Source organism: Mesoplodon densirostris, chromosome 18, assembly GCF_025265405.1.
Source record: "Mesoplodon densirostris isolate mMesDen1 chromosome 18, mMesDen1 primary haplotype, whole genome shotgun sequence".
NCBI lineage: Eukaryota > Metazoa > Chordata > Mammalia > Artiodactyla > Ziphiidae > Mesoplodon > Mesoplodon densirostris.
In genome coordinates, this window is record NC_082678.1 from 9,567,666 (window position 1) to 9,636,156 (window position 68,491).

General features: G+C 54.5%; 2 protein-coding genes across 2 annotated transcripts in view; both read left to right on the plus strand.

Annotated features, from left to right (window-relative positions):
• The first annotated feature begins 8,809 nt into the window (after positions 1 to 8,809).
• Positions 8,810 to 60,106, plus strand: CRHR1 (corticotropin releasing hormone receptor 1). The gene is made up of 13 exons (XM_060080853.1): positions 8,810 to 8,959; positions 32,547 to 32,634; positions 42,320 to 42,439; positions 47,217 to 47,302; positions 54,362 to 54,468; positions 55,226 to 55,346; positions 55,536 to 55,689; positions 55,983 to 56,043; positions 58,192 to 58,264; positions 58,528 to 58,613; positions 58,852 to 58,987; positions 59,175 to 59,216; positions 59,939 to 60,106. The coding sequence occupies exons 1-13, from the start codon at positions 8,927 to 8,929 to the stop codon at positions 60,077 to 60,079; spliced, it is 1,248 nt and encodes a 415-aa protein (XP_059936836.1). The 5' UTR covers positions 8,810 to 8,926; the 3' UTR covers positions 60,080 to 60,106.
• An 8,099-nt stretch (positions 60,107 to 68,205) lies between these two features.
• SPPL2C (signal peptide peptidase like 2C) overlaps positions 68,206 to 68,491 on the plus strand; it is a 2,062-nt gene continuing 1,776 nt past the window's right edge. Inside the window, 1 exon segment of the mRNA XM_060082626.1 lies at positions 68,206 to 68,491. This exon segment is cut by the window's right edge and continues 357 nt beyond it. Within this exon segment, the coding sequence (XP_059938609.1) occupies positions 68,206 to 68,491 (286 nt within the window).

Consider the following 68,491-nt stretch of genomic DNA (forward strand, 5'->3'; position numbering starts at 1 on the left):
GAGAGCTTGGGGACCCTCAGTCAAGGGACATAGCTTAGCCCATGGCCTCCCCACATGGAGAGGGCTGGTGGGTTAAATACCCCAACTCACGCTCCTCCCTTCCTCTCATCTTCAGCCGGGGCTTCCTATTGGCTAAATCTAATTGGAAGTGGGAGGGTGAGGAAGCCCATCTGTGCACTTCACACCAGTCAGCCCTGGAGTGCACAGCAGGTAGGGAAAGGTGGAGGGTGTGTGTAGAAGGGCAATTGGGAGATCCCTTGCACAGCCCCCATGGCCTCCTTCAGCTCTGACACTCCTGCTCTTCCTTTGTGCCCTCCCGAGCCCTACCAGGCTCTGTTTCCTGTGAATGGATCACCTACCTGTCTCACAGGCAATTTCCCCTCTTTCTCCCCTCTTCTGCCTCATGACTCAGGAGCCCTCTGTGCTTCTTTCCCACGTGGCCTGCTGGTAGGACCCAAGAACTTCAGCCTTTATCACCCCTTTCCCCTGACCACATCGGGATGGAAACGTCTGGCCGGCCTCAGGCCAGTCCTCTCATGCAGTGGGACTCGGGAAGGAGCGAGCGTGAGACCTTCTTCCAGAACAAGCTGCTGCTGTGTGTGCAGTGGGCTGAGCCCTGATCAGCCCTTCTTTGGCTCAGGCCTGACTGGAGGTGCTGGCTCCCACCCAGCTGAGCCACTGGGGCTTGGCCAGATGGCAGCCAGCAAAGCTGAGGCTGGTTCTGAGCCACAGGCCTGGCTTTGGAAACCAGGCAACGAGTGGCCCATGGAGGCTACATACCGTAGGCACCTCAGGTCAGGGGTGGCATGGCCCGGCCCCCAGCTCAGCTGTGGCTCACTAAACTTAAGCCTCAGGTCTTCCTGAGTCTTACAGGGGCTGTGGGGCATCAGCTGGGCCTGAGGAAGGCTGTGTGGTACCGTGCAGAGCACAGGAGGCTGAGAGGCAGGAGACTGGGCTCTGTCCAGCTCTGCCCCCAACACAGCTGGTCTTGGAAAAATTTCTTCTCTCCTGGGCAGAACCCTTTTCCCAAAATGAGATCTCCCGTAGAACTCCAGTATATAAAACTGGTTCAAACAAGAGTGCAGCCTCAGAGCCCCCTAGCCAGTCTCCTTACCACCACTTTCTCCCCCCACCCCATCTCCAGCATCAGTCCTTGGAGCATCTTTAAAAAATCTTGGGGTTGCACAGAAAATGATTTGGAAACCCTAGCCAATATACTCCCTGAGAGGTCTCAGACAGCTCACGTGCTGTGAATCTTTAAATACATAAAAATAGACAAGGACTTCCCTGGTGGTCCAGTGGTTAAGGATCTGACTGCCAATGCAGGGGACACGGGTTCGATCCCTGGTCCGGGAAGATCCCACATGCCGTGGAGCAACTAAGCCCGCATGCCACAGTTACTGAACCTACGCTCTGGAGCCTGCAAGCCACCCTACTGAAGCCCGCACGCCTAGAGCCCATGCTCTGCAACAAGAGAAGCCACTGCAATGAGAAGCCCACGTACCACAATGAAGAGTAGCCCCCACTCTCTGTAACTAGAGAAAGCCTGCATACAGCAACGAAGACCCAACGCAGCCAAAAATAAATAAAAACTAATTAAATAAATTTATATAAAAAAATAGACAAAATGTTACCATAACCTCCCATGTGCCCATCACCCAGATGCAATAGTTAACAACTCATGGCCAGCCTTGTTTCGTCACTATCCCCACCTGCTTTCTCCCTTCCTGTATTGCTTCAAAGCAAATCCCAGATATCATGTCATTTCACCTGTAACTATTTCAGTTTGTGTCTCTAAAAGATTAGGACTCATTTTAAGTATATAACCACAGTGCCATTATCACACTTTAAAATATCTAATCAGAATTCATATTCCCAGTTGCTTATTTATAGGGTTTTTTGTTTGTTTATAGTTTGTTAGAATCAGGGTCCAAATGAGGTCCACATATCGCAGTTGTTTGATAGGTCTCTCTTTGTCTTGTTTTATGAATTGTAAGTGGCCAGTGAAAGTCAGGGTGGCCCGTTTTTGTGGGTTTCTCCGGGGGTAGTGAAGACATTCCCAGGAACCTTGAGGGAGAATCTGTTCAGTCCTGAGCCTCTAAGGGAAGAGGCGGGAAAGAGTGAAAAGGCCAGACTGAGGTTCAGTTCTGTGGTTTCCCACCAAGAAGCTGTAACTGTCTGTTTGCAGGGGGTGGGGGTGGGGCGGTGAGGTCAAACCCCAGAAGAGGGGGTGCCTCACCAGTGGTGTAAAGGACCCAGAAGAATATGGATGCCTACAGGGTCTTCTGCCCTGGAGGCAGGAGCCTGGGGTCTAATCCACTCGTAAAACTGACCATTAACTGAAAACATTTCCTTTAGCATCTCCTGAGACACAGGGCTTTGCCAGAGGCTGAGACTGCTGAGATGAATGGGGAAAGTCTGACCTCCAGGAACTCACAGCTCTTCAGGGAAACAGATGACATTGTATATTTAACCTCTAGACTTCAATTAGTGATCTGTAAAATGGAAATAATAACACCTTACTTATTAGACCAGCAGGTTTCTATGAGAAACCTCCTAGTTACAAATGGGATTTTATGAATAGGAAAAAAGGGACAAACTATACCTACAAAAGAGGTGGAGGGGAGGGAGGGCAGGGTGCTAACCTGGTGGAGGGATGAGGAACATTCATGAAGACCCCAGAGCCCTCAAGTCCTGGCTTTACCAACTACCAGCTGGGTGGCCTTAAGCAGGATGCCCCCACCATGGGTGTTAGCCCAGTGTCTTCCCTGGGGCCTCAGTGTTTTGGAAATGATGGAATTCAGGAAGTGTAGAGTGGGAAACCCTTGCTCTCTGGTGATTCTCAGACAAAGTAGAGTGTCTGGGTTTGGATCATAGCCCCATGGAAAGCCACGGTTTCTGCTGTCCATGGTACCAAACTCTTGTCTAGGTTTCAGTGTCTCAACCTCAGCACTGTGGGTGTGTTGAAAGAGATAATTCTATGCTGTGGAGGCTGTCTTGCACTTTGTAGGATGTGTAGTGGCATACCAGGCCTCTATCCACGAAATGTTAGTAGCTTTCCCTCAGTTGTGAAACCAAAAATGTCTCTAGTCTTTGCCAAACATCCTCTGGGAGACAGAAGCACTCCCAGCTAAGAACCACTGGTCTAGGCTAAATGGATGCTATTTCTCTGTAAAGATATGTGAGTATGTGCCCTTCCTTTCGACTCCACACTTCTGACTGGTGCCTCTGATCTGTTTTCACTTCCATAATGTTCCCAGGGTGTCAACACTTCTTATTTCAGTGCACCTTTCAAAAGTTCTTTTAGGGGGCTTCCCTGGTGGCGCAGTGGTTGAGAGTCCACCTGCCGATGCAGGGGATACGGGTTCGTGCCCTGGTCTGGGAAGATCCCACATGCCGCGGAGCGGCTAGGCCCGTGAGCCATGGCCGCTGAGACTGTGCGTCCGGAGCCTGTGCTCCGCAATGGGAGAGGCCACAACAGTGAGAGGCCCGCATACTGCAAAAAAAAAAAAGTTCTTTTAGGGACTTCCCTGGCAGTCCAGTGGTTAAGACTTCGCCTTCCAAGCCAGGGGTGTGGGTTTGATCCTTGGTCGGGGAGCTAAGATCCCACATGCCTCGGGGCCAAAACACCAAAAAACAGAACACAGAAACAATGTTGTAACAAATTCAATAAAGACTTTAAAAATGGTCCACGTAAAAAAATCTTTAAAAAAATTTCTTTTAAAGACAAACAACTTCAGTGGCCCTCTTGGCCACACTTAATGCATGAAAAAATATGGTAATTGTGCCCAAGGTAAGCACATTTGCCCTTGATTGATACAGACTCAGTCTTGGGAGGAGGAGCGGGTCGGTCACTTAATGAGCCTCTGTGACCTAGCGGCCCGCCTAGCAGACAGTGTCTGTGGTAACCATCAGGCTGTGTCGTGTAGCTTGCCTTTGCTCCTCCCTTTTGTCTGTCCACTGGGGAAAGACTGGTCCTAGAACATCCTTTTTCTGGAGCCAGGGCCTCCTCTAGGTGATATCACAGCTCCCTGCGGGTCTAGGCTCAGGTCACCCCTCCACAGTACACTGAGAAATACCTGAAGCAGGAGCTGAGGTCGTGGGGCTGGAATCCTGCCCTGTGACCCTGGGCAAGCTATCAACGTCTGAACTCATCCGTAAAGTGAGGCTATTAATACCTCCTCCACAGGGTTGTTATAAGGATTAACTGAGAAAATGTTTGTGAAAACCTGTGTGGCACAAACTGCCCCACACATCCTAATTCGTATTTTTATTATCTGTTGTTCTAAACGAGAGAATGAATAATATCACCCAGTCACTGAACCCCCATCACTTGTCCCCATCAGACCAGTCTCCTCCCCTGTTCCATACTTGTGCCTCTGGCTGTATCTCTAACGGATGCTCCTGCCTTGAAGGTCTCCTTCTCTCTTCATCTGTCCACATCCACTTCCTTCAATATCTAACTCCTGGGACTTCCCTGGCAGTCCAATGGTTAGGACTCCAAATTTCCACTGCAGGGAGTGCGAGTTCGATCCCTGGTCCAGGAACTAAGATTCCACAAGCCTTGCGGTATGGCAAGTGCTCGGTAGATCTAGGTGGATGATGATCAGGATGATGACAATAATTTATAAGATTTTAATAATAAAAACAGCTAACACTTATGAAGCGCTCACTATGTGCCAGGCACTGCACTAAGCACTTTACATGAATTAGCTCATTTATTGAGTGCCAGCAGGCTACATGGAATTGAACATCTGCCTCTCTGCTTTCAGACCCCAGCACAATATCACTTACTTGGTAGACCTTCGCCATTGGCCCCGAGCAGAATTAATATGTCTCCCTCCATGCCCATGATGCCTGGTTTATTACTGACCTAATTTCACTAGCTTTTAATTATTCATCAGAGTGGCTGTCTCCCCTTCCAGCCTGAACATCTTGAGGGCTAAGGCCCTGTTATATTCATCTTTATTAGCTTTGGCATCCAGTGGTGACTGGCATATAGTTGCTGCTCATTAAATGTTTGTTGAATGAAGGCACAGATGAATTGAGTAATTAACACCATCTCCCACGATGTTCATGCGATTTTATAAGCTGCTCCCTCCGTGAGGCCATTTTCAGAAGCATTCTAGTGCTATCCGAGCATGATTTGCCTGCAGACTATTTGTTGCCAGTTGTAACAAGGTAGGTGCAGAAATAGAGTAAGCATGTAAAAAATTTTAAGCAATTTTAGAGTAGTTTTAGGTTCATTGGATCTAATAATTTTAAAAATTGGGCTTTTCTTTTGTATGTCTTTATTCTTTTTCTTGCTTTTGCTTGGTTTAATTTTTAAGTCATGAGATCAGAAATTGTAATAGATTACAGTTACTGAGCTCTTATTATGTTCTGAATATTAGGCTTGTATATCTTTATTTTTATTTTCTAATAATTCATTCCCACTATATTTTACAATGGTATCATTCTGCAACAGATTAGAAATTTAAAAATCAAGAACTGGTTCTTCATCCCAAGTGGTCTGAGAAATACAGTTCCAGACCATCGACCTCACCGGGATGCCCATGGTTAAGCCAATGGCAGAGGGGACATACTCAGCCCTCTCTCGCTGGGTCCCACCCATCACGACTTATTCTCATACCTGTTTCTCCTACTGTTTGGAAGGACTGTGGAATTGTCTTTTAATCCTGTTTGGATTCCTCATTATTTCTCTTTTTTTCCAAATCAGGCAGGTTCATTGGATGAAAGCTGACTCTGGTCTGGGCTTGGACAGGAAAAGGAGAGGGCAAGGGAGGGGTCCGAAGAGAGTTTGGGAAGGTCTGGCTGGGAAGAGGATGCTGGGATGGAGCAGAAGGTGGTCCTGAGGAGGGTTGGAGAGGCTGCTAAGGAGACCACCCTGAGCCATCAAGGTTGGTTGGCTGGAGCGGCTGGGGTTGATGTGGGGGAAGGGCAGAGAAGGCGCCTGAAGGTGGAAGGAAGCAGTTTCAGGGCAAATGAAAGAGGATGTGGAATCCTTTTACAGAAGGAGTGTTAAACCTGAGGCTTTCATAAACCCCCTGAGGCGGTCAAGGCCAAAACTATAAATAAGTAGGTCATGGAGTGATGCAGAAGGCCCCCTCCTCCCACCCGGGGGTGGGGGCAGTGTGGAGGTTAAGTCAGTGAAATCAACACAATCAACTGGATGGGGAAAGGGGGATGAAATGTGCCATCTGTAGATGCCCCTTTAGAGAGAGAAGGTCTGAATCCCAGGCCAAAAAGGCCGGAAGAGCAAGACTTGATTACAGCCTGATCGATGGCATTAGCATATTTAAAGATCACGTCAAGGAGAGAACAAAGGGGCTCAGAAAGGGGAAATGGTGTTTATTAAGCAGAGAGAAACAGAATCTGGAAATCTGGAGCTGTCTGGTCCTTGGAGAGCCAGCTCCAAGGTCAAGCAGGGCTGGGGAGAAAGGGCTCTGCAGGGCCTGAGCAAACTTCCCTTAGGACCCGCCAGCTTCTCCTCTGATTCCACAGACCATCGCTGCTGTGACCTTCTAATCGAGAATTCAGCTTTCCATAAAGAACTGCCTAGAGGGAGGGACCACTCTGCCCATTTGAGCATCTGGTCCATTCGGTGATGGTTATGATGATGATGATGATGGTGGTGGTGGTGGTGGAGGTGGTGATGATTACAGCTAACCTTCACTAAGCCCTTGCTACGTGCCAGGCACTGTTCCAAGCCATTTACAAATATTAACTTGTTTAAACCATCCAACCTGTGAGGTAGGTAGTCCTACCTCCATTTTATAGATGAGAAATTTGAGGCAGTGTTAAATAATTTTCCAGGTTTATACAGCTTGTAAGCGGAACAGCCTAGACTCAAACTCAGGCTGACTCCAGAACCTGCACTAGACTGGACTACCCTGCATTTAAGTTTTGTTGAAAGCAATTCATTGGCAATCTGGTTGGTGCATCCATCTCGTTGGGATTGGTTGGGATGAGTCTGTGCCAAGATCAGCACGGCCAGCTCTGGGGCACTAAACAAATGGGGTTTTTTTAAGACTCCGGATTGCGTGCTTCATTTAGAAAGTGCTACCCAGTGTGGCTAAGCCAGTGTGACCAGCTGGTTTCCTGGGCACGGCCCCTCCCCCACTTCAGAGCCCCAAACCCCATCAGGGCCCAGCCCTCCGGGCACTTTGAGCTGAGAATCAGGAGGTTGAGGACTAGGCTTACCAGCTATGCCACTTTGGGCCGGTCACCACCTGTCTGTGCGCCTCAGCTTCCTCACAAGACCTCTTAACAAAAACTCCCTGTCTAAATGAAGAATCAGTTGGACCCATGAATGTGTTGGCTTTTGCTCAGTGTGCTGAGAAGTGGGTGGAAGGAAGAAGGCGGAAGGTGGAAGGTGGGCGCGGCAGGGCACAGAATCCAGGGCGGTTAGGTTCAGAGTTGGCTTGCAAAGCCGGCTGACCACCACCCCGGGAGCGTGCTCCGCCCGCAGCGCTCCCGCTTCCTCGGGAGGGTCTGCTGCTGCCGCTGCAGGCCCAGGCTCTGTGGGGTAGAGTCACTTCTCTACCTCCCCCTTCGGCTGTGGCGGGAGGGAGGAAGAGATAGAAGTCAAAAGTTCCGTCCGCCTGGAAGAGCTGGAGGGGAAAGTCTAAGGGGCTGGGGGAGGCGGGAGCTGCTTCCCAGTGCTGGGGGCGGGATGAGGGGCGGGATGGAGGCCAGGAGGCCTGGCGGGGCGGCTGACCCTACCCTGAGGGCTCGGCCGAGAGGGGGCGCTGTGACCTCCTCCTCGCCCAGCCCGTTGGATTCCTAGCTGCTCTCCCTTTCGTAGCGCAATGCGCGCTCGACTTTCCCCCTCCGCGGCGTTCAGAGGCCGGCTAGTCCTGCAGGGCACCGCCATCTCCCCTGGTCTTGGGGTTCCCAGGTTAAGCTCTTTGCCGGGACCAAACTGGGCAGGCGCTTAGTTTGTACAATGAATGAAGGATGAACGAACGAATGAAGGAAAATGAATGAATGAATGAATGAATGAGAAGGGTTCCTCCCTCAGAGCTTTCGCACCTCAGCGCGCGCCTGGCGTGCCAGTTCCAAAGGCGCGGGGGGTCTGGACCAACACCCCGGCCCTGCTGAGGTGGGGGCGGGGGGACCTTCCGGCCCGCCGCAGGGCGGGAACTGCCCGAACGCAGTTCCCAGCTTCACCAGCTTTCCGCGGCGCCTCTGCTCAGTCTGGGCTGCCCTATTCCCCAGCCTCCAAGAACCTCGCTCTTAGAGATTCACCTGAGCCCCCCAAGTCCCCTCAGACTCCCTCGGACTCCCCAGGCCCCAACCTGAAATCCGGCGGGAGGCGGGAGGCTGCCTCCTCTCCCGCCCCCGGGCCCCCAACCCCCGGCTTCTCCTCGGGCTGCGTCGGCCGCCAGCGCTGCCAGCGCGCCCAGCCGACTGCCGCAAACCCGGGCTCGGGGAAAAGGGGGTCAGGGCCGCGAGGGCGCGGGGAGCCGACCCCGGGAAGGAGAGGGGACCGAGGAGGCGGGGCGGGGGGAGGGAGCACAGGGGCGAGGCGCGGAGGAGGGACCGGAGGGGAGGGAGAGGAGAGGAGAGGCGCGGAGGGGAGGGGAGGGGACGCCCAGGCGAAGGGGCGGGGAGCCGAGGCGACTAGCGGCGCGGACCGCGGGGGAGGCGGCGGGGGCTAGGCGGGCTCCCGGCGGGCGAGAGGCAGCTGCGGGCCGGGCTGGGTCAGAAAGCGGCGGCCGGACTCGCCCGGGAAGGGGAGAGCGAGAGCCCGGCGGGCCGGGCTGCGGGGCCGGGGAGCGCGGAGCCGGGCGCCTCCGCCACCCGCGGCCACACAGGAGCCTGGCCGCCCACCCACGCAGCCCGAGCCCTCACCCGCCGGCCGGCCCCTCTGGGATGTCCGAGGGACCTAGGCATCCAGGACGGTGACCGAGCGAGCCCGAGGATGGGACGGCGCCTGCAGCTGCGGCTCGTTAAGGTAAGAGCGAGCCGGTCAGCCCTCGAGCACTGCGGGCCCGCAGCTCCGGGCGCGCAGCTCCGGGCGCGCAGGGCTAGGTAGGCTATGGGTGTGATGCGGAAAACTGGGTGTCACTGAGCAGAACTGTGCCCAGGTCCGGGGGCGGCCGGGGTTTGAGGAGCAGCCCAACTCCCTGCCTCTGGACCTTTGGAGCCGGCATTGGGCGGGGGGAGGGGGGGACGACACTGGTGAAAAAAGAAATCTTTGTGGCGAAGCTGCCGGGATGTTGGCGGAGGTGGGCGTGGGGTGGGGGGGTGTCAGCCCCCCCGGGTAACCAGCTCTGTGAGGGGAATCGCTCTAGGCTGTGGGAACCGACGCAGGGAACCCTCCCACCCTCCCAGGTAGACTGGGGTCCCGAGACAGGAGGCTCGGCAGAGGGGTTCCCCATCCGCCCCAGCACCGTCTCATCAGGTCGCCCACTCCGCACGCCTCCGCCCTGTTCCTGGGAGCTCCTTCCTGCCCCTGCAAGTCCGGGGAGATAAATGTCCCCGGTGCCTGCGAGCCCTGGATCAATATCGCAATCTCCGGAGAGCAGACCGAGCATCCGGCGGTAGTTACCGTTCCTCCGCCGCCGCCGGCCCGCCCGCAGGAGCACGACGCTGGGTCTCCGAGCCTTTGCACTAGCGGGTGGGTCCCCGCGCCTGCTCGCTCCTGCCCGGGCTCTGGCGACGCGATTCCTGCGTCCGGAGTTTAGGAAAGTCGCCAGACCGCACGTCCAGAGTCTGTCCGCTGAAGTTCTGGGGCGGCGGGGGCTGCCCCAGGGCCCGGGGAAGGGTTGGGGCGTCGACACCCGGGCCCGCCGCTAGTGACAGCTGCCACTTCCTGGTGCCGGGCGATTCCGAAAGCGGTTCGGCTTGCGGGGTGTAGGCAAGGAGGCGGCAGCGGAGGGAGGAGTAGGTGGGCCCCGGCGCCGCCGCGGGGGAGCCCAGCGCGGCTCTGGCCTGAGGATCCGGACTCCGCAGGGTCAGTGGGGACCGCCGGGGCACAGACACCAGCTTGACTGGATTCAGCGCTTTTACAAGCTATTAACTTCAAAAGAACTGAATGGATTGGGGGGAGGGGTGCGGATTGACTGAATTTCATTTTTCCATCAGTTATTAAACCAACTGTACGTATGTATATCAGCACACGAAGTGGTTTGAGTTAAACCACCAAGATTTAAAAATGCAACTGCTGCCGGCTCATCAGTTGAGACATTTCTAGTTACCGAGGCTTTCTCCATTCTCTCCCTCCCTCTCCCGAATATATATAAGTTGGTTTTTAAAAATGACTAAGGGTTGGTCTGATGGAACCCATATCCCCTCCCCCACTCCTTAACTGAGGACTGGCGGTGAACACAGAGATTATTTTCTGGGTGATGAAGGAGACCCGGGGAGGGAGAGAGGAGGAAAAACATCCAGAGAGCTTGACTAGATGGCACTGAGTGGGAATATTTTCCAAAAGACTAGAGTGTAGCAAACCTGGGTCTAAATTCACAAATCAGTTAGACCAAATTCAGTGTTTTAAATGGATTCAAAGGGTTGAACTGTAGGTTTTTGTTTTTGAGTTTACGTGGTAATAGGTAAATGTTCTTTCTCTGGCCTGGCCTTTCTTAGAATCATGTGCAAACTTCTGCTTAGAATTATGGTGCTCTTCTAAAAGGAAAAAAAAATTTTTTTTCTGTTGTGTGTGTGTGTTTCCTGCTAGGTGATGAGATGTGTGCCCTTTATGTCTGGCCTAATGAACTCAGTAGGTGCTCAGTAAATGCATACTGAATGAGTGAGAGGCAACAAATGAATGGGCAGCTAATGCGGTTTCAATTAAATAATTGCTTTTTCTTTTATTTATGTGGCATAGACAACTTGTTGGGTAGTGTTCTACCTGCTTTGCAAATATTAAGTCACTGAGTCCTCATAACAGTCCTGGGAAGTAGGAATTATTACTGAGGCACAGAGAGGCTAAGGAACTTTTTCCTTACTTGTTCCTCACAGATACAGCCAGTGAGTGGTGGAGCCAGAATTCAGAGTCAGGTACTGTGGCTCGAAGGCTTTGTTTTGTTAGCTTTTATCAGAAAATCTTTTAAGCCGCTAAAATCTCATCCAAGACTTCTGTCAGATGAGAGAGAGCACAGGTGGTTTTGTTGGTATCAAAGTCTGAATCTAGGTGGGGTTCATCCAAAATCCGGCGCTGTCCTCAACAACTCAGCCAGCTTTGGGAAAGGATCCACTCTGGGGCCCTTACCATGGGCCTCACACTGTACTGGTTACAGAGAACTGGGGGAAAGTGTGTGTGAATGTGTATGAGTGAGAATGAGTGTGTGCATGGGACTGTAGTTGTGTATGTCAGTGAGGGAGAGATGATGTCCGTGTGCGTGTGCGTGGATGCCAAGGAGACGGGTGAAATATTGTCTCTGCCCCCACGGGAGGGCCAGGGACCGACCATCTCCGAGTCACCTACCCACCAGCCGCAGCTCCTCGCAGGGAGACCCAAGTGTGGCTCAGAGTGGTGGGTTTGGCTGAGTGTAAAGAGTGGAGAAGGCAAGCCCTGGTGGGCTACTAAAGGAGAGTGAGTTCTGCGGAGAGAGCTGGTTTTATTGCTTTTGTCATAAAAGCAATCTAGCAGTATTACACAAAGTTTGAAAACCAGAGGGGGAAATTTATTACACTCTCACCCTCCTAACACAGCTATTGTTGCCATTTAAAAAATAATCCCAGGGCTTCCCTAGTGGCGCAGTGGTTGAGAGTCCGCCTGCCGAGGCAGGGGACGCGGGTTCGTGCCCCAGTCCGGGAAGATCCCACATGCCGCGGAGCAACGGGAGAGGCCACAACAGTGAAAGGCCCGTGTACCGCGCAAAAAACAAACAAACAAAAAAACCTGCAGGCCTTTTTTTTTCAAGTGCAGGTTTGGGCACAGCTGTGGCCACTGGGAACGCCCCCTCACTTACTGTCACAACCCAAGTCTGTCCCATGTTATTCCGGAGCCTCCAGAGGGAGATCGTCAATATCTGCATATTCCCTGTGAGGGGATACTCTTCTGCCACGTCTATATCTGTGCACATTTGGGCCATTTCCAGATTGCTTCTTTGACAAATAATATGGAGCCGGGTTTTGAGGGGAGCATGGGCAGGAGGGAAAACAAGGGCAAAAAAGTGAGCCATGGGGTGTGGGGACTATTGGCATGGCCACAGCCCAGGGGCAAAGTAGGAGAGGGAGGCTGACAGCCAGGCCAAGCCGTCAGGATTTGATATGTCCAGCCCTGGGCAGGGGCATGACTTGGGTCCGTCCAGTTCTTAGGGAGGGCATAGATTTGTGGAAAAGCAGGACACTGACCAGGGGCCGCTGAGGACGAGCTCAAGTGGAAAATCCATTTCTCACCCTCTAACATTTGCATCGTCGGAGAGCATCAGCAGCCAGTGGTGTTCAGCTGCACAGAAGAAGGAGTTTGGAGGGTCGAAGGTGCCCCTTGGCAACACCCCAAGTGCCCGTGGTGCTTACAAGCCCATGGGCCTGAGCCCCGGACATGATGTGACCTAGAAGGAAGGGGTTAGGTATAGGGCTGATCATTTTAGAAGCTATTGGGTTGGAAAGACCATCAACCTGGGAGTTGGCACACCTGACATCAGTCACAGCTATGCCTCTACTTAGCTGTGTGACTTCAGATAGGTTACCCTCCCTCTCTGAGCTACCGTTTCTCCGTAAACAGGGGTATTTGACTAGATTCTCTTTTACCTTTCACGTCTCTGTGCAAGATCTGTTTCCAAAAACACTCCTTAGGGCCACAACCTCATATGAGAAGAGTGGGGTGCAGCAGATTCAATTCCCAGCTCTGCCCTTTCCCAGCTGCAGGACCTCAATACTTGGACCCAAGTACCCTCTCTGAGCTTGAGTGTTCCCAGCTATGAAATGGAGGCAATACCTAACTCGAAAGGTTGAGGGAAGGCTGAAATGAGTTAATACACACACAAAGTGCCTGGAACAGCACCTGGCACAGCACCTGGCACAGAGTTCGCTTTCAGAAAAAGTTGCTAGGTGCCTGCTCTTCAGAGAAAATGAGATAATGCAGGAAAAAACAGCTAGGAAAAGCTCTTGGACATTCAACATGCAGCCTTTTTGCATCTTTCACCCGTCATAGAACTGGGCCTAATAATCAACTGCATGTAATAAGCGTTTCACAGATGTTTGTTGGCTGGCTGGCTGGTGTTATTGCTGCTTCCTTCAGTTTGGTATTGCATGATCAGAGTGGACCCATTGCTGTTCCCAGGAGGTGCAGGTGTCATGTCCAAACAGACTGAGAGATGCCAAAACCATCCTGGCAGAAAAGCCACCTCTGATGCAGAAAAGACTGGAACTGCCCCCCTTTAGGCCGACTATGGTTATGTTAAAAAGAAAAGAAAAGAAAAGAAAGCAACAAAGAGCCAGTGTAGCACCTGGTGATTTGGAGAATCCATTGAGGGTGGGGCCTTGGCTGGTCTGGAGGAGAGCAGGTTGTTAGCAGGTGACCTGGGGCCTTTCTTGTTTCCTCCTCTGTGAAAGGAGAGGGTGGGGTGATCTCTCCCAGCTCTCACTCTACCTAACCATTCATGGCATCAACAGAAGAAAAAGTGAGCCCATTTTGGAGCTAAGGCCAAGTCTTAGCTGCAGATTTATATTCAATGAATGAATTTGTTAATTACAAATGACTCCTGTCTACTTAGATCCTCGGGGGCCCCTGTCAGCAGAGTCCCTTGGAAGTAACATCATCAAGTCCTTTTTAAATGCTTGTCTTCCGACTTGTCGCTCTTGGCCAGCCAGCCCTCACTCCACCCAATGTGGCAATCAGCATCTTCTTGTGTGGATGGGAACATCAGGTGAAGCAGATGTGAACTTGAAACCTGACTCTGCTATGAAGCTAGGTTATCACTTGGAACCTCAGTTTCTTCATCTGTTTAAAAAAAAAAAAAGAGGAAAAATAGTATCTACTTTATGGGATAATCATAATGACTTCATGAGATGTCAAGTGTGAAATAAAGCACAACTGCGCATTGTCTGGCACACAGTAAGTGCTTAATAAATATTAACTATAGTAGTCACTTAATAAATCTTTACTGAATTTTATCAATCCAAGGAAGAACAGCAAAAGGAGGAGTGGTGAGGGAAAGGGAGGTGGAGGAAGGAGTACTTAGCAATGTAGAATCTCCTCCTGCCCCAGGGTCCTTTTTGTAGACCCTGGGGAGAAAGGATGGGGCCACCTGCCATCAGCCAAGCTCAAAGGGCAAAGGACAGAGGTGCCTGCTGTTGGCCCTCTGAACATCTCTGACATGTGAAAACATTTGGCATTAAAAGTGGAGACATGGGGACTTCCCTGGTGGCGCAGTGGATAAGAATGCACCTGCCAGTACAGGGGACACAGGTTCGATCCCTGGTCCAGGAAGATCCCACATGCCACGGAGCGACTAAGCCCATGCACCACAACTACCGAGCCTGCGCTCTAGAGCCCACAAGCCACAACTACTGAGCCCGTGTGCCACAACTACTGAAACCCACAGGCCTAGAGCCCGTGCTCCGCAACAAGAGAAGCCTGTAGACCACAACAAAGAGTAGCCCCTGCTCACCACATACAACTAGAGAAAGCCCGCACACAGCAACGAAGACCCAATGCAGCCAAAAATAAATAAAATTAAATCTTAAAAAAAAAAAAAGTAGAGACATGTAAGGAGGATAATACAAAATGATTAAGTCACTGACGCAAACAATTATTTTAAAACAACTAACTGGATTCCATTAAGCAACAGATTATTAACCATTTCTTTTCAGAGTAATTGCTGTCAACTTCAAAAAAAACTGAGAAGCTAGAAGGCAGGAGGGGAGGAAGGGAAGGAGGAAGATTTGGGGATCACGGACATGCACTTCCTTTTCTGTGAAATGGGTGTGTTGAGATGCAGTTCTGGGAGATGGGTCCCAGGTACACAGAACCCCCGACTCAGTGCTTTAGCTGAATGTGTTTTTTGGCAACTCTCCACCCAGGAGCCATGAATCCATTTCAGGGACAGATGAAGATGTTTGTGGGTGCTCTTTCTTCCCTATAAACTCAAGCAATATCACAATCCCTCTCCTGGCCCCGCTGGTCCCCAGGGAGCAGCCTCAGTGAGGTGCTTAGAGATGAGGTTTGTGGGGTGCACACCTGCCCCCCCTTCACCTGTCAATCTGTTCCCATCCTCCAGCCAATCTGGCCGGAAGCCAGGACGCCTAGGTCAAAGCCCAGGACAGAAACTGGCCAGACTGGTCCAGCTGCTTCTGTGCCTGAAGAACCAGAGAGATGGGGGTTTGTTCTAGGCTGACCGACTGCAATTTGGAGCCCACCCATAGCGAGTTTTAAGAGGTAGTGAGGCTACCGGGAGGCACAGTGGGAGACTTAGTTGAACCTTTCAGCGCTGGGAGGTCAGACCTTTGGGACAGTGTATTGCTCAGTACCCCTGGCAGGTGCATGGAGCCGAAGAGCTGGAGGGCAGGCTGCCCAGGGTGATGGGCTAGGGCAAGCGATGGCTGCGACATTTCCATTTACAGCAGGGTTTCCCCTGCTTTCATCCGTGTCTCCCCAGCCTCCTTGGCAGGATGTGTGAAGGGCTCCGTGATTTCCAGAGATACCAGCTGTTCCTGGAGCAGCCCCGCCACTGTGCGGACAGAGCTGGATGGGATAGGGAGGGATGGCCAGGGATGAGGGGCTGGGCTGTGTAGGCTGGAGACGGAAACCAGGCCCTGCAGGGCTTTGGCTACCCTGGGGAAGGGTCGAGGGAAAGCCCCGGGCTGTCTAAGGGGCAGAAGACCCCCCTGCACTGAGGGCCCCGACCCCACAGTCAGAAGCAAAGGCCCAGCTGGGTGCCCATGGGCCTGCTCAGGGTAGATGGTTTTATTATTATATAAAATGTGGACATGCAGAAAGACAGGAAGAAGCCAAAGGTGATGCAGAGATGGAGACCACTGGCTAAAGTTGGCATGAGAGAGAGAGAGATGAGGACAGAAGGACCTGGAGGAAAGTGAAGGGAGGAGGGTGGAAGGGAGAGAGAAAGATGTGAAAGCAAGAAAAAGACCTGCGTGTGCTTTTTGGCTCTTCTTGCTCAGTACTTTCCCTTTAGCAGCTAAGTGAACATGTGCCTCTGGTACTGAGGGCAGAGATGGCCTTTACTGGAAACGCCCCTCTCGATTTCTTTTTTTTTTTTTTTAAGAGTTTCTTTCTTTCTTTTTTTTTTTTTTTGGCTGCGTTGGGTCTTGGTTGCTTCTTTCTCTCGTTGCGGCAAGAGGGGGCTACCCTCCGTTGTGGTGCGCGGGCTTCTCGTTGCGGTGGCTTCTCTTGTTGCGGAGCACGGGCTCTAGGCGCACGGGCTTCAGTAGTTGCAGCACATGGACTCAGTATGTGTGGCTCACGGGCTCTAGAGCGCAGGCTCAGTAGTTGTGGCGCACAGGCTTAGTTGCTCCACGGCATGTGGGATCTTCCCGGACCAGGGCTCGAACCCGTGTCCCCTGCATTGGCAGGTGGATTCTTAACCACCACGCCACCAGGGAAGTCCCATCCGCCCTCTCCATTTCTTACAAGAATTCCCCCCACTCTCCCTAATCTGCTGCCAGGAGCCTTCCTCAGCCATCAGGGTCAGTAGAACCCCGGAGAGCAGGGATGCTCTGAGGCATGCCGTGTGGAGGCTGCGGATGCCTGCCCACGGGAAGGAGCTCCCCCCAACCCCACACCCTCCAGCGCCCCCAGGGCTGGGATCTCCCAACCCAGTCAGAAGGAACAAAGCCTGTTGCCTTTGAGGTTCTACCTGGCCCCCAGTGTGCAGTCTATGTCTTTCTTTCTTACACACACACACACACACACACACACACACACACACACACACACACACACACACACACACACACACACACACACACACACACACACACACACACACACACACACACACACACACACACACACACACACGCTGGGATCCTCAGGAAGTCCTCTGCAGTGTTTCTAATAGCGTCCCCCCACCTTCTATCCACTCAGAGGCTGCTGCACAGTCAGACCGTTGAGACAGGTGGGCAGCTCCCTCCTGCCCGGGCCAGGGCTGGAGGACTGACTCCCAGAGTAGCAGCTGGGCCCCCAGGGCCCTGGGGTCAGTAGTGGGGGTGGATGGCAGGTTGGACAGCCTCCGTGACCACGCCCCAGGCCGCACATGCCTGTCTGGGAGCCCGAGAGGCTGGGCCTTGGAGGGAGGCCTGTGTCCTGGGCTTGGTCTGAGCCCCTGCCTGTCCCCCTCCTCCTGCCCTTTCCCTCCACTTCGCCCAGCTTCTCTGGCTATTCACCGAGCGGCCTCTGTGCCCACGCCCACACACGCGACCCCATGGAGTCCTCCTGTCCCACTCTAGGGGTGAAAACACCAGGTGTTCCCCGCATGTCTCCATCGGCCCTTCTGGTCCTGTGCCCCGGCCCTCCTTCCTACCTCCACAGAACACTCATTTCTGCCCGCCGCCTGCCTTTGGCCATAGTGTTCCTCCTTCTAGGGCTTCTGTCCCCCTAGTCTCTCTACATCAATCCTGTCTAGTAGGTCCACCAAATTCTCCCTGAGCCATCACTACCCTCTCCTCCAGGAAGCCCTCCAGTCTAAGTCCATCTCTCACTGGTCATTCCTTTGCTTGCCCTCCTCCCCCTCATGTGAGCCTCTGGCTCACGGTGGAGCCTGGGCTCTCCAGCAACAGGGGACCCTGCAGCTCTTTGGTCTGTCCCCCTACAGGATGCTCAAAACATTTACCAGCCAGACCCCGCATGGACCTCTGGTCACTCTCACCTAACCCAAGCCCTTGTCCCACCATAGATTCTGAGCTCTGCCGAGTCAGGAGGATTCCCTTAAAAATAAAAGCGAAAACAAGACTGTGTCCCGAGCGCCTAACCAAGTACTCCAAGCTCCGTAGGCACACAATAGATGCTGAATTCGATGGAGGGCATCTCCCCGCTGAACATTTATTATCTGTGTGTGTGGAGGTGCTATGGCGACAGGAGACATGGAAATGACAAGCTAGACAGATAGATTCCCCCGGCTCTGCAAGTGGATTTATGACTCAATGGCTTATCGAGTGCTACGCTGTTGGCACCATTTAGTAACATTTAGCAATTCCAGTCCTGCTCCAGATTCCATCCCTGGTCCCCGTAGCACTGGAGGCATTTGTCCACGTGTAAAAGCAAGGGCAGCATTTTGCTTCGTAAGGGGTTCGGGCAGGGCTGGTAGGAGACATTGCCCGAAGCAGGTTTGGAGCTGGGCTGAGGACAGAGATGCCAGAACTTTCTCAGAACCTGGGGTCCTCAGAGAGCAGGTCCAGGGCACTTTAGTCCCCAAGCAGGGGCTGGGGAGGAGGCTTGGTGGCAGCCTGGGGCTCCCTCCCCGCCACTGTCCCGGTTCTGCCGGTTACGAGGCAGGAATAGCCAGACAAGGCAGAGGTGGGCACAGGACCCTGGTGGAAGGGAATGAGCCCATTCTTGGCTCCCTCCGTGGGATCTCGGCTCTCAGTCTACATTCCTACTCTCTAGCTCCCTAAGGGTGGGTGTGGGGCAGACTTTGGTGTCTTTCTCTCCAGATTGCTGGGCCCCAGTGACCGCACAGTGGACACCACGCCCAGGCTGTGAAACTCCGGGCCCGTGCAGTGGCACATGTACATCCCTGAGAAGCAGAGCATCCCTGGGGGAGGAGCACTGTGCCTAGAGCTGAGGAAGCAGGAGGCCTGGGACTGGGGCCGGCTCCGCCACTTCCTGGCTGGGTGACCTTGGGCAAGTCACACAACCTCTCTGGGCTTGGTCTTCCTCTGGACCATGATGGAGAATAAAGGAGGAAATGCCTGTGTGCTGAGGGGCCTGTCCCCCCAGAAGCTCAATGAGTGGGACCTGCTGCTTTCCCTGGTGAGGTCCCTCCCCCAGCCTCCACTCTGTCCCCCACCCCCCGACTCCTCCCCTTGACACTGAGCCCAACTGGTACTCAAGACCCTCTTCCTCCATGGGGCCTTCCCCGATGAGCCGGCCATCGTGTGCTCTCCTCCAGCTGAAGCAGGGCTTCTCAAACTAGCTGTAGGGAAGGCCCACATGGGTCTTTCCAATCCATGGCATGTGGTCCTGTTGTGCATGACGACCACGCAGCCTGCATCACATGACCCTTCTGGAGAGCTGGACAACATCTGAAGTGGTCTAGACCCTGTTCAATGAGATCACAGCAACGACAACTTTGTATCGACGTTTCCAGATGCTCACTCTCGGTAACGAACAGTCTGCAGTCCCGCACGGTCCCCGCCACCCTTTCAGCAGCGCTGATCTAAACCCCTCCTTTGGGGCCAGGATTCATAGCCCAGAATCTCTGGTTCACTTTTCAAGGGAGTCTGGCTGCCGGCCAGCCCTGTACCTGTGCGCCTCCTGCTGTAAGACTTGGTGCTATAGCAGCTGGGTTGGGCTGCCAGCTGTCAGGAAGAACCCCTGTCCAGGAGGATGGACACCTTCGGTTTATTCAGAGCCCCTACCACCTGGCAGGTTCTGGGTGGGCCCCTTCCCCCCCTTCGTTCTCACTCATCAATCCACACCTTATGACCCACCGAGGTCGGGGCAGGGGTTGGGGAGACACGTGACAGTCACAGAGCTCTGGTGAGACACGGGAAGCCCTTCCTCTGTGGTGGGCTCATCCCAAGGCTCACAGGACTCAGCCCCACGCTGGTTCTAGCCCTCGTCCCTGGGCTCACCCAAGATGAGGGAGCGCGACTTCTCCAGGGTCAGCTCTGCCTTCTGCCTCCGAGGAGCTCGCCCAGGGGGCAAGCTGGGCAAGCCCCAGTTGCTGGCTCCAGGAAAAGGCTGCGTGTATGCCCTCCCTGTGCTGCTTGATCCCCAGCGTTGGCTGTACCCACAGGTGGCCAGCTTCCTGTTTCGTCTGCATCTCCTGTGCACCGCCCCCCAGGAGGAGGCCTGGGGGCTCCAGGACAGCAGTGAGGGGAAGGACCTCCCATCTCCCCAACTGGCCAGGAGGGGTCATTCCCAGCAGTCTCCTGCCTTTGGACTGAGGCTAGGAGTTGGGGGAATGACGGGTCCAAGGCCACAGGGTGAGATCAGGGCCTCTTCCTGTCCTGCAGGCTCCTCCCTCGTGTCCTCTCATTCTTTCCAGCATTCTCCTTCCCATCACCATCTTCCTTCCACACTCCCAACTTCCATGATGGTCAGGCACGTGTTTTCAGAGCTGGGAAGGAGCTGCAAAACCCTCCAACCCAGGGTTTCCGCTGCTCAGCACCATTGACATTTGGGACCAGGTAGTTCCTTGCTGTGGGGCTGCCTGTGCATCTGAGGGTGCTGAGCAGTACCCCGGTCTCTAGCCACAAAATGCCAGTAGCTCCTCCTAGCTGTGGCAACCAAAAATGTCTTCAGATGTTGCCTCGGGTCCCGTGGGGGACAAAATTGCCCCCAGTTGAGAACTACTGGGCTAGTGCAGTTCTCCTCAATTCTGGTGACGCTTCAGAATCACTTGGACAACACTAAAAAAATAGAGAGACTCCCAAGTTTCCCCTCAGGCCTGCCGAGCCCAGATCTCTGAGGTGAAGCCTGAGAAACAGAATTTTCTGTCTCTTGGCTGCCAGGCATTGTCTGAAACTTCTGATTTTGTCTAATTCACTTCTTTTACAGACAAAGAAACAGGCAGGGCCATTGCCCAGCTTATGGATGATTAGATGGTTATTCCTAGTCTCTGCCCTGAATCTCCCTGCTCACTGGGGTTGGGTGGTCCAGCAGCCCCCTCTAAACCACCCTCATGGCCTTGGAAGGCAGTCACTTGTCCAGGAAAAGCAGCCTCAAAGCCTTTCGCAGTTTTCTAACAGAAATTAATTTCCAGCCGTCAGATGATTTCACTCTGCCTTCCCGACCCTCTTCACATCCCTTTTATTTATTTATTTATTTTTGGCTGTGTTGGGTCTTGTTTCTGTGCGAGGGCTTTCTGTAGTTGGGGCAAGCAGGGGCCACTCTTCATCGCGGTGCGCGGGCCTCTCACTATCGCGGCCTCTCTTGTTGCAGAGCACAGGCTCCAGACGCACAGGCTCAGTAGCTGTGGCTCACGGGCCTAGTTGCTCCGCGGCATGTGGGATCTTCCCAGACCAGGGCTCGAACCCGTGTCCCCTGCATTGGCAGGCAGATTCTCAACCACTGCGCCACCAGGAAAGCCCCACATCCCTTTTAAAATGCAGCTTCTTAAAGGACATCACTTTGCTGCTGACACTGAAATCCCCCTCGCTTTACACTTGTCAGAGAGCTGGCTGAACGAGAGCACAGCTGATAGTGGCACCTGCGTGGCTGGTGTCCCCGTGCTGTCCCCAACCCCTCGGCTCTGTCTCTCGGAGTAGCAGATGCCTCTCCCACCCCCTCAGGGACTGGTTCCCAGGGTTTGGGAGAAGCTCACAGCTCACAGCTGAGCAGTTCCCAGGGTCAGGGGCTGGATCAGAGACCCGGTTGGGCTCCATTCCCTTGCGAGAACCAAACTCCACCCTTCCTGAGCCCCCTACTGACAGGGCCCCACTGGTGTCTACCCCCAAGTTCCCACTGCCAGCTTTCGGGGAGCCAGGCTGTGGCCCGGAGCTAGAGGTCAAGAGGCAAAGTAAACCTGTCGCTCCTCCTTTGGAGGATCCATGCAGTGGTGGGGCCTAAGAAGGGAGGCCGGACAGGCAGGGAAACAGGCTGACCTGCCCAGGGGTACAACCCCAGGATTGGAGCATCTCTATGGTGGGTAGATAGTAAAGGCTCCACTTCTTGGTGTTGAGAAGGATTAAATGAGAAAAATCACAGGGTCTGGCACTGTGCAAGTCTTCGGTCAAAGCTGGAACTTAGAAGAAGAAAGGGAGGAAGGAAGGAGAGAGGGAGGGAAGAAGGGAGGAAGGAAAAAGAAAGGAAGGGAAGGGAAAGGAGGAGGAGGAGGAGGAAAAAATGGAGGCAAGGGAAGACTGAGACAGGTGGAGAGCTTAAGACCAGGAGAGGGAGGAAGTTAGGTAGGAGGGACACCGGGAGGCCGAGAAGGCACGAGCTATGAGAAAATGTTAGTGAGTGAATTGAGAGCGAATCCTATCAAGAGGAGGAGAGAAAGAATGTGTGAGCAGCAGAAAAGGAGGCTAGACCAGGATGGGAGGTCAGCGGTGCTCCAGGGCACTGCCCGCCCCCCACCTCCCTTCCCTGCTCTCAGCAAGTCTGCATCAGCGACAGTGATGCAAACTTGACTTTCGCAGGTGTCTGCTGACTCCTGGGAGTGGAGTGGTGGTGAAAAGTGGGTGTGCACACCCGGGGTGGACAGGCAAACCAGTCAGGGGGCGCTTCTGGAGAGAAAGGCCAAGTCAGGAAGGAAGCAACTTATACATAGTCGAGTAATCCTAATCACTACCGTTGGTTAATGGCTTACCGTGTGTTTGGACCTGTGCTGTTTGAAACACACCATATTGTTGAATCTCTCCAAAAGTTTTAGAATATAAATACTTCATCCCTATTAGCACCATTTACAGATGGGGAAACTGAGGCTCAGGGGTGTTAAGTGATTTTCCCAAGGTCAGACGGGTAGGAGGGGGCAAAGAAAAGATTCCAGTGTGGATCTCTCTGGCCTCAAAGTTAAAGGTCTGAATTTCTACTCTCCTGTAAAACCTGGAGTCAGAGCATATTCAGACCTGGAAAGGAGTGTAGGGAACACTGCCCTCCTCATTTCACAGATGAGGAAACTGAGGCGGGCGGGGCAAGGGAAGGAGACTTGTCCATGGTCACAGAGCAAGTTTGCCAGATTCGGAACAGGAGCACAGCCCTGCACTTGCCACCCCAAAACACTTTTTCCTTCAGCACAGCCTCCTGGAGTCCAAGGTGGAGATCAATGCAGGAAGGAAGACCAAGGGCAAAAAAGAGCTCCTGGTGGGCAGGGAGAAGAGATGCAGGAAAACGGGGAACAGGAAGCGAACCCGTCAAAATGTCCAGGTGGGACCCCATGGTCAGAGGGGACAGAAAATGAAAACCCATCCATTCATTCACTCTGTGAGTCATTCATTTATTCATTCAACAAACATGTATGGGGGCCCACTCTGTGCCAGGCCCCACTAAGGGTACAGAATTAGCCAAACACAGACCCTGCCCTCAGGGAGCTTATAACCAACTGGACAGCATATCTGGGACCCTTGGAGGGGAATGTGTGAACTCCAGAGCTGGGGTGTCTCAGGTCCTCACTGCCCTTAGGGTGGGTGAAGTAGGTTTCAGCTCTGCTGTGGGGCCTCGTTGTGGGAGCAGAGGAATGAAGTAGTAGGGAAGGGGGCAGGGTGCCTCCTGAGCCCAGGGCCCCAGGGGAAGACCTGAGGGCGCGAGCACCCAGGTGTGCCCCACTCCCTGAAATGTAGGCAGGAGACCTTCCTTCCCATTTTTCCTCTCTGCACAGCAGCGATTTAAGTTAATTAAGTGGAACAATACATTCTTTCTCAACTGCCTAGAACAGAATAATCTTTCATTGCTCACCCACTTTGGGGAAAGCACAGGCTCTTTGCTTTGAGGTGGCGACAGGTTGTGGCTATCCTAGAAAGAGGCTGTCCTGGGGCAGGATGGGGAGAAAAGGGTGGTTGGGGGCAGAAGTCCTGGGCAGTCAAGAGGGCTGAGAAAGGACATCTGGCATCACCACCCTCTGTCCCAAGTCTGGCTTTACCCTGGCTAGTCTTTAGAGCACCACCTCTGCGTGGATTAGAAAATGCACCCCCCGCCCGAGGGTCCCGGCTCTGCTGATGCAGAGCCTGCAATTCTAGCCCCCAGAGACCTCTCCACTTGGCACCTCTGTGCAGGGCAGAAATTGCACAATTGCATGTGGGCTCTGTACCTCCCCTGTATTGTCATTCCGTCACTACAGATACATCCCCTGTAGGCACACAGGTTTCAGAAGAGTTGATTGCGCATATGTTTTATTTCTGCAAATCAGATCCTAATTTTTAAATCCAATGGGGAGCCAGCTTTCTAAAGAAGTCTTGATTTATGATCCCTCTTCTTTTTCATATTTAGATTTTTTTTCTCTTGGCTTTGCTTAAAACAGGCTATACCTTGAAAACCACATCTCTGATAAAGGGTCACTATCCAAAATATATAAGGAACTCATACAACTCAAGAGTAAAAAAAAAAAAAAAAACCAAAAACAAGCCCCACAAATAATCCAATTAAATCTGGGAAATGCAAATAAAAAACACAATAAGATTTCACCTCACATCTGTTAGAATGGTTATTATAAAAAAGCCGAGATAAGTGCCAGGGAGGATGTGGAGAAAAGGGAACCCTTGTTCACTGTTGGTGAGAATGTAAATTGGTGCAGCCACTGTGGAAAATAGTATGGAGTTTCCTCAAAAAGTTAAAAATAGACTGCCGTATGATACAGCAATTCCACTTCTGGGTATGTCTCCAAAGGAAATGAGATCATTACCTTGAAGAGATATCTGCATCCCCATGTTCATTGCAGCATTGTATACAATAGCCAAGATGTGGAAACAACCTAAGTGTCTATAAATGGATGAATAGATAAAGAAAATGTGGTATATACATACAGCAGAGATTTTTAAAATTTTTTATTGGAGTATAGTTGCTTTACACTGTTGTGTTAGTTTCTACTGTGCAGCAAAGTGAATCAGCTATACGTATACATATATCCCCTCTTTTTTTGGATTTCCTTCCCATTTAGGTCACCACAGAGCACTCAGTAGAGTTCCCTGTGCTAAACAGTAGGTTCTCATTGGTTATCTATTTTATGCATAGTTTCAATAGTGTATACATGTCAATCCATACAATGGAATATTATTCTGCCATAAAAGGGAAGGAAATCCTGCCATGTGTGACAACATGGATGAACCTTGAGGGCATTATGCTCAGTGAAATAAGTGAGACAGAGAAAGACAAATACCATATGATCTCACTTATATATGTGGACTCTAAAAAAGTCGAGGGCTTTCCTGGTGGCGCAGTGGTTGAGAATCCGCCTGCCAATGCAGGGGACACGGATTCGAGCCCTGGTCTGGGAAGATCCCACATGCCGCGGAGCAGCTGGGCCTGTGAGCCACAACTACTGAGCCTGCGCTCTAGAGCCCGTGCTCCGCAACAAGAGAGGCCGCGATAGTGAGAGGCCCGCACACTGCGATGAAGAGTGGCCCCCGCAGGCTTCCCTGGTGGCGCAGTGGTTGAGAATCCGCCTGCCGATGCAGGGAACACGGGTTCGTGCCCCGGTCCGGGAAGATCCCACATGCCGCGGAGCGGCTGGACCCGTGAGCCATGGCCGCTGAGCCTGCGCGTCCGGAGCCTGTGCTCCGCAACGGGAGAGGCCACAACAATGAGAGGCCCGCATACCGCAAAAAAAAAAAAAAAAAAAAGAGTGGCCCCCGCTCACCGCAACTAGAGAAAGCCCTCGCACAGAAACAAAGACCCAACACAGCCAAAAATATAAATAAATAAATAAATTAATTAATTAATTTTAAAAAAAAGTCGAACTCAGAGAAACAGAACACATTGGTGACCGCCAGGAGTGGAGCGGAGGTGTGGGAATGGGTGAAAGTGGTCAAAGGTACAAACTTCCAATTATGAATGAATACATTCTGCGGGTATGATGGACAGCATGGTGACTATAGTTAACGATACTGTGTTACATATCTGAAAGTTACAAAGAGAGTAGATCTTAATAGTTCCCAACACACACACACACACACACACACACACACACACACACAATTGTAATTACGTGAGATGATGGATGTGTTAATTAATCTTATTGTGGAAATCTTTTTGCGATATATACATATATCAAATCATTATGTTGTACACCTTAAACTTACACAATGTTATACGTCAATTACATCTCAATAAAGCTGGGAAAGAAAGCCACAGCCCAGAGCAAAGCAGACTCAGGATGGTCAGATATATTCGGGTTGTGGAGCCAGGGGACCCCAGGACCCAAGAGGAGTGGGCCTTCCTTCCTCGGCCAGCAGACGGCAGTGTCCACTGGGGGTCTTGCCTCCCAGGGAGGGTTGCAATCTTGGCTTCACTGGGGAGTTGGGGGGCCTCTCTGTGCTCCAAGTCAGGATCTGCCACAGTCTCCTGGGCGAGGGAAGGCAGCCAGGCTCAGGTTCATCCCCAGCTACTGAAGTGCCTCCACTGAGCCGGTGCCTCTGAGGTCTCACTTCCCCTCTCTGGGCCTGTTTCCATACCTACAAATGATGAAACTGACCAGCTATGACAAGCTGATGCTCAGGAATCCACCTTGGCACTCCAGGCCTGAAGGATCCATCGCAGCCTGGTGTCTGGGCCCTTCCACAGATGGCCTGTCTAGTCTCCTCAAGCTCAGGACCCTCCCCTTGCCTGGAAAGCCCTCTCTTTCCTTCTTACAGCCTGTGCCCCCTCTGCCATTCTCAAACTCACCTCCCCCAGGAAGCCTGCCCACACCATCACCTTGTGCTGAGCCCTCCTGTAATCCTATGGTCCCCCTGTGCTCACCAACACCTTGCCTTGCCATTCTCCTTTTAGTGTGTGTGTGTGTGTGTGTCTGTGTGTCTGTGAGTCCTTCCCTGCCTCTTCTGGATTCCTTTCCTTTTTTCCAAATCAAGGAGTCCTGGACTCATTGAATGTAGAATCCCAGTTAAGCAAGGGGCTCAGTGAGATCACTTAATCTGGTGGTTTAAAAAAACAAGAGACAAAAATCAAAACAACTTCCCTTCTAAGCTGAAAAATCCCTTTTCAAAGGAAAGCTTACAGAGAAGGCAGAACAGTCGACTGAGTGAAGGAGAAGACCCTGGTCCTGCTGCAGCCCCACTCCCCGGGGCCTGGAAGGAACACCAGGACCAGCCTGCTCTAGTCCAACCCTCTCGGTAACCAAGGAAGATTCAAGGGCCCGGAGTGACCAAGTCATGATAGTGACCCCATGGGCACTTCTAGAAGACTTTAAATTTCAGAAAGCATCTTCCTCCTTTTCTCCTCCCTCCCCAGGTGACCTGCATCCCTGTGATGCAGGAAAGAAAGATCATATCGCCCAGAGGGGCCAGGTGACTCGCCCAAAGTCACACAGTTAGCAGTCGCAGGATTGGGCTCAGAACTCAGCAGAAGGGGGAGGAATCTTGCTGAAAGATCGCTCGCAAACTCTGCAGCTGGGGTTCTGCCTAAGGGCCAGCTCAGTCCCTGGCTCCTAGGGAAGGTTTTCTTGGGGCCTCTGAGGCCTCTCCCAGGCTGAGCATCAGAAGTTGTCGTGTAGGGGAGGGAAGGCAGGCCCCCGTCTCTTTGCTCCTCATGAATCTAGGGAGATGAGCGCGGCCCCTGGTGCCTCCAGTGGCCCTTCAGGATTCTTGCTGAAAGGTTAATTACCAGACCATCCCATCAAAGGAAATTGCACTTTTGTGCAATTTGCCTTAAAGACCAAACTGAACTTCAGCAACATAGTTATTTATGGACTCTAATAAGCATTTTCTGGGTGTGATTAACCTTTATGCCAAAGTCACACTGGGAATTGGGATGGCAGCTTCAATTCTAGCCATGCTGTGTGCTGGCCGGGGGGTGGGGGCATGTACAGCAGCTGGAGCAGCCTGGAGCAGGCAGGCAGCTGTCAGCCTCTGGCCCGCCCACCCCGCCCTCTCCATGGCTCCTGCGCCCTTCCCTCTCCTCTGCCCATCGCTTCTTCCCACACCCTGTCCTGATCGATCCCCCTCCATTCTTCATCCACTTGAAAGACAGACCTGATCGCCTGCTTACTGGGCCCTAGTCTCCACTCAGCTGCTAAAAACAGTTCTGTGACCTTGGGCACCTCAACTATAAAACCCCTGTGAAATGGGGAGCATGGAACTTGCTCTGTCTGCTTTCCGCAGCACAGCGCCCCTTCCGTGCCAGCGACCCCTGGGCCCTAGGACGGTCAGTTTATGTGATGCTGTGATGGAGCCACAGCACGCCCTTGGCCTTCTCAGGTTTAACATTCCAGCTTTGGCACTTTGGCGAGTGGAGAGATTTGCAGCTGAGGTGCGGGTTTTATCTGGGGGCCTCGGGGCTGCCAGGCTGGCACACAGAAGTGAGGATCTACCTCGTGAGTGAGCCCAGCGCCTGCCAGCTTCAGATCCTCAGTCCCATTTTGGTTTTCTCTCCACCTCACCAAGTCCTGAGAGCTTGGTTTGTCAAAAACGGTTCTGAAAGGAGAACCAGCGGCTAAGGCTGATGACAGAGGTGTCCAAGAAAGTGGCGATTCTTAGGTCAAAACCACTTTTGGTTTACTTTGAGAGAGGATGACATGTCCAGTTTGGTGAAGCCCAGGCCTCTGATGTGACCCTACTCACCACATGCTCCAGCCATATTTTTTGGAGTGCTAGACCTCACCACAGAGTAAAGGAAGCTCTTCACCCTCCCCAGGAAAATGGTCAGCATTACATGCAACATTCTGCATTTCATTACAGGGTTTCCTCCCCTCCCCTGCCTCGTGTGTTTGTAGACACCAGATTAAGAATTCACAGCTTTAGGGGCTTTTCCTGGTGACGCAGTGGTTGAGAGTCTGCCTGCCGATGCAGGGGACACGGGTTCGTGCCCCGGTCCGGGAGGATCCCACATGCTGCGGAGCGGCTGGGCCCATGAGCCATGGCCGCTGGGCCTGCGCGTCCGGAGCCTGCGCGTCTCCGCAACGGGAGAGGCCACAACAGTGAGAGGCCCGCGTACCGCAAAAAAAAAGAAAAAAGAATTCATAGCTTTAGCAGAACACAAACAACAACCTTTAAACTTCAGGGGCTTGTCGCTACAGTGCAATGCTCTCCTGTTGGTGGAGTTGGAAAACTAGTGAAAGTTGAAGAGGATATCAACGTATGGTGGAAGGAAATACACAGGAAAACTGGAGTTTTCATGAAACTGTGATTCAGGAATAAGCCAGGAGCCTTGACCAACCCTTCCGCAGAGCCAGAGGTGGCACAGGCCCAGATTCTGTACAGAGCCAACATTTCCTGAGGGGAGAGATTGGTTTGGGAATTTTAAGAAACATTTTTCTTTGCATTGTGCAAAACCGGCCCTCTATTGGGAGAAAATGACTTTGTGAACCAGCACATCCAAGGAGAGGTAAGGGTCAGGGTTACTGTCAGCCAGCCAAGGACAGGCTTCATCCCGTGGCATTTGCTTTGGATTCATGATGAATCTGGACTCGCCCTGCTCCTCTGTGAACCCCAGGACATTCAGATGCGAGGCTAAGACCTTCTGGCTGGTGTATTTGCCATCTAATTAGAACCCTGTGGCGTAAGTGCATTGTACTGAGGCAATGCCATGCATTTGGGACTAGTCTGAGTTCTCTGATGGCCAGGGTCTAGTGCATGTACGGAGGGGACCTGGGCACATTGACGGGAGACCGAGTTGCTTTGCTTTGGAGGGTCGGGGAAGGTGCTGCCACGGGGAGGGGCTCTGGACCTGGCGTTTGAGGGCTGCAGACTTCACCAGGTGGGCCACGGTGATGAGGGGGCAAAAGTGTGCAGACACCAGCAGGACCCCATGTGCTGGGGAAGCAATAAGTCATTCAGCGTGAATAAAACATGGTGTGCTTTCAAGGAGGATGTGAAAGACCGAAACACAAAGCACAGCTTCAGGCTTAGAAGGATAGCGATGGAAAGCCAGGCAGCAGGGCTGGCATTTTCACGTAGGGTGTTACCAGTTCCTTTAATTTGCCTACAGCTGAGCTGCCTCTGGGAGCCCCATTTCCATGCTGTGTGTGTACACGTGTGTCTGTGCTGGGAGGTGGCAGAGGCAGGGATAGGTGACAAGCCGGGGGTGGGGGGTCTCTAGTCCCCTTCTAGAAGAGGCCTCCGGCCATCCCAGCTGAGCGGCCCTCGCTGGGGACAGCTCAGAGCTGGGTCCCTGCTGACTGTGCTGAGCCGAGCAGCAGGTCTGTCAGTGAGGACACAGCTCTCCGCTCGGCATGCAAGAGCCACGGGCGGGCCTGGTGGCTTCCTCCTCTCTCCGCTTCTGCGTTTTGAAGTGGAAAAGGAGGGTAAAGATATTTCGCCATCTCTCTGGGGACAGGGAAGTTTAATTAGTGATTAATAAAGTGTTGGAAGCTCCTTGGGGCCAGAGAGATGAATGGGTTTGTTCTAATCACTCCCAAGTCCCAGGAGCGAGTTAGCTGACCCCAGCGCCGTTGGCTGAGGCCCAGCGCGGGGCACGGGATGGGGGTACAGGGCCGGGGGGTGGGCCTCGGAGCCTGGAGCTTGGCCCAGTAAGAGCAGAAAGACCCCTGTGATGTGACAGGAGGAGTGTGCCAGCGAGGGGGTAAACAAACCCACTGCAGACTCAGGCACAGCACTGAGGGGACAACGTGGGGGAATCATCAGGGTCAAGGGGGGCTTCCTACAGGAGGTGTGGGTGGAACAGGTCCTGACCAGGAGTGGGGAGCATTCGATTCCATCTTGTGTGGGAGAGCGGGGAGCAGGGTCTGTCTTTGTCATCAGACGGCGGGAGTGGGCAGGTGGGTGGCACAGGTCCTGAGGGTCTGGGACGCAGGGTGGAGGCCAGTTTGGGAAGAAGGTACGGGAGCAACAAGGTCAGGACTTGGGTGAGGCAAGGGAGGCATTTTTCTCAAGCATGGAATTTAAAGAGCTGCCCCAAAGTGCAGTATCAAGATAAATCATATTTTAATATTATTACTGATTTTTCCTTTTAGCCGAGGCTCCAGTATGGCCCAGCACTGTTAGTGATCCTGGCTTTTTTTTAAAAAAAAAGCTTTTGATATGTTGTTCATCATGGAATTTTTTGCATTAATTTAGAGTTTAAAAAAATATTGCATTAAAATATTATGTATCTTGACTACTAAGTTTTCTGGTGCCCCCCCCTTTAAATTTTGCACTGGAGGTGAATGCCTTGGTCTCCTCACCCTAGTCCTCGCCCTGTGAGTGAGGTCTGCAAATGAGGGCTGCGAATGTGTGCGGCTTGTGTTGGCCACCACCCTGGCTCTACTCTGAATTTGAAACTTGCTCACGTGGGACTCGGACAAGTCCGTACCTCTCTCATGAGCTCATGTTCCCCTGTGAAATGGCTAAGGCTGCTTCCAGATCGAAGTGTCCCTGTCTGAAGTTCTGCAGTGAATTTTGCAGAACTGTTTGGGAATGGGCTGGTGCTGAGACACCATGGCAGGTCGGGGGGCGGGGGGGAGGAGAGGAGACGGTCCCGGGGAGGGGACCCCAGGAAGGAAGAGCAGAGGAACAGGGGTGCTGATGCGGAGAGCAGCCTCCCATGAGGCCAGGGAGACAGGGCTCTGCTGTCCTGACAACTGGAGTGGGGCTGGGTACCATCCTCCACTACCCCAAACCCCCACATGCTCCTTAGCCCTTCACAAATCAAATCCCAAGGGAAACAATCACCTCGCCTCCAACCCGTGGCTAAATAAGAATCAGCAAGTTCAAATCAATCAGCGTGACCTATTGAGTGCCTGTTGTAGACCTGAAACACAACGTAACTCGTTAATATATTCAGCAAATTAGAATGCAATGAACAAAACAAAATCCTTCCCATCTTGGATCAAGCTGTGCTGCTCACAGAGGACTTGTACATACACTGCGTCCTGTAAGCCTGGCGGAGTGGTGGTGGGGCGGCTATTACACCCGTCTTTACAGGTGAGGAAATCGAGGCACAGAGAGGTCAAGTAACCTGCCCATGGCAACACAGTGAAACTGGGGCTGGATGCCAGGTCTCTTTTGACTCTGAATCCACAGGGAAGGTGTTGACCTTAAGGGAGGGGGCACAATGATTACGTGTGGGTGTTAGTTGAAGAAGGGGGCAGCCCTCTAGGTGTGAGACCCATGCTCCTCTCCCCAGGTGGGCTGAAATTTTGGAATCAGAGTGACACAGAGTCCCCAGGGAGGGTAAGAGGCAAAGATTCTCCCTGGATTAGGGCAGGCATCTTTCCAGACACATTTATCCCTTCACCTCTCTGGGCCTCAGCTTCCTCATCAGGGACAGCCACGCCAGCCAGCCCCACAGAGAATGAAGTACCATCGTGGATATAAAATGACTTGGTAAATGGTGAGGCACAATTTGTAGTGACCAGTAATTAGCTGGGTGGGGCTGAGGGCCCGGGAGGCAGCTCATTAAACCACAGGTCCTGAGCTCCTGCAGCTGGGGAGGGAGGGCGGCTCACTAATGGGGGGTCTTCTGTGAGCCCATGCGGGTGGGGGGGGCTCGGGGGTGCAGGTGGGAGGGTGTGGGTGTGAGTGTGTCGGGACACGCCTGTGCCACCCTTGAGACCCCGTGAGGAGGGAGGTGGCTTGCTCAGGCAGAGCCTCTCTGGAGGCCCCCAGTCCTCAGGGAGAAAGTTCCCCTCTGTCCTGGGAACCTGGGCTCCTGCTGTCCCTGCCTCCCTTTCAGGCCCTTCAGAGAGCAGGGCAGCCCCAGACCTCGTAGGCAGAGAGGACACGGAGGAGGAGGGCAGGGAGGCTGGGCCGGTGGGGGACGGGTGTGTGTCTGGGATGAGCCGTATTTGTATGAAGGGGACAAGAGAGGCGGCAGGTAGCTCCCGGCCAGACTCTGCTCATGACACAGTCTAACTGCGTCCCTCACCTCCCTGTGCCCACAGGCCCTTCTCCTCCTGGGGCTGCACTCCATCTCCGCCTCCCTCCAGGACCAGCACTGCGAGAGCTTGTCCCTGGCCGCCAACATCTCTGGTGAGCACCCCCATGTGCCTCCTGCAAGATTCCAGGTCCCCACCCCCCCACCCCCAGGGCTCCCAGAGCCTGCACCCAGAGCCGTGCCCTGGGGCAGGAGCAGCAGAGAGATTTCCCCTCTGGGGCTCCAAGCAATCCATCATCTATCCACGGAGTGCTGTGTTGAGCAGGACCCTGAAGTTGGGTGTAAGTGTGGTGGGAAAGAGAGCTGCGATTAGGTGACAACATCAGCCAGGGGCACAGAGGGGCCTGGGGCACGTGTGCCAAGTCGTTATCCTCCCTGCTTTGGGGTGGACAACAGGGGAGGTCGCCCCAGCCCTTGAAACTGTGAGAACCAACAGAACAGAGGGCTGGGCTGTGACTCAGGCATCAGGGAGGAAGAAAGCCTGCTGTTTGCTGCTGCTAAAAATGCCTGAAGCATAATATGTAGGGCGCTCTGTGTGGGGCACTGTCCGAGGTATTTGAGATACAGCTCTTCCTTGATTTACAATGGAGTTACGTCCAGATAAACTTATCATAAACTGAAAATACCGTAAGTCAAAAATTCACTGAATACACCTAACCTACTGATCAGCATAGCGTAGGCTAGCCTACTTTGAAATGCTCAGAACACTTACATTAGCGACAGTCGGGCAACATCATCTAACACAAAGCCTATTTTATAACAGTGTTGAATATCTCTTGTAATTTATTGAATAGTGTACTGAAAGTGAAAAACGGAGTGGTCGTCTGGGTACAGAGTGGTTGTCAGTGTGCCAGTTGTTTACTCCCGTGATCGCATGGCTGACTGGGAGTTGCTGCAGCTGCCAGTGCCCAGCATCACGAGAGAGGACTGTACCGCATATTACTAGCCTGGGAAAAGGTCAAAATTCAACATCTGAAGTGTGGTTTGTACAGAATGCATATTGCTGTCAAGCCATCGTACAGTCGAAAAACCATCAAAGTCGAACCATCGTAAGTCGGCGACCGTCTGTATATTCACCCAGTTTTTACGATCTTCTGAGGCAGGTGCTGTTATCCTCCTTTTACACATAAGGAAACTGAGGCACAGAGCAGAACTAGTAAGTGCTGGAGCTGATTTGAGCCCAGGAAGCCTGGCTCCCAGATACGTTCTATACCACCGTGGTCTACCCCTCCTCGGCAGAAAATACTGCTTAAGTGAAAATATTACTAATACTTGTATAACTTCACCATTTACAAAGTGCTTTTGTATAATAATCTTATTTCATCCTCACGAGAGTTTAAGATGCGATATTTGTACAGATGCGATATTTGTACAGATTTGTACAGATGAGGAAACTGAGGCATGGGAGAATGCCTCTTCTAATTTGGGGTGTGGTCCTTGAACCCTCATCCTGGTCCCTTTAACCAGGGTCCTGGGGATGCTGCTGCCCAGCGACGGTGGAGAGGTGCACCTGAGTGTCTTTGGGAGGCTTGTTCTTTGGTGATTCATTTTCCTCTGCAGGTCTCTCTCCTTGATTCAATCCAACTCATTAACTGAGCACCTACTGTGCGCCGGGCCCCATGTTCCCTGGGAGAACAAAGAGGAGCTCACAGTCTGGTATGGGAGTCTAGTTCATAAACACATGTGCTATGAGGCGCAAGGCCCGCGCTGTTGGAGAAATGGCCACCACGTGCTGGCAGGGAAGCGGAGTTTCTGAACCTGGGCCTGCGGGGAGAGGAGGCTTGGGGAGAGGAGGCTTCCACAGCTCCAGGCAGCTGCCCCGTGGCCTGCTGTTCCCTCAGTAGGGTGGGGGTTGGGGGGCGAGAGAATGAGCACCAGACCTGGAGCACCGACTGGATTCCCATGCTCATAGTGGCGCTCAGTCTTGTCCTGTCTGCTCTAGGGGGCCCCACTGATAGCCACAGGGATGAGCATGCCTTTGACTCCCTTGAGCCTCACTTTGCAGTTATAGAGTAGGGTGGGAGGGCTGACACCTGCCTCAAAGATCTGTTATGCTTAAATGCACTATGTTTAATGGCAATATTTCACAAACTGTAGAGCGCCATACCACTACTGAATATTATTTATTATTGTTGGTAAGAGCAGGCTTTTAAAAGTGCTTACTGTGTAGCCAGAATGAGGGGCAGGCACTTGCCATGAATTGCTCACTACAATGGAGGTGGCAGGGAGGTTAGATCGGGGTGGTGTGAATCCAGGAAGCCTTCCTGAAGGAAGAGGTTTCAAGGTGAGTCTCTGAGAGACTCTGAGCAGGGACTGGCAGAGAAGAGCCAATGCTCTGAGCCGAAGCTAGAGTTGACTGAGGACTAGCAGGTGGGTTTGGTGGAAGAACAGGGGAGGGGTCAGGAGGGACGAGCAGTAAGCCTGGGGAGGTACTGGGAGCCCAGAGCATCTGGCTGCAAAGGTGGCTAAGCTGGGCCATGAGGAACGGAAAGTTCTTGAGCAAGAGTCTGGAGGAAGACTGGGAGGGAAGAGACCTGCTCGGAGGCCTGGCCTGAGAAGAAGCTCCCCCCGATCCCAGCCCCTTGCACGGCGGCCAGGTCCGTCTCCACTGACTTGCTTATTGTGCTCCTGCGCAGTGACATTCCCTGAGCCCACGAAGGTGTCACCTGTCCTTGGAGGCAGCAGGCTGTGATGAATGTCGTTCATTTCCCGATGATTTGTACTCTGTGCCCCTACCCCCAGCCCAGCCCAGCCTGCCTGGCTTCAGGGCACACAATCCATCACCCTCCACAGCAGCCTCTGAAAATGGGCTGTTTGTCTTCCGACGCTAAGACCTACCCAGACTGATGGGCACTGGTAGAGACAGATGGTGAGGGTGGGGTGGAGGGACTGAGACAGATGGATGGGCATCTGGCCGGGGTGGCTGGCACTGAGCTGGGGCCTTTGGGGGGCCTCTCACATGCCAGGAGCAGGGAGAAGGTGGGTCCCCAGGGCCCAGGCTCCATCACGTGGCAGATCACAGACTTGACAACTCATAAAATCATGGCATGAATATGACGATGCCAGAAAGTAACAGAATTATTGACCCATGACATCAGAGATAAATGGAATCATAGCACTGACAAGGACCCGGGGTCATCTCCTGTCTTAAGGTCATGAATGATAATAATAATTAATGTAATAACTAATAATAACAACTAATGTTTACTTAGTGCCTATTGTATGTTAGACACCATTCTAAGTGCTTTAATCTCATTCAGTCATCAAACAATACTGTTAGGATTTTTTTTTTTTTTTTTTTGCGGTACGTGGGCCTCTCACTGTTGTGGCCTCTCCCGTTGCGGAGCACAGGCTCTGGCCGCACAGGCTCAGCGGCCATGGCTCACGGGCCCAGCCGCTCCGTGGCATGTGGGATCTTCCCGGACCAGGGCACAAACCCGTGTCCCCTGCATTGGCAGGTGGACTCTCAACCACTGCGCCACCAGGGAAGCCCAGGAATTATTTTTATCATCATCGTACAGAAGAGAAACGTACAGCTCAGAGACGTTACGTAATTTGCTCAAGTACACATGGTTACTAAGCAGTAGCCCCAAGATTTGAATCAAATGGCCTGATTCTGGACTTTCCCGCCACCATGTATGTGGTCACCTGGAAAGTCGCAGTACCCAGGGCCCACTGTGGTCAGTCCTCCAGGGGTGCAGAGACGCCCCTGCAGTTTCCCATACCTATACTGGGTTTACCCACAGCTCCCAGTATTCCTCAGAACCTACTATGTGCCTCACACCGTACTAGGTGCAAAACTGAAGAGCCCATAGACCTGCAGGACCGGAGGCTCCCACCCACATGTCCTGATGAATCACTCACACACCCTACAAAGGCATCTTTCTATTCTGCCCAGCCAAGGAGAAGACAGTCCAATGACGAAGTGGCTGAGCAAAGAGCAGGACTCTCTGCCTGGCCTCTCTATGCCAGGTGACACAGGCAGAGCCCCTGCCCATTCATCCCGGCAGCACCTTCCTGGACTGAGCAAGCTGCCCTCTGGGCAGCCTTGGCTGAGTCTCCCTCCTGGGCTTAAACCAAACAGGGGGATGGGCTTCCCAGCTGCAGGGTTGCTGCCACGTGCCCACCTACCCTAGTTCATTCAGAAGCCCCTGATGGGAGACCCGACATAACTGGGGACAGGAACCAGGTTCCAACCTTCCTTGGAAGTTATCTACTATGGAAAGATCTGCTGAGTACATTTGGACCCTGAGCCCGATGGGAAGGGAACTATATAATCTATTTGGGGGAAGAAACCAGTGCCCAATTGTGCACAAGTTTTAAATAGGCCACCTTCAAAGGGTTCTTTTCTGTTCATTAAAGCGGTTCCCCCCAGGACTCTGACTCAGCAGGTGTTTTTCAGAGGCAGGTGGGAGCCCTTCATACTGTTCCTCTCTTCTCTTCCCTCCGTTCGCAGGGATCTGGGGCGGGCTGACCACAGTGCTCCCATGAACATCTGGAGTGTTGGCCCCCATGCATCTGCTTTGTGCATGTGTGGGGAAGGAGGAAGACACAGGACCAGTTTTATGGGTTACTTTTGGTTCCTCCCACCCCAGCCCCAGAAGAAACTCTGAAGGGATCTAGCTGCCCCATGAGTGAGGGGGTGAGCCACCAAGTGACAGGAATGTTAATACCTCAGACACACTGAGCACACACCTGCCTGAGGGCCTTTGTAGCTGCTGTTCCCTCTAGAACCCTCTTCCCCCAGGTAGGCACACAGTTACCTCTCTCACTTCCATTGGGTCTCTGCCTAAATATTAGGACCAAATTAAAATAGCATTCCTGTCAGTCTTTATCTCCTTACCCTGCTTGTTTTTTCTCCATAGCATCTCTCACTGGTTAACAGGTACGTCTGTCTGTCTGCACACACAACCCCAACCCCCAACCCCGTAGACTGACAGCAGGGCATTTTTTTTTATACAGCACATTCCTATTAGTTATCTATTTTAGACATATTAGTGTATATATGTCCATCCCAATCTCCCAATTCATCCTACCACCCCCCACCCCCCGCTTTCCCCGCTTGGTGTCCGTACGTTTGTTCTCTACATCTGTGTCTCTATTTCTGACAGCAGGGCATTTATTTTATTCATTACTGTATCCTCAGCTCCTAAAACATTTTTTAGGTGGTCAGTAAAACTTGTTGAATAAAGAGCAAAGTCTTTATTTCTCCCCACCTATTACTTCACTGACCAGGAGGGGATCCTGGTGACGGGTCTGCATGGAGAGGAGTTGGGTCCTAATAGTAATAACTCAGGCTTCGTGCTGCTGGCTGGTAAGTCTACTTGGCTATTTGCAAGGTTGGTTTACTCTGGTCCAAACTGCTCCTCAGCCCAGAACTATGCTACCCAAGGGGGGACATATCCCCCAGAAGAGCAGGAGAGACTGCACATTTGTATCAGTGGGACCTGGAAAATCACAGTCCAACAGCCCTGACCTCTAGGTCCTTATAGCCCCCATGCTGAGTGACACCAGGACTTCCTTTCCTTCCTTCTCCCCTTCCCAACTAGGAAATCCAGTCCCTCCCCGCCAACTAGGAAATCCAGTCCCTCCCCACCCACAGCACCTCTGAAATTATTTTTCTCTGTACCTTGCTCTCCTGGCTTTCTGTCTGCTTCTCCCTGTTTTATTCTCAGTGTCTTTTGTCTTCTGTTTCCTCTCTCTCCCCCTCTCTCCTTCTCCCCTTGTCCCCTCCCTGCTTTTCTTCTCCTCAGAGTGATGGAGTGAATTGAATGGGTGGCATGAATTTCATCAAGTGCCCTTCACATTGCCTGGTACAGAGTAGTGTTCAACAAAGGCCGTTTCCCCCTGCCCCCCAAATCCTGTACACCCTTCCTTTCCTCCTCTTTTCCCTCCCTACCTCTCTCTTGTCCGTCTACTCCCTAAAACCAAGAGGCCAATTCCGCTTAGAACTTTCTAGCCCGTATTTGCGCGTCGTAGCCCGGTCGCCGCTCCTGATTGGCCCTGTGGCTCTGGCCACACCCCTGCTTGGCTCTTCCCTCCCTCGGACCCCGCCCACCCAGTCTCCGGAGCCCAGTCCAGCGCGCGCGGGCCTTTTCTTTCCGAGGGATGAGCAACGTCGTCCCCCGACCACTTGCATTTAGTTTCTCTTCTCCATTCTTGCAGCCTCTCTCTCCCTTTCTTCCCGTCTCGCACCAAGACTTTCATTCCCTCCAGGATTTTCTGGGCTCTTCATGTAAAGGTCATGTCTGATGCAGTGTTCCCCCGCACCACCTCTACGCAGCCTTCTGTGAGCTTCGAGGGACGGGAGGAAGGGAGAGAGGGAGGCACTACCGGAGGAACCCAGGGCACAGAGACCAGTGCACCCAAATGCTGAGGAGGCCAGTTGCCCAGACTGGGGACCGCTGTGGTGCAGTCGGAAGAGCCCTGGGCAGGCGTCAAAACCCACTTCTGCCTCTTAGTGTCTATGCGACTAAGGATAAGCAATTTGCTCGGCCTCAGTTTTCCTATCTGTAAAACAGGGAGAATTCGCACCCACATTGGCAGATGGTGTGAGACCCATAGTAAGTGGTATGGAATCCTAATCTGTACCACGGACTAGAGGCAGAAAGCTCTACCCTGCCCATTCCCACCTGCATATGCCTGACCAGCCGTGGGTGGGGTCAGGCCTCTGGGCATTGGCTGGTACCTGGTCCTTGAGACGAGGAGGGCCATTGGCTCAGCAGCCGGTCCCTGCCTTGGCTCTGGCCTGGTCTTGGCTGTGGTTGGTGCCCAGTCCTGCCCTGCCCTCTGTTCTTTTCAGAAGGGACTCTGGGGCACTTTCCAGGGCAGGGGGGAGAGGGCAGGGAGGGAGGGCAGATGCTACACTGAGAGTGGGCCTTAGGCAAGTTCCAGGTACCACTTGTGACAGTCCATTTAATGCTCCCAGTGCCTAGCTCAGGAGATAATGTGAGTGAGTGAGTGAATGAACAACCTACTGAGGAAGGTTATTACGTCAGGTGGTATATGTAAAGCACCTGGCAGGTGCCTGGCACACAGTCAGCCCTCGGTAAATACTGCCCCTTTCCCTGCTGCCTCTTGGACTGTTCTCCTCCCTTTATTGGCAAGCAGTGTGCTGTAATAGAAAGAACACTCGATTTAGAGTCCCAAACACCTGGTTATGAGTCCTAGTTCTTTCACTCATTGACGCACGACCCTGGGCAAGTCACTTACTTCCCTGGGCCTCAGTTTCCTCATCTGTAAAAAGGGAATAATGAATCTGTAAATTTTTAAAAAAGGGAGTAATGACATTGCAGGGTGAATGAGGAGCAAACAAAATACATGAAGAAGGCCTTTGGAGAAGCAAAGCACGGTCCATAATACTATGCCTCCCTCCTGACGGCCACATGCCTCCGCCTCTCCCCTCCTGCAGGCTCAGCACGACTGGCATGACCCATGGCAGATTAAAATCTCAACCTGATTTCCTCACTCCCCTACCCCCATCACGTCTCTGTGATGTCCTTCGTGGAGGCTCCACTGTGGCACAGCACCAGGGCTTGGCCCACCCCTGCTGCCTAGCTGGCCATCTCCTCGTGTCCATTAAGCCCCAATCCAGATTTCTTTCTCTTTCGATTAAACCACTTAGCCTTGAAGCCTTTGCCCCTTGAGCCCAGATTTGCACACACATCCTATGAATAGCTTTGATTAGAAAGAAAAACCAGAATTTGGTACAAGTGTTGCTCAGCGCTGCCTTGCATCCAGCAAGTAAGGGATGCCCGTCTAACCCAATGCTGTTTCCTGAGAGACTGGGCACAGGCTAAGCTGTGGGGGGGAGATGGCAGGCGGGCCCCAGCCAGGGCTTGGCAGCTGCTGATGCCCTGGACTGAAGATGCCACCCCTTCATTGGCTCGTGGCTCTCCCTGGCTTGTCTGTACACTCTATGGCCAGTCTCAGGTTACTAACTTCTCCCATCATGATGGACACACTGGGTCTCCACAGGACTGGCGTGCCAGCCTTGAGAGAAGAGGGGCACGGAAGGGCAGAGAAAGAAGGGGCAGCATCAGGAGGGATGCCAGGACTGTCCTCAGCCCTGCCCCCACCCAGTGGAGACCAAAAGCCCCTCCCTTCCCAGAAGTGTTACTGTGGCTTCAGCTCTGCTCCAACACGCACACGCACACGCACGCTCCACTCCAAAACGCTCTTAATTAAGGGCAAACATTTGGAAGGGGATTTTGACATCCTCTCTTTAGGCCAGTTGTTTACATCCTTTTCTTTTTTTCTTTTTTTTTTTTTTTTTTTTTGCGGTATGCGGGCCTCTCACTGTTGTGGCGTCTCCCGTTGTGGAGCACAGGCTCCGGACACACAGACTCCGCGGCCATGGCTCACGGGCCCAGCCGCTCCGCGGCATGTGGGATCTTCCCGGACCGGGGCACGAACCCGCGTCCCCTGCATTGGCAGGTGGACTCTCAACCACTGCGCCACCAGGGAAACCCCTACATCATTTTCTGAGTCACAGACCCCTTAGAGAATCTAATGAAAGCCATGGTGCCTTTCCCAACTGCATGTATAGAACAAATTTTTCATTTAATTTCAAAGTCTCTATAAACCCTTGAAGCTTCCAGTGGACTGAGATTAAGAATTTCTAATCAGATCCAACTACTTCATTATCGATAAAACACTAAGGCTCAGAGAAGGCAAGAGACTTGCCTACAATCACACAGCAAATTAGTAGCAGAGCCCAGTCTGAAGCCAGGGTTCCAGATTACTGATTCCTTTCCACTCCCCCATATGGTGTCTCCCTCCCTTTTTTCTCCATGGTCCCCTTCTCAGTCAGTCCTCTCCTAGGTCCCAGCACAGACCAGAGCACGAATGTTCGGTAAAAGTGGTTATCAGGTGAGCTAGAAGGTGGGCCAACTTCCTTCAGCTGGTTCCTCCCTGCAGGTCCAGAGCAGATGTGGTTTGGTTGTAGAGACATGTGAGGGAACTGGGTCAGGGGTTGGCTGGATCTCTTCCGAGCCATTTCAGGCTGTGAATTCTTTTTTTTTTTTTTTTAATATTAAATGTGGGTTTTTTCTTTTTCTTATTTATTTATTTATTTATTATTATTTTGGCTGCGTTGGGTCTTCATTGCTGCACACCGGCTTTCTCTAGTTGCGGCGAGCGGGGGCTACTCTTTGTTTCAGTGCGTGGGCTTCTCATTGCGGTGGCTTCTCTTGCTGCGGAGCATGGGCTCTAGGCGCGCAGGCTTCAGCCGTTGCGGCATTCAGGCCCTAGAGCACGCGAGCTTCAGTAGTTGTGTCATGCAGGCTCAGTAGTTGTGGCGCATGGGCTTAGTTGCTCCACGGCATGTGGGATCTTCCCGGACCAGGGATTGAACTCATGTCCCCTGCATTGGCAGGCGAATTCTTAACCACTGTGCCACCAGGAAAGTCCCAGGCTGTGAATTCTAAGAGCTGCGGTCCAAGTAAAGGGCCAAGAGAAGTGTCCTCAGGCTACAGAGCAGGGGATCTGGAGCACGTCCAGCCTTCCTCTAAGTGCCAGCCAGGATCTCAGCTTTTAACACCACCTCCAGCCATCTCTGTTCCTCCTCTGCTCTGGAACCCACATTGTCTCCCTAGTGCCATAGCATCAAATTCAGATTCCTTTCCCTGGTGTTTCCTCTGCAGAAAAGGGGCTCATCTCTGCACTGGGGTCATTGCTCCTGTCCTGTCCTCAGATGGCTTGTGAATGTGGCCCAGAGGGGAGGGGGGGGACACTGCAGTGGGGATGTTGCTCTGCCACACCCGTTGTCTCTGCCCCCAGGACTGCAGTGCAACGCATCCGTGGACCTCATTGGCACCTGCTGGCCCCAGAGCCCTGCAGGGCAGCTGGTGGTTCGACCCTGCCCTGCCTATTTCTACGGTGTCCGCTACAACACCACAAGTAAGGGAGCCCGTGGAGGGCAGACCATCTCCTGGGAGGTGGGACAGGATGGGGAGAGCTTGGGACTTGTTGGAGGTGGGGAAAATAATAATGACAATGGCAATAATAGTAATGCCATTCATGGGTACAACCGCCGTTGACCAATGGCCAGCGCTGTGCTCTGCTGGGTATTCTGCTCATTACTGCCGATGCTCACGATACCCTGGAAGATGCTACATGTGACTGTGTTATATAACTAAGGCCTCCAAGGCTCAGAGAGGTTAGGGAAGTTGCCCAAGGTCAGCAGCTGGTACGAGGTGAAGCTGGAATTTGCATCCGGGTCTGTCTGACACTTTCTTCTGCAGGTGACACACTGGGTTTACGTTGGCATGAGCCATGAGGTAGGGCAGAGATCATCAGAAAGCCCTAACTTTGCTCAGAGAGGATACCAGGCCTATCCAGGGCCCTCCAACCACGAGATGGGGGACTCAGAGTTTTAGATCCATAGGCAGGGGGCTTGTCCTTGCATGTAGGCCCACAGGTGGGGTGGGGGTGGGAGACGACTGACCCAGGCAGGGTTTGTTCGGATACTTGATCCCCATGTAAACACCCTGCTCCCCTAGGGCCCTGAGCCTCCACCTCCAGGCTTTGCAGCTTCTTGCTATGCCACCTGTCACCCTCAGAATTAATTTGCTCTCCCCTGTCAAGGCCTCACAGCCCCTGCTTATCAAGAGGGCAACAGCTGCAGGCCAGGGGCCCTGAGCTGTCTGAGGGGAGGGTGGGGGGTTCCTTGGGTGGGCCCTCGGGGTCTGGTGGGCCTGAGATCAGAGCCCCCCCAAGAGGTGACAGAGGGTGACCACAGACACCAACTGTGACCTTTAACACAATTTTCCTCTCTTATGGCCCTCGGGCCCCTCATCTGAGGATGGAGAAGGCTCGATGACATGGCTTCTTAAGACTGTCCAGCTCAGAACTCCCAAGTTCTTTCTCCTGCCCCTCTCTTTTTTTTTACCAGCTGGATTAATGGGGTTTGGGTTGGGGGCCACAGCCAAGGAGGGGTGGGAAGGCCCTGGGGAGGTGTTGGGACTGGGCGGGAGGCTGGAACAGCCAGACCATGCAGCTTTGTGTGTCTGCAACTGCACCCTGGACCCCAGGAGGAGAAGAAAGCCTGGAGGAGGTGTGGGGAGAATGCAAGTAGGAGGAAGGGCAGGACGACCTAAAGGAGAGTTTGTGTATCCTGCCAGCCTCTAACTTGGGCCCATTTTAGTTGGAAATGCAGGCAAAGAGGCTAAAAATGCCCAAGGTCACAGGGCTTGAAGGCAGCTCTGGAACTGGGGAGCCAGAGCCCTCCTGCTGTTCCCCTCACCCGGCTGGGTGCCCTGCGCTGGAGCTCCCCGGAGAAAGGCAGCACTAGGGCTGGTGCTTGGTGGGGCATGGAGGGCTGCTTCCAGAAGGAATCCCCCAAGTCCCCTCACCAGAGCACCAGGTCCTGTCAATTCCACCTCCAAAGTGAGTCTCATGTCTGACCCTCCCTGCCCTCCATCCCCAATGCCACTGCCCAGGTCCAGGGTACCCCAATCTCCAACCCTAGTTTCTCATCTGACCCTGTCACACACACCCTTGCTTGGAGTCAGCCCTTCTGTGGGTCCCCATGGCCCCCATGGTCAAGTCCACCCGCTAGCTACAGTCCTGCCTATCTTTGCAGCCGGTCCTGGCCACTCCCCATGAACTACCGCCACTCTCATCCCCGAACGTGACTTGACATGCCCCGAATAAACCTTTAGTGCCTGGGCACATATAACTCAATTGGGTAGCCCTGCCATAAGTGGAAGCCAGGAGTCTTGGGTTCTAGTCCCAGCTCCACCTGTACCTGGTTAAGGAACCCTCTGCACTGGCTCTGCCCGGGCCTCAGTTTCTCCACCTGCAAGATGGGTGGTGGGAGGTTTGGGTGAGGTGCTCTCTGGGCTCCCTTGCTCTCCCCTCTGTGATCCCAGGAGAGGAGATGGAGGAGGTGATGGTCGCTTGACATGGGGGCAGGGCTGGAAGACTGCCCTTTCCAGGTGCCCCCAGTGCCAGAATGATGAGGAACACCCGTGTCAACAGTAGCGACTGGTAACCCAGAATTGTACCTGATCGTTAGGCGCTATTTAATTCATTTACCGACGAGGTGCTGCCAGGACCTCTAGGCCTTCCCCTTAATGGCCTCCCTCCCACTGCATCTGATCTTCAAAGGAATGGGAAGCATTTCCCAAAATATCCACTTTCCCATGACTCTCCAGGAGGACTGCTCAGCTCAGCAATTAAAGACAAGGAAGTCGCCTCCCCTGGCAAGGACTTGCTGCTTGTTGGGCCTGTTTTCTTGCAGGATCACCTCCTGCAAGCCTGCGCCCTCTAGATGACCCGGCCTGGGAAGGACTCCAGGCTCCCGCCCCACCTATGGGATTCAAAGGGGAGCTTGAGCCAAGGGGATGCCTCCTGGAATCCCCGCCAGTGCCCCCTGTGATAGCGACAAGTGACATGTTCTGAATCTTATGTAAGGTTATAGAAATATAGCTCCAAGACAATAATGATAAGAATAAGAACTCACACCACATGCCAGGTAGAGCTCCAAGCACCCTGTACATGTCAGCTAAAAATGCCCCTCAACCATTGAGGTAGGAACCCTTGTTAGGATCATTCCTACCTTGCAGATAAGGAAGCTGAGAAGTCATGGGACTCATCCAGGTTCACACACAAAGCTAGTAGCAGCTGGTGCCAGGATTTGAACCCAGGCTGTCTGGGTGGAGAGCTCGTAACACTACAGTATACTGCTTCTCTTAAGGCAGCAACTCCCACCCCTGCCCTCATGCCCCTTCGCACCAGATCTCTGACCCCAAGTCCCTTTCTTTGAAGACACTTTGGAGCAGCCTCTGGTCCCAGGCACCTTCCGTCCATGGCAGACACACTGGTTTCCCCTGCTTCCGTGCCTCCCCCCAGGCATCCCCGAAACCCCAGCCACTGAGCCCTCAGCCCTCTGGTAGCTTATCCCTCATTTAGCAGTTAGGAGGGAATCAGCAGCATCTTCCAACTCTGCCCAAGGGCTCAACTCTGCCGAGACGCAGGTCCACTGGCAGGGAAGCTGAGCAGAGCTTTAAAAATCCATTTAGCCTCATTTCCCCACTGGTGTGCTGAGCGAGAACAGCCTCTCAGCAGAAGGGCCGAGGGGCAGCGTTAGAGAGGCGGCCTCAGCCCGGCAGCCCTGGAGGCCAGGCCGGGGCTCCCTCTCCTGGGGAGGCGGCCGCAAGCCCACCTCCCACCCCATCCTCTCCCTCTTGTGTGGTGCTGCCAGCAGAGAGGCGGGTCCCAGGCTGGACGGCCTCTTGGGAATCAGCTGGTCCAGCCCTTCCTCTTACACATTAGGAGGGGGTCCTGAGAGGCCAGCTGGCCGATGGCACTCACGCAGTGGGGGCCCCCGTTCTGCCTCTCTCGTGGCGCTCTGCCACTGCAGGGACTGGGACCCAAGCAGCTTCCGCAACCTCCTTCGGCCCTGCTGGAGGGGGGGGAATGTGAGGTGAAGGTCAGTGTGAGCCATGGAAAGGCCTGCAGCAGGCGAGGGGCTCCGGTGGAAATGGCTCAAGGCTCTTCCAGCCAGTGCTCCCTGGTGTCAGGACCAGAATTTACTCAGGGAAACATATTTAGAGCTACGGATGCCTGAGAGGGGTACAAGGTGGAGCAGGGTGACCTCCACCAGCAAAGAAGAAAAGACTCCAGATTTGAATCTCCCTTGGACCCCACCCTACTGGGTTTCAGGGCCCTGGTGTCCCCGGGGGGCGGGCAGGAAGGAGGGTGTCCCGGAGCCCTGAAGCCAGTCCTCAGTTCAGACCACAGGCAACTCCCAATTTCCTTAGAAGGTGACACGTTCTGGCTTCCAGGCTGATGACTGCTTGGACCCCCCACCACCCCTTCCTGGGCCACATTCCTGCCTTTTTTCCCAAGTGCCATGTGCCAGGCTGGGAGCCAGTTGGAGCGGATCCTAATAACAAAATAGTTGCTACACGAGACCCACTCCCATGACATCCCCCAGCACATCTCCCATCTCCTGCCACCTGTCATTTTCTGTCCCAAGAGACCTCCACCATGGATGCTCCCACTATGTGACCCTCCAACATAAAGCCTGCTGTAGGGAAATGCCACCCTGGGGACCTTCCCTGACAGCTGCCCTGATATCCCCACCCCCGTGAGACACTGCCATGTGAGACCCCCACGGGATACCTCGCCACGGAGAGTCCCACTGTGTGAAACCTGTCATTGCATTGTGCCACGTAAGCTGTCACCACACTCCCTTCCACATCTTGCCTGACCTCGTGAGAACTGACTCATGAGAACTCACCATTCTTTTTTGCTACCATGTGAGACCCCAAAATGGGAGATTTCTCAGAAGGGTGCCCACCGTGTAATCTGCCCCGCATAAGGGCTTGCAAGGAGGTAGGAAACAGCCCAGTGAGCTGGTCAGGCCTCTGCCCGTGGGCCAGTCCCGTGGGCATGATTGTGCCAGCCTGGGTGGGCAGAGCCATGGCCCCGTGGGCAGGCATTGGGGTCACCACTGTATCTCTGTTGGGGGCCAGTGGGCAGAAAGAGGCAGGAAGGTGGAGGTAGTAAGAAAGCCCCTCCCCCCAGCTTCACCCCAGAGCCCCCCAGCAAGCCGGCTCCTGTGCTGGCCCAGATGGACGGTTAGATGGACAGTCGAATGGACGGACAGATGCTCAGTTCCTCTTCGGGAGAGGAGCCACAGGTCACTTTGACTCTCTTCTTTTTCCAGACAACGGCTACCGCAAGTGCCTGGCCAATGGCACCTGGGCCGCCCGCGTGAACTACTCGGAATGCCAGGAGATACTTAGCGAGGAGGTGAGGCTCCGAGCCAGCTACCCTGCTGAGGGCTGGGCCTGGGCCCCCAGCACGGCTCTGCGCCTGCTACCAGCCAGTCGGATGGGAGAGCCAGAGGCTGGTGTCTCTGCCCTGCAGAGAGAAGCCAACTGGGGAGCCAGAACTAGGCCAGCCTGTGAGTGGGCATCCTCAAGGGAGGGTGAGGCCAGAGGGCAGCGGGCAGGCTCTGAGAGCGGTGAGTTGAGTCTCCCTCCCTCCCTCCCTCCCTCCCTCCTTCCTAGCTCACTGGGACCGATTCTCATCCGTTTTCCACCCCACCCACTGGAGTGACACATCCAGGTCCAGCCAGGGTCCTGCGTTCGAATCTGGGATGTGGGTGGGAGGAGCCATGGAGTTGGAAAAAGCCCTTGAAGAGCCTTTCAAATATTTAAATGTTTTTGAGAAAGACGTTGCTTAGACGCAATACAAAATTCAAAAGGTACAAATGGGAAAACAAAAAAGTCTCTCTCCCAGCCCTGTCCCAGCCACTGGGCTCCCCCCATCAGAGGTAACCATTTTGCCAGTTTCTTAAGAATTCTTCCAGAGACAGTCTCTGCACAGGCAAGCAATTATGTATATATATTCTTTTTTGTTTTTCACCCAAACGTTGCATATTACACACTTCGTTCGACACCTTGCTTTTTTCATATAATCATCCATCTTGGCGATCGTTCCGTATCAGTACGTTAAGAGCATCTTCGTCCTTTTTTTTTTACATTTGCATAATATCACGTTGTACGGCTGTTCCATAGCTTAGTTAACCAATCTTTATTCTCATCTTTGCTTCTGACAAACAGCGCCGCCATGAATAACCTTTGAAGGGTGACGCTTGGCAGATGCGCGGGCATATCTGTCGTCCTGTGGTGTTGCCACCTCCGCCCCCCTTGTCTCCTCCCCTACATCTCCACCCACCCCTTTGGTGGGTGCTGAGGAAGGTGGGGGTCATGGAGCAGGAAGAAGGAGTGAGCAGAAAGGAAAGGGCAGATGGGAGATGCCCCAAGTTGTCCAAGGGCCCCAGGCTGCTGGGACGTGGGAGAGAGGGGCTGGTCTAGGCAGTTCCAAGAATTCCAGTGCCTAAAAGATCTAAGCTGGAAGGGACCTTGGAGACCCTCCATCCCATCTTGATCTGCCTGGTGATAAGAATCATCCCGAGCACTTGTTCACATACAGGGCTACACCCAACATCCGATACGTCAAACTCGCCAAGGACAACCTGGGAATCTGTATTTTTAACAAGTGCAGGGGGGAGTGTGTGTGGGGTGGGTGATGGGGAAAAAGTGAGAAACTCTGATCTAGGGTAACCCGTTCACCTTACAGCGAGGGAGACTGAGGCCCAGAAAGGGGGAGTGACTCACACAAGGTTACACAGCCAGCGTGAGTCGGAGCCTGGACCCCGGGGGCTTTGGAGGTGGCTCCCTTTGCCCAGAGCCAGGGACTTGGTGTGCAGTGAGGTTGATGGTGGGAGAACAGCTTTACCCACCTAGCACCCCGGCCACCCGCCCCGCGCATGCCTTGGTTAGCCGCTCCCCCAGGCTGCCTGGCCTCACATCACTGAGATACTGGGGCTCTGCTATCTCCTTGTAGAAGCTGCAGAGGTAGGACTGTGCTTAGCCCAAAAGAATGACTTTAGTAGTGCTGCTTTGGCAGACGAAAGAATTACTTGGGATGCACGGCTAGAGGCTTCCTGGCATCTAATGTCACACAGGCCAGGCCATATGGTCCACCCCAGGCCAGGTGGGTTGGCCCAGCTCCCCAGTGACCTGACCTGAGCAAAGATAGCCCCCAGGTTGCTAAACATCCACATGGTGAACCAACCCCAGAAGTCCAGGGCTGGGGATGAAGGCATCCACCTGGACTGGGGGAAGAAAGTAAGGTTCCCATGTTGGGAAACGTAGTCGAACCAGAAGAGATGGGCTCGGGTGGGGCTCGGGTGGGCAAGAAGACCACTCAGCGGAGTGGGGAACTCCTTACCTAGCACACAGTAGAGGAGGCAGGAGGATGGGAAAGGCAGGTCTGTGTTGTCTGCGGCTCTTAGGACCGCCGTGCACGCCCGGAGAGGGACGGTGTCGGGGAGCACAGCTAAGGCAAGAAGCCTGCAGCCCCTCCGTCGCACCCCACCCTGCGCTTTGATCGTCCTGCTGGGTCTGCAGGGCCTGAAGCTGACCATGTGTCTCCAAGTGGAGGTCAGATGGCCAGCCTCCTGCCTTAGGACAGACACCCTCCCCCACCCCAGAGGAGCGGGCGTCTGTCCCCTTCTTGGACATCACCAAGCTGGAGACGTCACAGCTGCCTTCAATCTCCCTCCCTGCATTGGAGCCTCCTGAATGTCAGAGGACATTCACGGGCCCCCAAATCTCTCCTGCTCTAATTTAAGCCTCTTCCTTCTAGTTGGCTGATGGGGGACACTCAGCAGCCCCCCTTGCCCCCAACACCCTTCAAAGAATCGGGGGCAGAGAGGCCCTTCTCCACTCTGCAGCTCCCACCCCTTCTGCCTGGACTGGGGTCTCTCCCTCTCTCCACCAGCGGGTTGGGGGGAGAAGGCGGATTGGGGGGCACCAGCTTCTCATCAGGCCCCTCTTAGGCAGTGTAACGGGAACAGCACCGGCTTTGGAGGGGTTTGGATTCTGGTTCCAACACATGTGCTGTGTGACCCTGGGCAGGTAACTCAGCCTCACTAAGTCTCAGCTTCCTCGTCTGTAAATGGCCAGAGAGCAGTTCAGTCTGCCTCCTGGGGGAGGGAGGGCGGTGTCCGCCTGCGTCTTGGCCTATAGAGGGCGCTCCATCTATCCGCCTCCCCTCGGCCTCATCACCTGAGCTCAGGGGAGGCTGTTGTGTTCACCAGGGAGGGGGGATGGTTGGGGGGGGTCACCAACCATCGGGCACCCCCGATGGGGTCACGGGCACCCCCGTTCGTCTGGTTGCAGGGCTCACCCTCACCCGGGCTGCCCCGCCCACCCTTTCCCCGGCATCCCCCACTGGCCCCTTTGCCTAGCACTCTGGGTAATCAGTTAATTTAATTAGTGAAAATGCCATCCCCTTCTGCCAGCCCTCAGCCTCGCCAGACCCCTCCCCATTCCCAAGACTCCCCATCCCCTCCTGGAGCTACTGTGCAAGAGGAAGAGGAAAGTCGCCAATTAACCTAGCTGCCGATTTCTCAGCTCTGGACCCGGACTCAGCCCTAATTAAGCATCAGCGCCCCAGGAACTGCAGATAATGGATTCGCAGAACCACTGCCTGTGAAATGAGACTTGTGAGGGCGCCCAGAGGCCAGGCCAGGGAGGAGACCTGCCCACAGCCATCACCAGCAGGGGACAGGCCCCCAGCCGGGGAGCTTGCTTCATGCATGGCCCAGCTCCTGCACTGACCCCCTGGCACCAGCCTGCACCCTCCCCCCACACACTTGTCTCCCTCCACTGCAGAGACACCCCAAACTGCCCCAGACAGCTCTCCCGTCCCCCCACCGCTCCCTTGACACTTGCACACACTCTGCTTCCCTCCCCTACACTCTGCTGAGCTCGGGGAGCCCTGGCCTCCGGCACATCCTGGGAGGGCACACACTTTGATGGGACATAAAAGGGGCTCTGGGGGGTGTGGGCTCGTGGGCCGGCGTTCAGTGCTCGCAGAGGGGGTTGGTTCGACCAGGGCTTCTGGAATGCTTAGGAATCATCTGGACTTCTTGCTAAAATGAAGATTCTGACTCCATGGATCTGGGGTGGGGCTTGAGGTTCTGCATTTCTTAAGATTCCTGCAAGCTCCTAGGTGATGCTGACGTTGCTGGTCTGGGGACCACACTTTGGGGAAGCAAGGGGCTGGAGTGCCCAGGGTGGGGTGAGGGAGTAGCTCAGGAAACCCAGGTGGAGAGGGAGAGCCTCAAAACGGGGTGGACGGGGGTGGGAGAGAGGCTGGGGCAGTGGGGACCAGGTGGGCCCTGCAGAGAGTCTGGTCAGAATTACTTATTGGATTCTGGTCGTGAGGATGCCGAGGGGTGGCTTCTGCCCAGTGCCACACTGTGCCACCCTCTTCAGGGTACTTACCTGCCAGTCTCTGGTCTCCAGACTGGACAAGGATAGAGCGCTGGTCAGGTCCCCAGGGACTGGCTGTGTCCATGGGTCCTTCAGGCATCCCAGCTGCTTCTGCAGTTAACGGTGGCTTTCTCAGGAGGTCACCGACTGTCTCAGGGTGTCATCAAGATCTCTTGGAGTGTCACTGGGTGTCTCTTAGGATGTTGCTGGCTATTCTCTCTGGGTGTCATTGAACACCGCTCAGGGTATCACTGACCACCTCTTGGGGGTGACTGGCCATCTGTCCTGGTGATGCCGGTCATCTCTCGGGGTGACACTGCCATCTCTCCAGCGGTCTTCTCAGGCTCTTGCTGCACTGTAACCCCCCAGCTGCCTTGCTCTTTCTCAGTTTGCATCAGGCTGATGTGGCAGGTGAGAAGCAGGGCTGGGAGCCAGCCTGGGCCCTCCAGCTCGAGGAGTCAGGCAAAGCTGGTCCCCTGCCTGGTTGGGCCCAATTCTCCCCTCTCAGCCTCCGTGGAGAAAACCCCTCATGAGCCCCCAACCTCCCCGTAGAAGCTCCCTGAGAATTCTGGGCCCAGGACGAGGAGAGTGCTTCTGTTTTCAGTCCCTGCTTATCCCCCAGGAAATGTACCGCGGGGACGGAGGAAGGAGGGTCTTTAAGGCCACGCAGACCTGTATGCCGACGCTGGGCCGATTATGCAGCCCCTTCAACTGGAGAAACGGGGACAGGACAGTCTCAGAGGGCAGTTGTGAGAAAGAAAAGCAGTGATGTCTGTAAAGCCCCTGGCGCAGTGCCCAGCATACAGTCGGCGCTTAATAAATGACTCATGCCACCCCAAACCAAAGGACCCCGGCTCAGCCTGCTGTGGGGGGGCAGTGAAGGGCCTCCCTGCACACTCTGTTCATCTTGCCCACCTGGGCCTGTGCATGAACCTGGGGCATCACACTGTTCTGGGCTCCACAGACTCTGCCATTACCCAGGGGCTTCGCAGCATGGATCTGTGGAAAATTTAATAAGAGGAAATTAAATATCAGTTCCAGACAGGCTGGATGTGTGCATATCTGCTGGAGTCTCTGGACTTGGCATCTACCGCCAGGCACTCAGAGATGCTACCCCGCCGCCCCCCGCGTTTATATGACGGCAGTGAATACCCTCTGCCCCTCCTGCCCTCTCTCCCCACTGCCATTTACACCTCGCTGGGTCTCAGCGCTTCAGAGCCTGAGCTGCTAATGTGATTTCCTGTCATGTTCCTGAAAGCTTCTTCCAGGAAAACCAGCCCCTAGAACAGAGCTGCCTGCGCCCTCTGGGCCTCAGAGCTTCTTCGGTGAGGACGCCCCTTCAGAAGGGGGAGAGCGGGGGCTGGGGAGAGCAGGGGAGGGAGGGCTTCACCCCTTCTCAGATGCCTGTTAGGTGTCCTGCTTCAGAGGTGCACCCCTTGTCCTTGGGTGGGTGAGTTTAGGCCTCAGTTTCCTCATCTGGAAGATGGGTAGGGCTGGACTTGATCCCTTGGGACCGGTTCTGATGCCCGTGGATTCTGTACTTCCGACAGGAGGGTCCATGGAGAGCCAGGAGCTCTGGTGGCTCTGAAAGGGTGCACAGGTCTCCTGCGAGCTTGTCTTTCTGTCAATACTTGCCAGTTTCCGGCCATCATCATGCCCATGCCCCACCCCAGAACCTGGAAAGCGTGAGGGAGGGAGGGGTTACCAGGGACCCTCCCCTCGCAAAAGCCAGTGCCTTTCCAACATCCATTTTTCCTTCCTGCACTCGACACACAGTTCCCAGCGCTCCACCGTGTGCCACACTCTGGCTCTTTAGCCCCTGCCCTCTTGGGACCTACAAAAGGGTGATGGGGGCCTTTGCTCTCACGGGGTCAGGAGTCTGCAGAGAGCTGGGCCCTGGAGACCCCAGTCCACCATCAAGGGGTGGGGACCCGTCTTCTCCCTCAGCATCTTGTCAATCTGCACATGAAGGTGAGAGGTGGTTTGAAGCTGAGTGACCTTGAACAAGTCCGTGTACTTTTGGGCCTGTTTTTTCTGCAAAATAAGGTACAGACCCCCTACTGGCTCTTCCCCCAGTGTTGCCTTGAGGGTTTGAGAAGATAACAGATATGAAAATACTCTGTAGGGAATTCCCTGGCGGTCCAGTGGTTAGGACTCCAAGCTTTCATCACTACCGAGGGCCCGGGTTCAATCCCTGGTCGAGGAACTAAGATCTGCAAGCTGTGCAGTGTGGCCAAAAAGAAAAAAAAAAAGGAAAGAAAATACCCTGTAAACGGGAGGGCTTCCACACTCATGCAGCGAACTTTGATTGGAAAGGGGCCTGCCGCGTTTCCCAGCTTCCATCAGTGTATGAAATCAATGAAGTAATAACATTGGGAACTTTGTTTTAGTCCTGGGAGAGGACCCCATTGACTTCAAGCAGACCCCCTGGGTCAGGAGTGGGACCCGGGAAGCAAGTTATAGAGCCTAGAGAGGTTTTTTATGGTTTCTAATGATTCTGTGGATGCTAATCCACAGCAACTGCCCTTTCCCCTGCTCACTGAGAGGAGCGGGCCTCAACAGCAGTGGGAGGGATTTAGGGGTGATGGAGAAGGTGGTGGCTCAACTCAGAAACGGGAGGAGGAGAGAAGTCCTAGAGGGTTGGTCTGCACCCACAAGGACCACCTGGTTTTGGGACTGAACGGAGACGTGAACATGAGAGAACATCTGTGAGCCGCGCATGCGTGTTTGTGCACACGGAGTGGGGAACCCTATGTGATATGGAGATTCAAGTTAACTGATATTTTTCCCACAGCACAGAGCATGAGATTGGGGGACAGACAGACAGACATAGACTCAGATTGGACGGCACTGCTCTAGGGCAACACCTCACACATGCAGGGGCTCAGGAAGGGATAACTTGTTATCATGGTCCACTTTGTCCCAGGCACCTGTGGGGGTGGGCTGACCTGGCACATCCAGTGGGCACAGGGGCACAGCTATGAAGGAGCCTCACCTCTGCCCCTCTCTCCTGCCTCAGAAGAAGAGCAAGGTACACTACCATGTTGCCGTCATCATCAACTACCTGGGCCACTGCATCTCCCTGGTAGCCCTCCTGGTGGCCTTTGTCCTCTTTCTGCGGCTCAGGTGAGGAGGCCCTGGCATTGTCCCCCGCCACACCCCCCAGGCCTTGAGCAGGGGGGAGAAGTAAGATACAGGAGGCAGTGGTGGGCTGGGGGAGTCCAGCTCCCTCACCTCAGCGGGAGCAGGTGACAGATACACATGTCCCAGGTCTCTTGGAACCTCTGGCAGGGTCACTTCTGCAACCCTGCCCAGTGACTGCAGAGGGGAGGGGGATGGCCAAAGCCCAGGCTCACCTGTATCACCCACACCCAGGCCGGGCTGCACCCATTTGGGAGACCAGGAAGGTGGAGCCCACTTTGGGTTTGAAGCTGCCTGGGCCCAGCTCAACTGCCAAGGATGCAGGTGGCAGTGCCAGCCAGGTCTGTGCCAGGAATGGAGGCTGACAGCAGGGGCTGAGCATCAGGGCTGAAAGCTGGGAGGGAGGCATATTGCTGGAGGCCTTTTTATGTTTTCTGAGCCTCCAACTTGGAGCTACAGGGAGGGAAGGGTGCTCATGGGAGAAGGGGAATCCCTAGTAGCCAAGCAGCGCTGGCCATGCGGCAGGCTCTGCCCCGGAGCTTAGGCCTGGGGGGGCCACAGTCAGGAAGGGACCTGCGGGACAGAGTCACTGCCGCCACCTGCCAGTGTGACTTAGCCCGCCCTGCTCGGAGCCTCGGTTTCCCCATTCATACATCTGGGCTGGAGTGATGCTGGTGACCTAGCCCTCATCTTCTCTCTCCTCCTCTTCCGCCCGTCACCCACCCTCCCCTGCTGCCCACAGGAGCATCCGGTGCCTGAGAAACATCATCCACTGGAACCTCATCTCGGCCTTCATCCTGCGGAATGCCACGTGGTTCGTGGTCCAGCTCACCATGAGTCCAGAAGTCCACCAGAGCAACGTGGTGTGTCCTGGAGGGGCAGGGTCTGGGTGGGGCTGCCTTTGCAGAGGAGGGACCGGAGCCAGGCCTTGGAGCCCACAGCACAGGAGTGGGTCCTGGGGGGTGCCCCGTCCTGCCGGGAGGAGGCCCCAGGCTGCTCCCTCCCATCCCCCCTCCCTGGTTAATCATCACCTCTGATGGGGTGGGCGGCAGGGCTGGTGCAGGCTGGTGACAGCCGCCTACAACTACTTCCACGTGACCAACTTCTTCTGGATGTTTGGCGAGGGCTGCTACCTGCACACGGCCATCGTGCTGACGTACTCCACCGACCGGCTGCGCAAGTGGATGTTTATCTGCATCGGCTGGGGTGAGCGGGCCAGCCCCCTGCCCTGACCCGCCATCCTCTCCCCACCCAGACTCAGACCAGCTGGCTGGGGGCCTGAGACTGAGGCCAGGTTAGGGTGGTGGGGTGCGCACACAGCCCTCTGCCCCTACTTGGGGGGCAGGGACAATGGGAACATCTTAAAGGAGGCATGATAGGCCAGTGAGTACCTGGGGAGGCCCTGCCCGCCTCTAGGCCCTGGGCTGCACTGGGGTCTTCCAGGCCTGCATCCCCCAGACTCCACCGACAGGTCCTGTGACTGCCGGTCTCTCCCTCAGGTGTGCCTTTCCCCATCATCGTGGCCTGGGCCATTGGGAAGCTGTACTACGACAATGAGAAGTAAGTCACCTCCTCTTCACTGCCCTCAGGGCCCCCTGAGCCCCGAGATCCAGGCTTCCAGCCCCGCTCTGTCTGATGCTCCTCAGGGACCTTCAGCCATGTCACCTTCCCTGTCAGGGCCACGGTTTCTTCATCCACATAGGGAGAGTGCTGGGGGTCAGATTCAAACTGAGTCTCCCTAACAGTGTTCTGCCTGAGGTGGGGCTGGACAGGCAGGTCCAGGCTCTTTTATCTGTCTCGGGCTTTCGCCACAGGCAGAACAGCCTAAAGGTTACTGGCAGTCCCCGGAGCCCAACCACCCAGGTTCTGAACGGTGGCTCCCATCATTAAGTAGCTTTATGACCTTGGGCTAGTTACTACAGTGTGCCTTAGTCTCCTCATCTGTAAAATGGGCATCCTCATAATAGTGCCTCCCTCAAAGTGTTCTTGTGAGGATGACATGAGTTAATATATGTTAAGCATTTACAATAGAGTCTGGCACATAGTAACTGTCATATAAATGTTTTCTATTAATAAAGACTTGTTTTAACAAACAATTCCATTGATTTAATAGGAACTGATCCAGACAATCTCAGAGACTCCTTCCAGCTCTAAAGTCCTGAGGGGCTGTACTTAAATGGAAGTAGGTGTTCCCAATCACCCCTGAAAACTGCACTTCCGCTGCAATGGTTCTCAGCCTTGGCTTGTGTTAGAATCACGCAGGAAGCTTTAAAAAGTACCGATGCCCAGGTTTGACCTCCAGAGAGTTGGATGTTATTGGTCTGGATTGTGGCCTGGGCACCAGGATTTTTTAAACCTGCCCAGGTGATTCTAATACGAAGCTAAGATTGAGAACCACTGAAAAAGAGAGGCAGAAAAAGTGGACATAGATGGCCAGGGGAGGTGCCAGGATCTTCTTTGCCAAAGTGTTCTCAGGAACCCACTGTCTGACTGGGGTTCCAGGCAGCCTCCATCACCATGGCTATTCCTCTCCACCCCTGACAAGGAGCCTGGAAAATTATATTCACGTTTAGGAAGGATCAAGGTGATCCCTCCTGACTCCGGCCCAGCCTAGCTGGCTCTCTCTGCATTTGCACAGCCGGGGGTATGGGGGCCTGAACTGGGAGTGGGGGACAGCTGACAAGCAGGACTGGGGGCTTGGCAGTATTCCAGAATGGTGGCCTGGGTCTCAGAACAGGAGCATTGTAAATCCTGGGCGATGGAGCCTGTGCCTGCAGGTGTGAAGGTGAGTACAGGGAAGGAAGAACAAGTTTCAAACAGCTGCCCAGTGTGTGTGTCTGGGCTCATCTTGGAGCAAAAAGGATGGCTGAGCACAGAGGAAAGTTGGTCTGAGCGTCTCTGGAGCCCCACCTTGTGGTAAGATGCTGACACTGCAGCAGAAGGGATCCAGGTGTGAGACCTGAGAGAGACTGCAGGCTCTGGGGCCAAGGACTGGACCTGGCCCCAGGACAGCTTGCGTTTGGTCTGCCCCGTGTTTTTTGAGAACTTGAATTGCTTCCAAATTTTGAAAAAGTCAAGAGGTTTCACATGAAAATCTCAGTTTATTGTTTATGGAAGCGTGCTGAGATCTAGGTACTGTGGATCTGCATGCCCGAGGGTCCATCATCTCTGCACAAGACCATGGGGACTTCCTGTGTGCCTCATCCCAACCCACTCCCCAGACCTCCCTAGGTCTTGCTGGAGGGAAACTCAAGAAAACGAAAAGCAATTCTGCCTCTCACGACAGGTGGAAACTGTAGAGTCTCTGCCTCTAGGTCGTTCAGGCTGCCATTAAACAAATTCAGAGATTGTTAGCTACGGAGCGTCACTGCATGACACGTACAGGGCAAGGCCCCCCTCCTGGGCATGTGCCAGAGACACAGTGGGGACTGAGGGGAGCAGTGTGTGTTGGACCCATGCCTGTTCTGTTCAGCGGTCTTTTCCCCAATCCCCCTCCCTGCCACAGTGCCTGCTTCCAGCTTTATATCTCAAAGGATGCTATCCATTCTGCAGATGGAAAGCTATCTTGACCTTTTGCCAGGGTTGGGAATGGGGCACCCAGATCCTGGCTTTTGGCTCCAGTCCTGGCCTGGCCAAGCACTGTTCCTCCCTCATGCCACTGAACAGGACCCAGGTGACCCTCCTCCTCTTACCTCTGTGGCCTTCTAGGTGCTGGTTTGGCAAAAGGCCTGGGGTGTACACTGACTACATCTACCAGGGCCCCATGATCTTGGTCCTGCTGGTAAGAACTTGGGTAGGGGGACAGGAGAGAGGGGCTCAGTGGGGAGGGGCAAGCAGGGCTTACGTGGTCTAAAAGGATCCCTCTGCCTAGAGGTGGCGGGCAGAGGGCCAGGAATATGTAAGGGCTCATGAAGGTGGAGGGAGAGCAGCAAGGGGGCGGAGACCAGACCTGGGACAGCTGAGTCCCTGCCCCGTCCCCCACCTTCCCTCCAGCATCTTGCACACACTCATGCCCAGGCCATCCCACCGTGTGTCAAATTACAGATCAATTTCATCTTCCTTTTCAACATTGTCCGCATCCTCATGACCAAACTCCGGGCATCCACCACGTCTGAGACCATTCAGTACAGGTAACCAGGCCTGCCTCCCCTACCCATGGGGCGCTTCAGAGATCCCAGCCTCTGACCCAGGGTATCCCCCCAGGCCTGAGAGTCCCTCCTGAAACCCCAGCTCCCCTTGTCTCAGACATTCCGGGGATCTGCTACAGCCCTCCCCCAGACCCGGTCCCTCTCACCAAGCCAGAGGCCCCAGCCCCCTCCCGGGTGGGCTGTGACTCTGGGCCTCCCCCCGCTACCTGCCCCACCCCAGGAAGGCTGTGAAGGCCACTCTGGTGCTGCTACCCCTCCTGGGCATCACGTACATGCTGTTCTTCGTGAACCCCGGGGAGGACGAAGTCTCCCGGGTCGTCTTCATCTACTTCAACTCCCTCCTGGAATCCTTCCAGGTACAGCCGTCCCCCACCCCAACCCCTCGCCCCAGCCCTGACTGTCCCCTGCACCTCTTCGGGTGGGGATTCTTCCAGGCAGGGGCCTGGAGGAGTGGGAGGCTGGGGACAGAAAGGGGTCAGCCCCGAAGCTGGATGGGGCCGCACCTGCCCCCGTCCCTTGACCCACCTTCTCCCTCCACCCCAGGGTTTCTTCGTGTCTGTGTTCTACTGCTTCCTCAACAGCGAGGTAAGGACCTGGGACCCCAGGACTCGGGGCGGCAGGAGGCCTGCTGGGACCAGAGACTGTCTGTAGCCTCCTCCTGCCCGAGGTGGCAAGCCCACTTCTTTGCTCTCATAGGCAGTAGGTGTGGGAGCCAGAAGCCGGGGCTCCAGTCTCATCAATGAGTCTGTGAAATGGGCTGTTGAAAACCAGGAAGCTGAGCCCTGGGACAAGGGGTGTATGTAGGTTGAGGGCAGGAGATGTGTATGGGTTGAGGGTAGAGATTCTTTATGGCAAAGGCCATATGGCACCTTTGGGTGGATTTGAGAAAGGTACCCCTTGCTCAGAACGCCTGAGAAAATTGTCCTAACAAATATGCAAATCATGGGCTTCCCTGGTGGCACAGTGGTCGAGAGTCCGCCTGCCGATGCAGGGGACACGGGTTGGTGCCCCGGTCCGGGAAGATCCCACATGCCGCGGAGCGGCTGGGCCCGTGAGCCATGGCCGCTGAGCCTGCGCGTCCGGAGCCTGTGCTCCGCGGCGGGAGAGGCCGCGGCAGTGAGAGGCCCACGTACTGCAAAAAAAAAAAAAAAAATGCAAATCAACCATGTTGATGATGTGAGTGTTGCCACTTCGGATGTGATCCCCTGTGCACGGCTCCCCTGTATAGCTGCTTGTGGAAGCCCTGGGGGAGGGAGGGGGGTCCTGAAACCCGGGCTCAGACCTTACGCTCTGCTCTCTGCCCACAGGTCCGCTCTGCCATCCGGAAGCGGCGGCACCGATGGCAGGACAAGCACTCGATCCGCGCCCGCGTGGCCCGCGCCGTGTCCATCCCCACCTCCCCCACCCGCGTCAGCTTTCACAGCATCAAACAGTCCACAGCACTCTGAGCTGGAGGGCCGTGGCGTGGCCCCCAAGATCCATGGCTGGGGAGATGGTCGCCAGGCTCAGCTGGCCGCCCTGTCTGTGGAGGGGACCAGCTCTCTCCCACACCCTGTACCCCCAGGAGTAGCTGGCTGGCACTGAGAGCTCAGGAGGCCCCTCCCGCACCCCCAGCTGAGCAGGAGTTCCAGGCCTCTGAGAGCAAGCAGTCTGGGCCGTGGGATGAATGGAAGACAACCTATAGGCCTGTACTGGGCCCAGGGCCTCTGGCTCCCCTTTGCCCCAAGAATGGAACAGAAAAGGAGTGGAGATGGAGAGCAGGGAATCCAAAGCAGCACGGGGGTCCCTCCAAGAGGTGTTTTTTTCCAGAGCACAAGATGGCAGCCCGTTGGAGACCCCGGGATGTCCTCAGCGACTGTGGGGGGGGGGGCATCCACTCCTCCAGGAGCATCATGGGAAACTTGTGACAGCGTTCAAGTCACCGTGATGATGCCTCCAGGCCTTAGCAATGCTTTCCAACACCACTGGGAACCAAGGCCATGGTGTCAGAGGCCCTGCAGACATGGTTAGAAATCAGGTGGTATCATCAGACATCGGGCCACATCACCGAAATCCTCCCAAGCCACCAGAAACTCATGTGACCCTGTGGCACTGCCACCAGAAATGCCCTGCCTCGCTGCCTTGCACCCTTGGGCCTTTACCACCCCACAGCCCACATGGGTTCCCCCTCCTTAGCCTCCTGCCCCAGGTGTCTCCCCCTTCGTGAGATGATGGGGAGGTGGGAGGGTGACAGAGTGTCCTAGAGCAAAAGCCAGTGTGTGCCCCAGCCAAAGCCAGCCTCCCTTCGAGGGGCAGAGAATACTGGGGGCCACCCAGCCTGCTGTTTTCAGTGACCTGGCCTCTGGGGCAACCCCTCTGCTGGTCAAAGGGACCCTGTGGCCCTTGGACGACCTCACTGGGAAGCATCATTAGCTAAGCAAAGATAGAAGAGGGTGGGGCACTCAGCCCCCCTCTGCCTCAAGTTCCCCAGAGCAGGACAAGTGGCTCTTGGGCCAACCAGCCAGCTGACCGCTTACACCCCTGGTAAGGACCCAGCCACATCCAGAGATACTGGACAGCCAGAGCAGGGCTTTGGGGGAGTGGGGCTGGGAGATGGGGGTGGCTAGTGTAAATAATAATATTTATCTTTCAACCAGCACTTGTGAAGCCTGGTATGTGCTAGGGCTGGGTAGGGAGGGCACACAAAGAAATGGAGGCCACTTTCAGCCTTTAGGGCCACCGTGTGGTTGGGGAATCAATGGCACTCAGACACATGCCAACGATGGGGCGCTCGGGGAGCCCCTGAGGTCCAGGAGAGGACTTAGGAGAAGGGCAGGGGTCAGCGGGGACCAGGTAAGGGCAGCTTTGGTAAGGGGCTGAGTCGTAGGGAGAAGGTGGAGGACACCACAGGCCAGGCACAGCTGGAGCACAAGTGAGTCAGTGGGACCAGGCCGAAGTGTGTCCCAGCCCCAGGGGAGGAGATAAGCTGGGAACAGGAAGGAATTAGGAAGCAGGGGAGGCTGAACAGGCTTGAATGGTGTCTTAGCATGGAAACCCCAGAAGCATACCAAGAGACAAGGCTTCGAGAACCAACTCCAGGGTAGGGGCGCACATGCCCACCACCGTGGGCAGCTGCAGCCAGTCCTGCTGCGGAAGCTGGGAGAGCCAGGTGGGACCCACACCTGCATTGTCCCACCCGAGGGATGAGGGATATGTATTCACCAGCTCCTGGGGGACAGTAAATCCCTGCACCTCCTGCGGAGGCCAGGAGAGTGCCGGGCACAACGTGGGCCACGTCCTCCTCGGGGCAGGAGGTGGTTGGGATACAGACGCTCCACCCAACACACTCAGGCCCGGGCCTTGCCTCTGAGTCTCTGACCCGGAAAGAGGGCCACACGGGTGTGTGTGTATGCATGAGTGCATGCGCACACATGTGCACACGGGTGCGTGTGCTATCAGGACACCAGGACAGACAGATGACCGCGGTGCTGGGAGCCCCAAAGCTTCTGCTGGGGCAGAGGAGGTCCAGTGGGTGAGGATCTGGCTGCTCCCCGAGGGAGGAGCTGGGGTGTCCCTGAAGGCCATGTGGGTTACCCCGCTCTGCTAACTCCCCAAGCGCTGTCCCCTTAAGGTGAGAGATGGGGGGACCAGCTGAGCAGAGGAAGCCATGAGAAGAGGACCAGGGACACCAGGACGGAGACATGCTGACAGCTTCCAGAGCAGCTGGGGTGGGACAGCCTCATAAAGGGTCCTAGCTGACAAGGGGGACCAGAAGTGACTTGAGTCTCAAATGGCCACAAGTGAGGCACCTTTCTCAACGTTGCCTTCCACCCAATGAAGGAGAAGTGAGAAAGCAAGGCACTTCACGGACAATGTTGGGATGTGGGGGGCTGGGGGTATCCCAAGGACAGAGGAGCCTGAGAGGGGCTGGGGGTGACTGTGAGGGGGTTTTATAGGCAAGGGGTCTTGAAGGGGCCAAGCTGGGGCAATGCCCCTTTTCCTGCTTGTGCCTCCGGGCTGTTTTAGCTGATGGGCACCCTTCGCACGCCTACTGTGCGCTCAGCTCTGTGGGCACGGGGAGAGGAGCAGCACCCCCAATACGTACGCCAGCAGCAGGCTGCAAAGCTGCCGGCTCTGGAAGGTCGTGGGAGGACATCCAAGGCGAGGCTGGTGGTCATCACAGTAGCTGCAAGGGGTCCCTGGGCCATGGGCGCTGTTTCAGATGAACCTCAGGATCCCTCTGGTCCAGAGACTGTAAGGGTAGAGGGGCTGCTGCAGCACAGCTGGAAACAACTGGGCTGCAAACAACTGCAGCCCCACCTGCCAGGGGCAGGTGTGCTGAGTTTAACCCTTCCATGGGCTGCAGGGCTGGAGTCAAGGCAGGCCCCCGACGGGATTTCTGAGGGTCATTCTACCCTGAGCTTCGACTTGTGGGTGGGTGGGAAGGGAGGTCCCTTGGGGCTGTGGCTGTGTGATGGGCCAACAGACACACATGTCACCCCACTGTGAGAAGGGGCCGAGCAGCTGCAGGGTGGGGATCACTGCGGGACAGGCCCCTCTCTCAAGCTGGGAAGAATTTTTCTCCATGCCACACTCAGAGGCTGCAGTTCCCTAAAAGTTCCCCCACCTGAGCCCTTTTCTCCTTGGGTCCCTCCCTCATGGGCACAGATCACCAGTACAGGAAAAACCACCCTGTGGGGTTTGGGTTTTCCAGTTCTGGCTCCCCCCTCCCTGAGTGTGAAGGTATAGCCCCTGTTTGGGGGCCCTCGGCTTCCCCTGCAAGACCTCCTCAGTCCCCCTGCTGCTGATGGGACCCAGACTGGGACCCTGACAAACACCCTGGGACCTGAAGTGAGGGCAGAGGGTGCAGATCAAGGAGGGAGGGAGGTTTTGGAATCCAGATAATAATTAATTGAGGACATTTGTAGATTGCTTTGCAATCCACAAAATCCTTTATAGCATTCACGGAAGTAGAGAACAGAACCAGCCCATTTTACAGCCGAGAAAACAGGCCAAGCGACTCCCCTGAGATCAAAGGTCTCTGGCTCCAAATCCAGGCCTCTTTCTACCCCATCAGTTGACTGAAGTCACTGGGCTTGGGTTTGGGGAGGCCAGGACTGATAAAGCAGCTCTGGGGGGAGGGGACAGCGAGGAGGCCTCGGGCTTTCAGATCGGGGACGTGTCCCAGGCAAAGATGAAACCAGCCCAAAGATGGCCCGGCCAGTGTCTGGCTGCTGAGCCCAGCTGGGTGGGAGCGATGAGGGTTCTGTACATCCAGCAACCCCTTCCCCACCTTCCCAACATCCTGCACCCCTCCACCCCTTAAAATGACGCTTAACTTGGGCTTCCCAGGTGGCGCAGTGGTTGAGAGTCCGCCTGCCGATGCAGGGGACACGGGTTCGTGCCCCGGTCCGGGAGGATCCCACATGCCGTGGAGCGGCTGGGCCCGTGAGCCATGGCCACTGGGCCTGCGCGTCCGGAGCCTGTGCTCCACAATGAGAGAGGTCACAACAGTGAGGGGCCCGCGTACAGCAAAAAAAAAATGATGCTTAACTGCAAACAGTACAGCCCAGGTCACCAGAAGCCTCTGTGGGTCTCCCTGCCCAGCCCATGTGAGGGTGTCACTGGCCTCCAGCTCAGGGGTCTCTCAAGCTCATCTCATCCAGCCCCCTGACTTCAAACTGACCTGCCCACCCTTGGTTCAAACAGAGGGGGTGCTTCCTACATTTCTGCAATACTGTCACTGAGCGCTCACCGGGAGCCCCTTTGCTAAGCCCCTTACATACTGATCTCATCTACACTTCATACCACCCTGTGAGGAAGGAGCTGTTACCCCCATTTAACATATGGGGAAAGTGGTGCCCAGAGAGGTTGGGACGTGCCCAGCAGTGGCGTGGCTGGGTGTGAACCCAGTCTGGCCTCACTTGGCCCCCACGCTGTTTAACCCCTGTGCTGCGGGAGTTCTTTGCAGAGTTCTCCTCCCCTGACCCACTGCTCCGTCCAATCCTCTTCCTATGGAAATTCAGTGTCTCCGATTTTGTGGACGAACGGTGTTCAGAGACGAAGCTGGACGCAGGAGTTTGTGCCCGCCAAGCGTGGCCTCAGGTGGGCCCATTGCCTAACCAGCCAGCCCAGCCTCCAGGCCAATCCCAGGCTGCCTGCCTCCCGGCGTCCCCAGCCCTGTCCCTGCTCTGTTTCAGAGCATCACCTCCTCTTTCCTACCTTCCGCGGCCCCACTACCCCTGCAGACCCTGCTGGGCAGGCTTGGGTCAAGAGAGGCCTGGAGCAAATATAGTTTTCAGAGCTCTCAGTGTGTTGAAAACACCAATGAGATCATCATTTGGAAATAACTCCAGAGACCACTTTTGGCCACCAGGCTGCCCCTCCAAGGGGTCCAGGACAGATGCCTGCCGCCCAGCCTCATTGCCCCCTGGTCCAAGGCAGGTGGAGGCAGAAGCGGTGTGCTCCTGCCTCTCTTGCTTTCATTACTGGGGTTTCGGGGGAAGGAGAAGATGGTAATCTGGTCCCTTCTCGGCATCTGTACCATCTCTAGAACATGCAACTAGGACAGATCCGGGCCAGGAAACAAGGGCAGTGCATGGGCCCGGTGAGCTGGGCACCATCCCACACTTCCTGAGCAGCCCCACTGGGCTGAGACCCATTGCCTGGGACCTGCTGCCCTCTCTGCCTTGAGTGGATCAAGATAAGTGTTCCAGGTGCCACCTACATCCCCAAACAGAAGGCAGAGACATTGCCCCTGGCCTGCCCTGGGCAGCGACCCTGAGAGCCCAGGCCATAGCTAAGGGAGGGACAGTGGGGAAGGAACAGAAGCTGGAGATCAGGGGGATGCCTTCAAGGAAAGGGGTGGAATCTGGGGAGGGCATAGGGGAGAGTGGTTGATGCAGAGTCTTAGAGCAGAAACACAGCCTGGGGAGTGGGCATCTGCCACTTGTGTGACTGCGCCTACCAGGGCATCCTGCAGGGCGTTGTCAGGGCACCAAGCAGCCACAGAGAGGAGTAATTCCATGGCTGGGGGCTGGGGGCCGGTGCTGGGAGATGGGACGGGGGGATCTGGGGAAGCAGCAATTGGACAGACACCCAAAAGCCTTCTGTGAGCTGGGTCCCAGGAAGAGCCTCAAAGGAAATGAGCCTCCAGAGAATTCGTTGAGCCCAGGCCACCAGGAGCCTAAGGGTAGATTGGGGTGGGGGGAGAGGCAGGAGCAGGCTCTGGGGGGCCCGTGTTTTTGAACCCCAAATGGGGGCATATGCTGGTCTGATTGGGTCCAGAAGAATTACAATGAGGCCTGTCCTGAGCACAGTGCCCCTGGAGGGGACCGGAGTTGCTCCTTGTTTTGTTCTTTATAAAATCGTGGTAAAATACACACAATATAAAATTTACCACTTCAACCAATTCAACATATTAATTACACTCACAATGTTGTGCAACCATCACCTCTATCCAGTTCCAGAACTTTTTCATCACCCTAATGAAACCCTGGATGCATTGAGCAGTCACTCCCCATCCCCCCTTCCCCCAGCCTCCAGCCACCACCAGCCTGCTTTCTGTCTCTATGATTTGCCTATTCTGGATATTTCATAAAAGTAGAGTCATGTGATATTTGTCCTTTTGTGTCTGGCTTCTTTCCGTTGCTTAATGTTTTCAAGGTTCAGCCACATTGGAGTGTGCATAAGAACTTCATTCCTTTGTACGGCAGAATGATACTCCATTGTACGGGTAGACTACACTTTCTTTATCCATTCATCAGCTGAAGAACATTTGGGTTCTTTTCATCTATTCCAAGTTATTGTGAAGAGTGCGGCTACAAACATTCAAGTACAAGTTTTTGTTTGAACATCTGTTTTCCATTCTTTTGGGTATATGCCCAGGAGTGGAATTGCTGGGTCATATGGTAACTTTCTGTTTAACTTATCAAGGAATGGCCAAGTGTTTTCCACAGTGACTGTACCATTTACAATATTCCCGCCAGCAACATACGAGAATCCCAATTTCTCCACATCCGTGCCAAAACCTGTTATTATCTGTTTTATTTTTTTATTTTTATAATACTACCCCAGTAGGTGTCTTAGTCTTTGGTTTTTTAAAAGACCCAGAGACTTCTCTGGTGACACAGTGGTTAAGAATCCGCTTGCCAATTCAGGGGACACAGGTTCGAGCCCTGGTCCGGGAAGATCCCACATGCCGAGGATCAACTAAGCCCGTGCGCCACAACTACTGAAGCCCATGTGCCGCAACTACTGAAGCCCGCACTCCTAGAACCCATGCTCCGCAACCAGAGAAGCCACTGCAATGAGAAGCCCACCCACCACAACAAGGAGTAGCCCCTGCTCGCCGCAACTAGTGAAAGCCCACGCACAGCAACGAAGACAAAAAAAAGAACAGGGCCTAGAGTCTCCTGGAGGTGGTGGAGCTGTCCTTGGAGGTAGGGCCTGAAGGACAAGAACAGGCAACGGATAAGGCCTTGGGCCAGAGGTCAGAGCTGCAGTCAAGCCGTCAGGGAGACGGGCAGGCCCAAGGCAGTTCCCTGGACAGGGCAAGACCTAAGGGTCATGTCCAGTGTGAGAGCTGGATCTGTCAACTGGGGCTGGGGCCCATGGGGTGGGCTTCTCTGAGCCTTGGTTTACACATCCATGAAGTGGGGGTATTCAGGTACGTTTAAGCTGCTGTAACAAAGAGACTCATAATAAGCCAGTGGCTTAAGGAAGATAATGTATCTAACAGTCCACGGTGAGCATCCCATGCTCCGTGCAGACATCCAGGGACCTGGTTCCTTTCGCTCCCTTTCTCCCCATCCCTTAGGACAGCGCCCTCCTCTCCATAGCCAGTGGCCTGTCCATGACTGATTTGTGAGAAAAGGAAAGGGATGGACGAGGAGCCCCACAGTCTCTGTCCGGGTCCCTGAGGGACTCACATCATTTCTGCTCAATTCCATTGGTGAGAAATGGCCACGTGGCCATTCCTAAACCCAGGGGAGTCTGGGAGTAAAATTCCAGTCATGTGCCTGCCCAAAGGGGCATGATTTAAAAGACAGCTTGCAGCCTTGTGCTGAATGGGTGTAGTAATACCTCCTTGCAGGGTGCCGTGAGTACAGGTAAAGAACCTGGCACTTAGTAAGAGTTCAATAAAAGTGCACAATATCACTGAGGTCAGGGCTCCCAGGGGCCTTGGAAACTCTCTGGTCTAATGTCCTCATTTCTCTGCAGTTAAAGAAACAGGCACAGAGAGGACAGGCCTCTGCCTGGGTTGCCCAGTGTGTAAGGGGCAAGGTGGGTCCAGAATCCTGTCTGGGGTCCTCAACCCCATCCTCTCACCTCTTGTTTCAAATTAGCTGGTCCAGCTCCACTGGGAGCCAGGCAGAGCATGGGGACCCAGATGACCTCTCCACCCAGAGGCAGGGTTGGGGGACAGGATCCCGAGAGGCTGCACAGCTTTGTGACTAGGTGGGTGTGGCCCTGGTTTCCTGGACAGAAGACAAAGCTGCTGCTCTGTGACAGAGGGCCACACCCAGTCCTGAGAGGGGGCAGTGGGCTGTGGGCAGCTGCCACACTGGGACGCGGCAGTAGGTGCCTGAGGAGGATGGCGTGCCTGGGCTTCCTCCTCTTTCTCTTCCTCTTCCTCTTCGCCAGCACCATGGCCCGGGGGGAGTATGCTGTGGTCCACGTGGTGTCGGACAACTGGACCAAGGACTACTGCGTCCTGTTCCGCTCCGACTATGTCACCCTGCCCCGGGACCTGCACCACGCCCCACTCCTGCCCCTGCACGATGGCACCCAGGCACCCTGGTGCCCAGGCGAGGACTCCTCCCACCAGGCCCACCCCGGCTCCCCCGGCCAGCGGCCCCTCCGCCAAACCACCGCCATGG

Excerpts from the sequence above, each read along its gene's own strand:
- CRHR1 (XM_060080853.1), top strand. The coding sequence starts at position 8,927 with ATGGGACGGCGCCTGCAGCTGCGGCTCGTTAAG. Across the intron at positions 56,044-58,191 it reads CTGTACTACGACAATGAGAA|GTGCTGGTTTGGCAAAAGGC; the intron begins GTAAGTCACCTC and ends GTGGCCTTCTAG. Across the intron at positions 58,988-59,174 it reads CCCTCCTGGAATCCTTCCAG|GGTTTCTTCGTGTCTGTGTT; the intron begins GTACAGCCGTCC and ends CCTCCACCCCAG.